This window comes from Cryptomeria japonica, chromosome 8 (genome assembly GCF_030272615.1).
Source record: "Cryptomeria japonica chromosome 8, Sugi_1.0, whole genome shotgun sequence".
Taxonomy (NCBI): domain Eukaryota; kingdom Viridiplantae; phylum Streptophyta; class Pinopsida; order Cupressales; family Cupressaceae; genus Cryptomeria; species Cryptomeria japonica.
In genome coordinates this window covers 353,793,147-353,865,235 of record NC_081412.1, presented here as the reverse complement: position 1 = coordinate 353,865,235, position 72,089 = coordinate 353,793,147, and the positions used below count along the sequence as shown (strand labels likewise).

The following is a 72,089-nucleotide window of genomic DNA, read 5'->3' as shown; positions in this document are numbered from 1 at the left end:
TATTTATGAGCCAGTCGAGGGTGTCCACAAACCCCTTCAAACCCTCAACAAAAGGGTTAGAAGGGGGGATTTTTTCACCAACCTTGGCTTGATTAGTTTTGGGGTCTTCTCCACCGGTAATGGCATCACCACCAACACTCTGGTTGAAATCATCCCCCATAATCTCCTCCTCAACTTTTTGGTCCGCATTAGAATCCTTTCTCTTCTCTTTGTCCTCTGTCTTTGGCTCAGAATTGCCTTGCCTTTTCTGCTTTTTCCTTTTCTGAAAAGAAGATTTAGGTTTCTTCTTCTGAGGGGACAGAGAGTCATCCTTTTCAAAGTCCTCATAGACCTCTGAGGAGGAGGAAGAGTGAATCTGGAATACCTTCTCTTTTCTTTTTTTCTTGTCCTTAGAAGAGGACAGCTTACTGCTCTCATGTTTTCTTTTCTTACCCAATTCAACCTTAGAGTCCTCTAGAATCTCCTCAGTCTTACTTTTTGAATCACCAGTAGAATCTTCACCCACAAAAAAATCAGAGTATGACCCTTCCTCCTTAGAATCAGAGAGAGAAAGTTGGGGGGGAGCGATTTGATTAGCTTTAATATGATCATAGATTAGAACCATTAGACCTTGGTGCATAACAGTGTCTCCCTTAAGGTTCTCTTTATGGGCTTTGATAGTGGCATTCATTGAGAAAATCAGGAAATAGGGTATGTTAACTTTGTCTTCATACCTAAAGTGGTTGAGAAACACGAAATGGTAGCTGTATACTTTAGTAAATCTGCCATCCAGAGTGATGTAGTGCATGATTGCAAACAAAACCTCCCTCCAATGCTTAGCAAAAGCCCTGGGAGGGTAGTAGGTCTTGCTAAGCTTAACTAGGCACTTCTTCTCCTTAGTAGTTTCAGGGTATCACTCGATGGCCTCCTTGCTAAGTTTTATGTCCCTGTAGAAATTACTTCCCTCCCTCTGGAGACCCATCACCTGAGCAATGAGGTCTTCATCGATGGTGATAGTTTGATCTCCCATTTTTAGGGTGCCCTTCCTCCAATTTTTGGTGAAAAACTTAGTGATTTTAGCATCCCTCCCATGGAGTCTTTCCATGTACAAAATTACAATCTCAAGCCTCTTCATTTCTACAAAAATGAGGGCTTGTTAAAATATACATTTTTTTTTTAATCCCCAATGCATTAAATAGGAAACTTGCACATGAGCTTGACTTTACTACATCCTTTATCCCCAAAGCAAACTTACAAATAAAGTTTTTAAGTTGTGACCATGGAGGCTCACCTCCCAACCTAGGCTTACATGAAGCCACCCCTGAGCTAGGAGAACCAAGGCTAAATGGGTTACAAACAAACTCCACCACAAAATCAAGAAGAAACTCAACAACAATTGAACTCCCAACCCAAGGATAAACATTGTCACCAAGTGACTAATTTTTGTGGGGTAAAGGTGGACCAAGTACTTAGAGGAGATCTGCAAAAGATGGAACCAATGCCTTTGCAAGGCTACCAAAATATAACCATCACAAGTCACATACTTGTCCCAAAATACCCTTATGTCCCCCATGGCATACAAGCCCATATCTCCCCTTATGATCCCCTTTGCATAAACATAAAAAATAATGTAGCAAGGGTCCCATAACCCTTGTGTATCTCTCTCTTCTAAGAAGAGAGTCTCTACACTCTTAGGTTGTCAAACATCCCTTCACCCCCAAGGCTACTCTACCCTCCCAAGGGTGAGTATGGCCTTGAAACACCAAAAAAACATATAACCATACAACACATGAAAATGAACACAAGGAAAAACTCCAACAATTAACTTCACAACCCACATAAACAACAAGCAAAATGCACAAATAATCATTCCTTCACAATAACAATGAAATACAATATGCAAGGAAGAAACACTACCAACCTTGATCCTGCAAATGGTATTAGGAATGGTTGAAGGAGAGCTTTCCAATCCATTAGTATTTTCTTCCCAAAACTTAGAAATACAACTACAAATACCAAATTTTCCAAAAATAATTCTAAGTCTCCAAAAATGGAGAGTGGGTGATCAAAATCCTAAGTTTGAATCCATTCCCTAAGTATACTCTTCTCACACTTTCCAACCTCTTGGAAAGGATGTGAGATCTCATAGGTTGGTCTTCCCAACCTCTTACATGCTTTCTAAAAATGGAAACTGAAAAAGGTAAGAGAAGGTAGGGAAGAAAAACTATCACTCAAATGGAAGGTTGCCTAACCAAGGAGAAATCCTCAAAAGTTGAATTTCGTCCATCTTGGAAAACTCAACTTTTGAGGTGACTTGACAATCACATGTGAGTGGTCACATGGTTAAAATTGACCTTTACCCATAGGTATAACATATGGACCTTCAAAAATGCCCCTAACCTAACCTTAGGAGTTAGTTTGACCCTCTAGAAACTCACCTAAAGTTTACCTACGGGTCAAACTTGAGTTGACCATTTTAAAGGCTCTCTATCCAAGACTCTTTTGGGACCACACTAAGATATTTTGAAAAATGTATTGGTTATACAAATTCCCTCCAAGGGACATGTCACTGCCAACTCACTTCACAACACAAGTGTCAAGTGACACCCTAAAAATACACATGGCAATGTCCCTTTCTGGAATTAACAAATTTAACAAATTCAATTTAAACACACATTCAAGTATTCACATTTACAAATAAAACACATTACACACGAGGTGTTGTCTCTCCAAATAGACAACCCTTGGCTTCACAAATGCACATAGGTTTAGCTTGATTCTCTGAATAGTTTCCATGGTAACATGGATTAGTTTTCCTGCACATCTTACTTTGCACATTAGTAATCTCAAATAACCACATATAATATTAATATATGAAAGAATACAATTCAAACATTTGCATACAATTTAAGTCATAAGAATCAAATTATCAACTATCCAATAAAATACACATGAAATAATTTACTCAATGGCATCATCATAATCATCATGAAATTCAATCACTCGTAAGGCATGCATCCATGTTTTCTAACATCATAAATAAAGTACTACAAATAATAAATAAATGGCATAAACCATATCAATGTTATCCAATCACTATATCATATAGAATCTATATCCATAATGCATGAAAATAAAGTATCAATAATAGGTCCAACATGAAAAATAACTGCAATGCTATGACAGCTCGGGGTAGGGCCTCACATAACATACCTTCAGAGCCAATCAACGTCATCACAAGAAGCAAAGAGAAGGTCACATTTCCAAGTATAACAAATGAATCAACATCCACTTCACAAAAATTTAACTTAGTGGAACAATTGCAAAGAATACCTGCTCAAATATCAATTTTAGAGCTTCTCAAAGTTTCACCTATGCATAAGGAAATTTTGGAAAAAACTCTAATAGAAACAATAGTTTCAAAAGACTTGGATGTAGATCAATTCTAAAACATGGTGGGACACCTTATAGCCCCTCATTGCTTATCATTTTCTGAAAATGATGATGCATCCTTTTAACATCCTCACAATGCTCCCTTACATGTTGAAGTCATCATTCACAAAACTAGTGTCAAACGCGTACTCATAGATGGTGGAGCTGGCTTAAATATTTGTGCATTAAGTTTAATAAAGGCTTTCGTATATTCAAAAAAATTAGTGGATCCAAAGAAGAAAACAACCATTAAGGCTTATGATGAAGAAGAGAGTTTTTCTAAAGGAACTGTGGTGTTACCAATCAAAATAGGACCTGTGGAAAGGAATACATTATGTCAGGTTTTAGATTTGACTCTCTCTTATAACATTCTTCTGGGAAGGCCATGGATTCATAACATGCAAGCAATTCCTTCTATATATCACCAATGTGTAAATTTTCCTCATGAGGGACAAGAGGTCACTATAATTGTAGACTCCAACCAATATTGCAATAATCTGAAGCCAACACAAGATACAAGAGTTCCACATATCAGATAATCAACATATCCTACCAAAGAAATTCAAGAAAAGTTATGGGAAACTTTCGAGAAAAAGCTTAAATTAAATGATGAAGGAATGGGAAAATATTATTTGCATAATTTGTCGCTTTCACCTAAATCATATGGAAAACCTACAAACATTCAACCACAGATATAAGAAAAATCAAAAGAAATGTTTAATGGAGTATTTGTTAGAGCTGGAACACTTGCTGAAGAAACTGAAGACAAGGACATTCTTGGTTGGTTGTACAAAGATGAAAATGAAACTATAGCAACAACTGTAGAAGTCAATATTCTCATAGAGTAATATGTCAATGGTTATAAGATCATGCAAAAAATGGGATATGAAGGAAAAGGACCAATTGGAAAGTGACAAGATGGTATTTCAGAACCTATTTGTCCTCACTCGCAATCTAAAGAAGATAAATCAGGACTTGGATATCTAAAATCAAATCAAAAGCAACATAATTATCAATAGCCAAAGTGGAGAAAGAAAGCAGTCTCTAAAGAAGAACCATGGCAAGAAAAGCTACACCAAGTAGCAGAAATAATAGCCAATAAGCAAAAACAAGAAGAATATGAGAAACAATAGGAAGAACTTGCAATTAAAAGAGAAGAATAATCTTGTAAACAAGTTCAAGGAATATGAGCAAGTTCTAAATCTGAACAAGATATTCCAGAAGCAGTGGAAGAAGAGATGGCTGAAATCAGAGAACTATTTGCACCATACAATATTCCTGTATGGTACAATGGTGTAATCCTAGACAATGGTTCAGAGACAGATTCAAATAACTTTGAATGGGGTCTAGATCTATCATCTAGTGTATCAAGTGAAGAAAAGAATGAAGAGCAAGCAGCTATCACAAATGAAGACTTGTCTTTTACAAAACAAAGGATAGAATTAGAAAGAAGGCAAGAAGAACTTAGAATCTAGAGAAAAGAGGCATATACACAACAACAAAAGAAAGAGGATGAAAAAGAACAAGAAATAACACCACAAGAAACACAAACAGTTATTGATCAAGCAACAGGAAATATCAGATTTTTATCAAATGATAAGCAAGATGTACCAAGGTATGGAAGAACCATGGAAGAACTAATGGAAAGTCAAGTAGGATTGACTATTAGTCTAGAAGAAGTTGAGTTTGAGAGAAGACAAAAGATAGCAAAAGAATCCTCTATATCATGTGCACAAGTATGTCAAATTTAAAATACAAATGAATCTATTAAAATTAATCAAGAAGGAACTTGCAGTGTTAAAGATGTGTGTGTTGATATAATCCATTCATTTGAGGTACAAACATCAGATAAAGAGTCACTTGAGTGTGAACTACAAAATACCAATACTGTTTTTGTTAGAACTGATTGGAGAACACTTGGGAGAGACTATCTTCAAGATCGTTCTATCTATGACATTACCTACTCTACGCTAAATTATGACTATTATGTCATTAACCTTGAAGCACCTAACAATGACGATGACTATGACTTACCCCTTCTTCATCCAGAACTAATTGATTGGGATAACCTACAAAACCCTGAATTGGATATCTTTTCCAATGACCATGACTTAGTTGTGTATCTTAATGTTGTCAAACCCATAACACCTAAGATATCTTCCATCACAGAATCAAGTAACATTTCTTGCAGTCAAGAGAATGCCAAACTTTCTAGTCGCAAAATTGAAATAAAACAAGGAAAAAGACCTAGTGTTGAAAACCATTTCATGGCAACACTAGATCAATCAAAAGGAAAAATAAAGGACATATCTAGCGGTGAAAACCTCTTTGAGGCTCCAGAAGATGGAAATTTTGACATCCTCCCTGCATATTTTCAGGAGAGATCTACTATTCTAATAGAACCAATAGAAGCAATAAACATTGGCACACCAAAGAATCCCAAGATACTTCATCCTGTTGTATCATTATCAAATGAAGAGAGGAAAGAATACATAGAATTCTTCAGAAAAAGATAGATAAGTTTTGCTTGGTCCTATGCAGACATTCCAGGACTTAATCCAAATCCCATCATGCATCATCTCAATATGAATCTAAAAGCAAAACCAGTTAAACAAAATCTAAGGAAGATGCATCCATGCATCGCTCTCCTTGTAAAAGCTGAGCTAAAAAAACTATTAGATGTGGGTTTCATAAGACCTATTGCCTATCTAGAAAGGGTTTCAAGTATTGTGCTAGTGGCAAATCCAGATAAAATCATAAGAGTCTGCACTAATTTCAAAGATTTGAATAAGGCATGTACCAAAGATGATTTCCCACTACCCAAAATTGATATAAGTGTGGACTTATCAGCAGAACATGAGATGTTTTCATTAATGGGTGGATTCTCAGGATACAATCAAATAAGAATTGCCCCTGAAGATCAAGAAAAGATAGCATTCGCCTATGCATCGGGTACTTACTGCTGGAATGTTATGCCATTTGGGCTTAAGAATATAGGAGCAACTTATCAAAGAGCTATGACAATAATTTTTCATGATATGATGCATACATTATGTAAGATTATGTAGATGATATACTTGCAAAATCTCATACAAGAAAAGAACATTTGAACATCTTGGGTAAGATCTTTGATAGGCTTGAAAGATATCAGCTAAGATTAAATCCAAAGAAATGTGCATTTGGAGTAACCTCTGGAAAACTTATTAGGTACATTATATCAGCTCATGGAATTGAAGTAGATCCATAAAAGGTCAAAGCTATCATGGAAATGGAGTCACCTAGGAACATAAGTCAATTACATTCTTAACAAAGAAGATTGCAATCAATCAGAAGATTTATCTCTCAATTAGCAGATAGATGTCATCCATTCACTCATCTTTTACATAAGAACGTTCCATTCAAATGGGATCAAAAGTGTTAAGAGGCTTTTATGTAAATCAAATAATATCTCATGAATCCTCCAGTACTTGTATCACTAATCAAAGGGAAACCATTGTTACTTTATATCTCAGTGACAAATGTATCATTAGGAGCTCTTTTAGCACAACATGATGAAGAAGGTAAAGAAAGAGCGGTCTATTACATCAGTAGAACACTTGTCAGCTATGAATTGAACTATACATCAGTAGAGAAGACATGCCTAGCAGTTGTACTTGCAACTAAGAAACTGCAACATTTTATGCCGACTCATTATGTGAAACTAATAGCAAAAATAGATCCACTAAAGTATTTGTTGAACAAGTCAACTTTGACAGGCAAACTGACAAAATGGGTTATGGTACTAAGTGAGTTCGATATAGAATATTTTGATCAAAAAGTTATCAAAGGATAGGTCATTGCTAATCAATTAGCTGAAGCACCTTTACAAGATGACATACCATTGCACATTGAATTTCCTAATGCAGACATTCTGACAATAAGTACAAAATTTTGGGAGTTGAACTTTGATGGTTCTTATACAATATGGATCATGTGTGGGAATTTTTTTCATCACACCTCAGCGACACACAATTCCAAAATCATATAGACTACGATTTCCATGCACAAATAATACTGCAAAATATGAAGCATTGACTATTGGGCTCAAAATGGCCATTGAATGGAATATCAAGGAATTACATGTCTATGGTGATTCACAGCTTATCATCAACTAAATAAATGATAATTATCAAACTAAGGATGGCATGCTCATGCCCTACAACCAATTAGTAGAAGAGTTTAAAGAACACTTTGAAGAAGTATCATTCACTCGGATCCCAAGAAATGAGAATAAAGCAATAGATGCAATGGCTACAATAGCATCTCTCTTGCAGAATCAGGATAATCAACAACATTATGAATTCCTGGTGGAAGATATCTTAACCCCTACCATTCAATCCCAACATACCTACATGATTTTCCATATATTGAGAACCAGTCAATCCTTATACGGCCAAACCTATCAATATTTAAAAGAGAATATCCTTCCTCCTGACCTATCCCACAATTAGAGAAGAAATTTTATCCGTCAATCATACCGCTATACTATTATTGCCGATACCTTATATAGGCAAGGTCTAGATAGCACTTTATTGAGATGTCTTGAACATGAAGAATCTGAGAAAGTTCTTAACGAAGTTCACGCAGGTATTTGTGGCACACACTCAAGTGGATTAACACTAGCTAAGAAACTTCTTCATATGGGTTACTATTGGCCTACTATGGAGAGAGATTCATTCACATATGCCAAGAAATGCAAACAATTCTAGATCCATGGGAATCTCATCCACGCACCAGCACAAGAATTACATCCTATGGCAGGATCATGGTCATTTTCTCAATGGGGCCTTAATTTGGTAGGTAAGATAAATCCTTCATCCTCTAATGGACATAAGTTCATTCTGAATACTACTAAATATTTCACTAAATGGATTGAAGCAGTACCTTTGACAAAAGTGATAGGAAAACAAATATTATCATTCATCTTGAATTATATAATTTGTCGCTATGAAGTTCCTATGACCATTATCACTGATAATGGATGACCATTTAAGAATCAAGATGTGAAGGAACTATGTGAGGAATTCCATATCCAACATAGGTTTTCTACTCCATATTATCCACAAGGAAATGGTCAAGTCAAGGCATCAAACAAGACTATCTTGAAAATCTTGAAGAAAACAGTTAATGAAGCTGGAAAAGACTGACACATTCAGCTAAATCCTGCTCTTTGGGCATACCGAACCAACATCTACACACCAATGGGGGCAACTCCATATTGCTTAGTCTATGGATCAAAATCCATATTACCAATAGAAGTAGAGATACCTTCTCTACGAGTTTCCTTGAAAGGTCTTATACCAGAAGAAGAAGAACGAGTCTCTAGACTTCAAGAACTTGAGTTGATTCAGGAACGTCATCAAAATGCAACAGATTGTTTAAAGGCATATCAATAGAGAATGGAAAGAAGTTAAAATCACAGAGTCAAGCCACACATTTTTCAGATTAGAGATATAGTTCTAAGGGAGAATCCAAGAAATCAGCAAGACTGAGAAAAGAAGGGTAAATTTGAACAAAACTGGTTAGGTCCTTTTGTCATAGTAGTTGCATATGTCTCAGGAGCATACAAGTTATCTACTCCTGAAAGTGATTGGTTTTATGAACCTATCAATTCCATCCATCTCAAGAAATTCTATGCTTGAGATATAAAGTCTTGGAAAAAATCAATAAAAAGCATATAAAGTCCTGAAGAAATCAGTAAAAATCAGAAAAAGCGGAAAATCCCTAAAAAGCATAAAACAGTGAAAACAAAGAGAAAAAAATCAAAATATGAAAAAATGTAATAAATTTAGACAGTGAAAACCTAGTAAATAGGTGCTATCTAAAAAGTGAGTTCTTCAATCTATGAGATCACTTTGTGCACCTATCCACTCCATCCTAATCGCATCTACCGCTTCCATCTATCCTAGCTCATCCATTTCATCTTTCACATTCATTGCTTTGAACCATTAGCAGGAAATATGTAGTTTACCAACAGTTATCAATCTTTGACATACTTATCATAGTCACTGTCTTAGATTTTATTAGAATCAATCATATCTGCATTGAATCCCACCATGATTTGGATCTTGATCAATTCGTACATCCATAATAAAGTTTTATTTCTACTGGGGGCAAAATCTCAATTTCTTTTGCTAAGGTGATCTTTTGAACCTTTAAAAATCTAAAACATTCGAAAAACTTAGAAAAACCAAAAACACTTAGGGTTCTGAAACAGATAACGAGCAACAAGGCAACAAACGAAGATCAAGGCATTTTATAACAACTGAATCGTGAAACTCAGAAAACAAACAATCAACCAGCAAGTAATAAAAGATTATCAAGGATTATTCATCAAGATGATTATATCAGTTAATGACCATGAGAACATGCAAATGACATAGAAGATTTAGTGTTTATATCTTGTCATGCCCAAACTTTTGGGCAAAAACGCAACAACAATTTTTTTTTAAAAACAACACAAAAATACTAGATGTTCTTCGGTAAAAGATGCGATAAATAAGTTTGTCTATACTAAGGGTTGACTCACGCATTAAAAGAATGGGTTCCTAAAGTTAATTTAATTAACGCAACAAATATAGCATTTATATTTTTAATATTGAATAATTTTTACCTAAGGAGTCATCACAACTTTATTTATTGATCACTTAATTTCCCCCAAATATTCTTCAATTTTCTAATCAAGAGATAATTTTCATTCCTAAAAAGTATTTGATTGCATTTGAACTAATTAAAATATTGTTAACACATATCCCATAGTATTCAAAGATAATTAATTGAGCGATAGTAATTAATGTTTTTAAATCCGTCTATTAAAATTGACTAAATCAAATATATTAATTTCCTAGTCATTAACTTCACATTAATGTTAAATAATTCCCCTAAAACATTAAATATTAAATATTTAATAATCAACATCAAATTACCCCCTTAACATAAAATTAATCATTTTACTATGTAAAATTTCCATTAGTAAACTTATTTAAGAAATTTACCCAAACATGAGTATAATATTACCTATTTAAATAATTATTTATTTTTCCAACTAAATTCCTAAAAGAATAACTAACCTAAAACAATAACTTAAATCAAATGGGGTATTCCCATTTCAAATTTAAAAGATCTCCCCCCCCCTTTTATTATTTTATTTTTTTATTCTAACCCTAACTAGGATTTATCTTATTTTATATACTTATAACTCTTTTTTTTTCTTTTGTATTTTTATTTACCCTAAGCCAAAATAGGGTTAGGGTTTTATGTTTTCTAACATAATCTCTTTTTTTTCTTTTTCTACTCTCTCTTTACTTTTCCTTTGTTTTATTCATTTACCCTAACCCGAAATTGGGTTAGGGTTTCATTTTAGCAACACATTTTTTTTTTTTGTGTGTGTGTGCAGGTCAGTAGGGCAGCGACATGGCCGAAGGAAGGCAGAGAGACAAAGGGGTTTGTGAGCCGCATGGCGGCATGCGGGCACCATTGTGGATACCCACAGTGGCGACGGTGTCGCTCATTGTGGATACCCATAGTGGCAGTCGCGATGCTGCCCACTGTGGATACCCACAGTGGCGACCATGGTGCCACCCACTGTGGTTACCCACAGTGGCGGCAACAGTGCTGCCCACTATGGATACCCATAGTGGCGGGCCAAGGGCACCACTGTGGATACCCACAGTGGCGGCGGTGTTGCTCATTGTGGATACCCACAATGGTGGTCGCGGTGCCGCCCATTGTGGATACCCACAGTGGCAGTCGTGGTGCCGCCCACTGTGGTTACCCACAGTGACGGCAACGGTGCCCACTGTGGATACCCATAGTGGCAGGCCGAGCCTCCACCGTGGTTATCCATGGTGGCGGTCAAGCTTCCCCAGTAAGATTTATATTATATATATATATTTTAACAGTCTCTTTTTTTTTATAAAAATAAATATAATGAACACACACACACACACCCACACACACACACACACACACACACATATATAAATGAGCTTATATGACTGTGAATGTAAAATTTCATTCTACATAAACCAGAATAGAAATAACCCATTTTTTTTCATTTATAGGATAAATGTAAATTATTTTTGTTATTTTAATGCAACATACATCTCAATTTATGTTCCTAATACAACAAATTAGTTAGATGTAAAATAATAGATATTTAATATATATATATACTTAAATCTGCACTTTTATTTCCTTTTTACACTAGCTTAGAGAAGGCATGTCAAAATAGACAGAATGGCTTTCTTTTTATCTTTTCTATTTAAATAAGAATGCATAGATTAAATAATTCCTTTAAAATGTGCATTTTCAGATTTACTAAACATAGAATTTTATAGGAATGCAATGATGAACTTTTATTTCTAGAATTATAAAATGTAACAGAAATGATTTATTTTACAGCTGCAACTACATTCTTCAAATTTCTCTTTGATCAATAAAGTAGCAAGATACATATACTAAAGGGGATTTAAACTAACACTTAAAAAGTATTTTCATACATTTCTTTTTAAAACTTTAGACAACAATAACGTTTCCTTTTTATTTACAACTGCACTTCTAACACTATATTTGCAAAAATAATAAGATTAACAAAATGAAAACAACTTAAATAATTCTCTAACTTTTTCCCATTTCAACATGCATTTCTTTCAATAGATGATAAAATAGAAAACTGATTTCATTTCCTACTTTATTTCCAACAATGAATAAATATAATATTTCTTGCAATAAAATACTCAAGTAAACATACATTTCTTTTTTATGTTTCTTTACATAATAATAGGAAGGTTACAAACTCAAGCCTCTTCATTTCTACCAAATGAGGGCTTGTCAAAAATACATTTCTTTACTTTGAAACTCAATACATTAAATAGGAACTTGCAAGTAGACTTTATTCCATCCTTTACTCCCAAGCAAACTTGCAATAAAATCTGTAGGTTGTGACCATGGAGGCTCACCTCCCAACCTAGGCTTACATGAAGCCACCCTCGCGCTAGGAGAACCAAGGCTAAATGGGATACAAACATTTCAAACACCACACAAGAAAGAATCTCAACATTTGAACTCCCAGCCTAGGGATAAACGAAGTCACCAAGTGACTATTTCTTTGAGGGGTGAAGGTGGACCAAGTACCTAGAGGATAATCTGCAATATGGAGAACACAATGCCTTTACAAGGCTACCAAAATAGAACCAACACAAGTCACATACTTGTCCCAAAATACCCTTATGTCCCCCATGGCATACAAGCCCAAAATCTCCCCTTATGACCCCTTTTGCATAAACAACATAAAAAATACAGCAAGGGTCCCATAACCCTTGTTTATCTCTCTCTTACAAGAAGAGAGTCTCTACACTCTTAGGCTGTCAAGCAACCCTTCACCCCCAAGGCTACTCTACCCTCCCAATGGTGAGTATGGCTTTGAAACACCCCCAAAACATAAATCATTCAATAAACAAGGAAAAACACAAGGAACGACTCAAGATGAACTTCCCAAAACTACAAAGAAAGCAACCATCAAAAGCACATACAATCATTTTCACATTGACAATAAAAACATTTACAAGGATGAATTTCTACCAACCTTAAATGTGCAAATGGAAATGAGGAGAACTTGAAGGAGAGCTGCTCAATCCACTAATCTCTTTCCTCCTCCATACTTAGAAAATCCAACACCAAAAACTAAAAACTTCCACCAAAATTCTATGTCTCCAAAAATGGAGAGTGGGTGATCAAAATTCTCCCTCCCAAACCTTTCCCTAAGAAGACTCTTCTCACTCTTTTCAATCCTCTTAGAAAGGGTGAGAGATTTCATAGATTGGTCTTCCCAACATCTTACAAGTTCTCTAAACAAGGCAACCCAAAAAGGTAAAAGAAAAATTGGGAAGAGAAAATATCACTCAATTGGAAGGTTGTCTAACCTAGGAGAAATCCTCAAAAGTTGAAATTTGGCCATCTTGGAAAACTCAACTTTTGAGGTGACTTGACAGTCACCTGTGAGTGGACACATGGCTAAAATTGATCTTTACCCATAGATATAACATATGGACCTTCAAAAATTCCCCTAACCTAACCTTAGGAATTAGTTTAACCCTTTAGAAACTCACCCAAAGTTTACCTATGGGTCAACCTTGAGTTGACCTTTCTAATGGCTCTCTATCCAAGACTTTCTTGGGACCATACTAGGATATTTTGAAAAATGTATAGGTTAAACAAATTCCCTCCAAGGGACATGTCACTGCCAAGTCACTTCACAACACGTGTCAAGTGACACCACCAAATACACAATACTTAAATACACATGGCAATGTCCCTTTTTTTGAATTAACAAATTAACAAATTCAATATAAACACACATTCAAGCATAAACATTTACAAATAAAACACATTACACATGAGGTTTTGCCTCTCCAAATAGACAACCCTTGGCTTCACAAACGAACATAGGTTTAGCTTGATTCTCTGAATAGTTTCCATGGTCACATGGATTAGTTTTCCTGCACATCTCACTTTGCACATTAGTAATCCCAAATAATCACATATAATATTAACATATGAAAAAATACAATTCAGACACTTTGCATACAATTTCAATTATAACAATCAATTTACCATTTATCCAATACTATCCACATAAAATAATTTACTAAATAGCATCATCATAATCATCATGAAATTTAATCATTTATAAGGCATGCATCCCTAATTTCTAACATCATAAATAAAGTACTGCAAATCAAAGATAAATGACATACACCATATCAATGTTATCCAATCATTGGATCATATAGAATCTATGTCCATAATGCATCAAAATAAAGTATCAATAATAGTCCAAAACATGAAAAATAATTGCAATGCTATGATGGCTCGGGGTAGGGCCTCACATATCTTAATTTTATTGCTAATCATGTACTCTATGCAACTCAAGGATGTCCATGAGTAGACAAGCTAGGATGGGGCATGATTATTTTCTTTGATTGATGTCTATAGTTTATCTCTTATTAAGGTATGTACTTGTCTAAGGATATGATCGACAAAAGATCAAGGATGACGTTTTGAGTCATGCATGAAATGGGATAATCCTTGTATGTTCTGCAAGAAATACGCAGGTCATCTTGATTCATTATATCAAGTTGCTTCTATAAACTTGCTATATCAAAATCCATGTAAGAAATACTCAGGTCAGCTTGGATCTTTATGTCAAGTTGCTTGTATTTTCTTACAATATTTTAAAGCTCAATGATGAAATCAAGCACTGTTACAAGACAACATATGAAGAATAGAAGTATCATTTTAGATCCATTTTAGATTCGCTCATTATTCATTTGCATTATAAGCATTCATTGTTAGTTGCATTATAAGCATATCATTTCATTTAGAGATCAATGGTCATCAATAACGATTCAGTATACTTGGACAAACAAAAAAATTGCATTTGATCACTATATGTGCAATTATCTTTAGAATCATTTAAATTATCATCATTCATTTCATTTAGTTGCATCTCAATCATTGCATTAGTTTGCATTACATTAAGTGCATTTCATAATCATATAGTATATCATCATTATTATTTACATTAAGATCATTATCATTGTAGTTCTTTTTATCCATTAAGATCATTTAGTTGCATCTTTGCACTTAGATTCATTAATAATTATATGCATACATATCAAAAATAAAATAAAATCATTAGAAACATTCCCATATAGATCATTGCATTTGCATCATTTAAGTTAGTAATCATTTGTATTGGCATCCATCATCATCAAAATTAAAAATCAAAAGCATTTTTCATTTCATCATCATTGCATCATATACAACATCATCATCATGAAAAGAAAAGAAAATATCATCATAACATCATTCATGTAATCAATGCTTATAGATCATCATCATATAGAGTAACATGCATAAACCAAATATCATCATATAGAGTCCATGTTTGCATATAGATCCTCATAAAATAATAAAAAGTTCAAGTATACAATGATGTCGGATCAAAAATACAACTGCCTCATCAAAATAAATAAAGTCAAGGTTGTCTTGTGCCACTACCACCTGACTCTATCCACCTCTATGGCTATGGGTGAGAAGATCCTCCAGATGCCTATCCCACATGATCACTACTCCTCTGAGGAGGTCCCATGACTCCACTACTATGAGTATCCATCCTCACAGTGGTATGATAGCTACCTACCCTCTGGCTCTCTGCAACTGAATCCTCATATAATCATCGCTAATGTGTTGTCTCCTTCCTGGCCCGAAATAGTGCTCTAATAGTATCAGCTGAGAGAGTGTCAGATACAACCTGTTGAATGTGATCAAGAAGACCCTGAGTATCTTACTGTCTCCTAACCGCCTTGTCTCTCTCTGTCATGAGTGTTTGCACCTGTGCTCTGAGACTCTCCAAGGTATCCTGCTCTGGCACATCCTGTTGAGGAATATGACCCTGAATCCCCTCATCTCCACCTCCATATCCACCTACTGGAATCTCAGCCCGAGTAGCTCTCAGAACCCGTTGTCTAATGAGAGGAACATGATCCTCTGAATCCTCCTCCTCTCCACCATGAGCTGTAATAACCCTAGGGTCTGGCTGAATTTGACCAAAATCAATGCCTCTCCCACAACCCCCATGCAGTCTAGTGCTCCTGCCTCCTCCTATAGAGGGTAATCCACTCACTGATCTCATACCTGCCCTTCTAGTGTCCCTCCCAATGCATCCTGCATCTCTCCCACCCATGGGAAGTGGTCTCCCAATCCTACCAACCAGTCCAAAAGGTCCTCCATGGACTCTCAATCGACCTCCTTTCTATCCGCATCTCCTACCACATCTGCCTCCATCTCCTCCCTCATCTCCATCACCTTCAGCCTCCTGAGAATCTCTAAGCTCTCATCTTCATCTTTGTCTAGTAATTATGGGATCATATGAATCATCCTCCTCATCTCCTGAGCTGGGAGGAGGGTTTGTTGGATCACTAATCCAAAGAAAAGGGTGTGCAAGCATGTACTGATCATAATCCGCAGTCACCCCAGCATCTAGAATCTGTAATCTCAAATCATAAGCCATCCTAGGAGTAGCCAGAAAGTCTGTGCATGCTATCTCAAAAGAAAAAGAAGGTCCTCAATCTCACCTATCCTTGTACTGTCGTGCATATATAGTGACATCAGTCAGCATGTGTTGAATGATACCAAACCATCTCAAAATGTGACTAATCAACTACCGCTCAATAATTTATGGAGTACGACCAATGGGATATCTACTATGCATAATATATGGTAATGTTTGTACATCATCCATCCATGGCTCACAGTTGATATAGGGTCTCCAAATGATGCTATCTAATGAATCTAGAACCCAATGCCAATACACCATCTTACCCAGCTTATGTTGAGTAAGGATACCTGCATATAAATAGACATATGGTTGCCTCTCACCATGAACTCTATGATGGATAGACCAAGTAATAGAAATGTGCTCCCAACACCAAATCTGTAAAAGTGTGCATACTGTAGATAGACTAGCACTATCATCAAAAACAACCTAATGAAGATCATGATACAGATGAGAAAGCATGCAAACACCCCATGCATATCGAGTCTGATACTACATCATGCTTTGAAGAATATCAACCCAACCAACAACAAAACCTCGAGATCTCCTATCTGGACAGATAAATTCCCCAATCAAACTTGCAAGAATCACGAGGAGTCTCATAATAAATGATCATATCCTCCCATCGAATCTCTCCTCTAGAAATGCTCTCATCACCAAATACGGCTCTGCAAGCCTCTGTCCCTCCATGAACCTGAAATATCATACTGGACTAACTCACCAGTCACGGGGATGTGTAGAATCCTATAGACATCCTCTAGTGTCACACTAATCTCACCAGTGGGAAGGTGGAAAGTGTTATGCTCGCTATGCCATTTCTCTACTAAGACAGTCAACAATCTCCTATTATGGGTAATATTAGGCATATATAACAAATGGCGTAATCCACAGGCAGCTATATGTCTAACTTGAGCATGTGTAAGCTCTGCACTTAGTGGCACATGGCCGAGAATTTCTCCCGACATTGGAGAACATCGAGTTTCTCCTGTTTAACAAGATAATTTGATCTCTATCAATAATCAATCATCTATCTATCAAATCCAAAGAGATCGCTAATCTATCACATCAACAATTGATAAATATTTTCAATGAAGCAAATCAGGCTATCAAATCAATCTAAAACTATCAATCATGGTTTTCTATCAATCAATGAGTTCAATCAAACTCTGCTATGCTCTTCATCAGAAATTGAATCGGTTTCTTAGAGATAATCTATCAATCTACCAACCAAATCAAATCAATCAATTGTTTATCCTATCAATCAACATTATCAAAATTTCTATCAATCAAGACATCAATTGACTACCTATCAATCACATTTGTGCATCAAAATGCCTAAATAAAATCATCAAAATGAATTTTAACTTGAGCAAAATCAAACAATTCATTTAAAATAAAAGCGCTAACCTTTTTCACAAAAGCGCTATTCTATTAAACATGGGCTCTAAACCATTCAAAAGCGCTAAATCAATCAAAAGCACTAACCTTTTTCACATTTCCGTGAACACATAAAATGAAAGTGTGAATTCTATGAAAGCGCTAACATACCAAGAAAAAGCGGTAACCAAACATTCATATGTGCTAACTTCACAAAAGAGCTAACATACAAAGCAAAAGCGCAAACCAAAAAATCAAAAGCGCTAACATGCACAGTCGAAAATCAGAAAATTCAAAAACAACCTAAAACGTGTCGAAAAGCAAGGAAATTAGTACGACAAGTTGAAAGAAAGCTTGGAATAAGGTACATACCAGATAACCATAGTTAGGAGGTCGTTGATATCGTCGAACATGCTCAAATCGATGGTTCTCAAACGGAATCGCCATTTTTCCACCTCACCAAGATAATTATTTTCACTCCACAAGCTAACAAGGATGCAAATGAGATTAAAATTTACTTTGGTTAATTTTATATTTACCATTTGGAAGGGTAATTAATGCTTTTGAATGGGGCACTTTTATTTATTTTTCACAAATAAATTTAATTGAAGGACCTTTTCAATTATCATGAGATCAATCGCTCAATCCAAAATTTTCAACAATTTCACGATCAATCTCCTGGGGGGGCACACAATCAGGATTTTTATCTCCATCAGCGCACTATCGAGACTTGATTTAATCTTTGAAACAATGTTGTCTCGATATCATTTCAAAGAGGGGCAAAATGTATACAAATAAAAATGGCTATGAGCGATTAAATAAATATTTTATATTTATTTAATATTTATTCTTCTATTAAATAGTTAATTTGAAAAGATTAATTTATTAAATTCATTTCATCTCCTTCTATTAATTAATTTAATTGAAACATTTTATTAATTAATTCATTTATCTTATTCTTCTAATCAATTAATTAAATATCTAATATTTAATTATTCTTCTAATCAATCAATTAAATATATAATATTTAATGGTTATTCTTCTATCCTATAGTCTCAAATATTAAATGATTTCTTAAATTATTTAATTCATTTCCAACTCATCTTCCATCTCCACTTCATCTTTCCTTTGCCAACTCATCCATCATGTGGCTAAATTAATTCAAAAAAACTAATTAAATAAAACATTTATTAGCCACTTATCTTCAACTTCCAAAATAAATGAAATATTGTGTACGTACACATATTTCTTAACCTTCTTCTATATTATATCCAACATCCCTATATCTTAAGAAGGACTTGAGTCCACTTGTCCTCTCATGCCTAAATATTCTCCAACCATCCCTAGATTCCCTCAGTCAGCAACCCATTCAAGGTGAGATGAGTGACACTTGTCTTCTCCTTCCCCCTTTCTCTCAACCTTCACCTTTGCTCACAACCATCCAAATTTACAAATCTAATCATGACTATTGATCTCAAACACATCATCTTATCCTCTAAAAGTCTATAAAAAATAGGAGTTTGAGTTGAGAAAGAGTTAGTCTTCAAGTTAGTCTTCAAGTTAAAAATTTGAGTAAAACTTATGCATCTGTGAGTTTTATCTTGAAGCAATTTAGCAATTTAGCATTTCTCATTTAACTTTAAATCATTTGCATTGCATATCATAGCATCAATTAACTATTAGTTATCAGTCCATTCTTCATATGTCATCTTGGAAGCTACCAGTGCTTGTCTGGGAGCAAATTATCTGCAACCAAGAACAATGGAGTTAGGACACAATGAGACTTAAATCATGAAGGTAATAATATGGTTTTTATTTTATATCAATTTCATGTAGTTTCATTGGTTGAGTTTGGATTTCCTGTAGCATTTCCTTTGTATTTTGTGAAACTAACATGTTGCAGGTAGTATTACGATGATGAAATTCAAGTCGACACAACAAGTATCTAGGAAATGAGACCACCTTCTCTCCTTTTAGTGCAGACAGGTGAATGACTTAGACAAACACCTTGTTTTATTGACGCAACTATATGCGCAAACAAAGATTAAATGTTGTAAAGATTATGAATCCAATTCCTTTAGGAAATAAACTATATGATATGCAATGTGTTAAGGAAAATGATATGCAAATGTGGAAAGTAAATGCTAAATTAACCTATCCCTTAGATGTAATATCTTTTTAGGTACATGTTGTTCATGGGATCTAAGAGTGGATCTCCTTCCATTGTTTTTAAATGATAAGTGCCATTTTCAACTATTCTTGTTATGACAAAAGTACCTAACCAGTTAGGTTCAAACTTTCCTAGTTTTTTGCGTTCTGCGAGGTTCCTTTGATTCTCCTTAAGGACAATATACCCTACTTCAAAGAAACATGGTCTTACTCTTTTTTTATTGCTTCGTCTCATTCAATTTTGATAGCCTTGCAAATGATTCAAAGCACTTTATCATTTTTCATCCAATAATCCAAGTTCTTGCAAATGGGTAACTCTATAGTCTTCCTCTGATATGATGTGTTTCAGAGAGACTCTTAGTGATGGAAATTATACCTCGATAGGTAAAATGGCTTTTGAACCATATACTAAAGATTAAGGTGTAGCACCAATAGCTATGCGGACACCAGTTTGATAAGCATAGACAGTTGGATTCAGTTGAAGATGCCAGTCTCATCTAGTGTTGACAATGTTCTTTAAAAAATTTAATATGGTTTTATTTGTTGCCTCGGCTTGATTGTTTCTTATGGGGTAATAAGGAGTTGCAAAATGTTGTTGAATGTGGAATTGATCACAAAGTTCACTCACTTCTTCGATTTTAAAGGGTCGCCTATTGTCAGTAGCAATGCACATGGGGACTCCATATCTGTAGATGATATAATTCAAGATGAATTTAGCTATATGTTTGTCTGTTGTGTAGGTCATTAGGGATTGCCTCGACCCATTTGGTAAAGTACTTAGTAGCTGTGAGTATGAACTTGTGTCTGTTGGAGGATGTAGGGTTTATCTTCTAAACAAAATCCAATCCCCATTGTGAGAATGGCCATGGTGATGTAATCGGTTGAAGATCTTGATCAGGTGCATGGATCAGGTCTCCATGTATTTGGCATTGTCTTCATCTTTGGACATACTTGTAGGCATCCTTTTCCATTTTTGGCCAATAATACCCGATTCTCAGCAATGTTTTTGCTAGTGTTGGACCAGAAGAGTGTGCTCTGCATATCCCATCATGAACTTCTTTTAGGGTAGTATATGCCTCCTCCACATTGAGACATCAGAGTAAAGTACCATCTAGGCCTTTTATGTATAAAGTATCAACAATTATTGTGTGTTTTGCACCTTGACAGATAAGTATCTTTCTTTGATTGTGTGAGAGATCAAGAGGTATATATTGATCATTAAGGCATCATATACATCTTTGTACCAAGGAGATTCATGTTCCACTATCATTCAAACATATTCAATAGATGGTATTTCATATGCAGGTACCATAAGTTTCTTGACTATGAACTCAAAATAAGTTCCATTGTTAGGCATGTCCAAGAGAGAGCTTATTGTTGCCATAGCATCAGCCATTTTGTTTTGTGCTCTTGAGATTTGCTCAAATGTTATATTGGTGAACTATTGATCGTATTCTTCCACCAATTGTTTATAAGGTGTCAGCTTGTCATCTTTTGTATTGAAATCATCATTGACTTGATTGATGATAAGATGTGAATCTTGATAGACTTGTAACTCCATTTGGAGTAAGAAGTCCTATTACTAGGGCTTCATATTCAGCTATTTTATTGGTACAAGAGAAGTTGATTCTAAATGATTTAGGAATGGGATCAGGAGTTATGAAGATAATTCCTGCTCCTGCTCCATGATTTATATAGGACCCATCAAAATACAATTTCTAGTTTGTAGGTGCTGAAAGTGTGAACACTCATTCATTTGGAAAATCTACCACCATTCGATGACTGTCTTATAGGGGTGCCTCAGCAAGCTATTCTACTATGATCTATCCCTTGATGGACTTTATGTCAACATAATCTATGTCGAATTCACTTAGTATCATGACCCACTTGGCAAGTCTTTCAGTTAATGATGTTCTATTCAACAAGTACTTGAGTGGATCAAAGTGTCTGATGAGGTGGACTTTATGACTCAACATATAGTGTCTTAGCTTCTGAGATGCAAAGATCATTGCGAGACATGCTTGTTCTATTGGTGTGTAGTTGATTTTATATCCAATGAGTGTTATACTCATGTAGTAGATATCTCCCTCTTTTCCTTTCTCATCACGTTGTGCTAGGAGAGCACCTAAAGAGGAATTTGTTGCCAATATGTACAAGAGTAGTGGTTTCTCATGTGTTGGTGGTACCAAAACTAGTGTGGACAAAAGATATTATTTTAGTATTTGAAATGCCTCTTGGCATTATTATATCCATTTGAATGTGACACCTTTCTTCAAAATATGTTGAAATGGTTGGCACTTGTCTGCCAATTGTGCAATGAAGTGTCTTATGGATTGTAGTCTCCCCTGTAGACTTCTTAATTGCTTGAGTGTGGTGGGTGACGACATGTCTAGTATAAATTTGACCTTTTCTGGATCTATTTCTATGTCGTGGTTTGATACAATGAATCCCAAGATCTTACCAAATGTTACCCCAAACACACATTTTTGGGGATTTAGGTGGACATTCTATTGCTCAAGTCTATCAAATATTTTAGCTAAGACAACCAGATGATCACCTCTTGTTGTGGATTTATCCAGTAAATCATCTACATAGTCTCCCATGACTTTGTGTATCATGTCATGAAATAAGGTGGGCATTACCCTCTGATAAGTAGCACCAGCATTTTTAAGGCCAAACGACATCACATTCCAGCAATATGTTCCCCACGAACAAGTGAAAGTTGTTTTATGTTGGTCTTCTGGTGCAATCTTGATTTGATTATAACTAGAAAAACCATCCATGAGTGATAGAATTTCATTTCTAGCTGTCAAGTCCACTATCATATCTATGTTAGGGAGTGGAAAATCGTCTTTTGGGCAGGTCTTTTTGAGATCCCTAAAGTCAGTGCAGATTCAGATACCTCCAATATACTTGGTTACTGGGACTAGATTAGAGATCCATTCTGCATAGTCTATAGGTCTGATGAAACCCACATCTAATCATTTCTACAATTCAATTTTGACCAATAGAGCTATGTGAGGATGCATTTTCATGAGTTTCTACTTGTATGATTTTACTCATAGAAATAATGGCAAGTGATGCAAGATTAACTCGAGATCTAACCCTGGCATATCAAAATAAGACCATGAAAAGTTGATTGGCCTTTGTGTGAAAAAATGAATGAACTTTTATTTTTCCATTGGATTTAGAGATTTTGGCAGGTGTATCTCGTGTATTGTCTCAACATCTCCAATATTGATCTCTTTAGTTTCTTCAACTAGTAATGTTGACTATTCTTTGTTTATGGGAAGGTTGTCCAATCTGTTGTGAACCATATGTTTTGCTTCATTTTCATCATCTGGATTAGAAGAGGATCTCGCTTCTCCAAAATATGCATTTCTGTCAAGATCTATGGTGAAGCCAGATTTATGATCATCATAAGGAAGTCCATCCCTTTCACCCAAGAATTCAACTATAGCTTCGTCATTTTGAAACCAATCTAATTGTGGTTGCCCTTTTTGCCCCCAATCTACTAGGTGAGGATACATGAGACAAAGATCTCTTTCTTCAGTAGGAGGAGATGTTTCTGAGATCATGCAAATACTGTTGTTAAAAACATACTTGACTGATGGTGGGAAGATTGGTATGTCTTTATATTCAATACAATCATCCTCAATTGGTTGGTTGACATAAGATCTAAATGTCAAAAATGTGCTACAACTGTGTGTAGATAGAAACTCATAATCGTGTGAATCAGTTATACTCTATGTATGTTTCTCTATCTAATTCATATTCCTCAATTTCTTCAATTGGATAAAGATGATTTTTCAGTTGTATTGATGATGAAGGGGAGAGTATCCTAACTGGTAGGCTCTTCTTCTGTGATAGAAGCTTCATTGAGTGCTTGAATAAGAGATAGGGGTAACATTGAATTACCATCTCTTGTTGGTGCTATTCTTGTTTCTATTGATGTACTACTTGGTGATGATGGTGTAGAAGTATCTGATGTTAGTGCAATTCCTGTCTCCATTACTATATTGACATGGGATGTTGGCTAAAAGACTATTTGTAATGCATTATTTCACATTGGTGATTCAAGGTCACGATCTTCACTTGTTATTATTGGGATATCTGGTCTAGTTGTTCTCCTTTCTTGTTAAGCCAGTGTAGCCTAACCCCCAATTCTTTGGATTCTTTGGAGGTAATATGGGCTCTATAATGATTTGTGCATGTTCCCCCAAGCATGTGGTTCCATTATAACCATGTCACTATAACATCTTGAAACCATTACCATATTGTTCTAAGGGGTGTTTGATGTTTGAAGTGTCATTTTCTTCTTTATACAACCATCTATTTCCATCTTCATCAATAGATTCTTCATGAAGCTCTCCACATCTGATAAAAGAACAAGAATCAGAAAAACAAACAATTTCGTTTTCTTTATCTTTGTTTGTTAGATTTGGTAATGTTATCCCAAAGGACCTGGGAGATACTTGACCTATTGACAAGGTTCCAGAACATGAGTACTTGCCACACCCTTCATCTTTGATTTGAAGAGGAGGTGTTGTAGGTGTGCAAGATGATGATGTTGATGTTTCTACATTTTTTAGGGATTTCATTTGCATGTGGAGCGGAGCTACCTGATTGATGGGTACTTGATTATATGTGCTTGCTCTTAGGTAATTGCAGTGCTGAAAAGGGTTTGGATCACCATGTATGGTGATCTCAATGCCATTGTAAGGGAACTTGACACATTGGTGAAAAGTTGATGGCACAACCTGCATGGCATGTATCCATGGGTGTGCTAGTAGCATGTTGTACCCCAATTCTTTGTCTAAGACTTTGAAATTGATATGTGTGGTAACTGGTCCTACTTGCACTAGCAAGATTACTACACCCTTGGAGGAGCGTTCCTCATCATCATAAGATTTGATATTGATTCTCTTGGTAGGATCAGTATTATGTTCAAGGTAACCTAGAGCTTTGATTAAATGCAAGGTGCATTTATGGAGCCCAGCTCTGTCATCTATGAGTACTCTTTGAATCTATTTTCTATGAATAAAAGATTCTAAGTGTAGGTGATAATTGTGCATAGGCCTATCTATAAGTACATCCTATTTAGTGAATGCTACCTTGGAAGCTACCAAGTTTCCAACCATGGATTGAAATGTATTCTCATATATATCTCTGGAAACAACAAATTCTTATAATGATTTCTCTAGGACTACCTTATGAACCGGTGAGATGTGAAGCAACTCAAACGATGAAATTTGTGTTGGAGTCCTTTTCAATTGATCAACCATATTGTAATTTATTGTTGGTGGAGGGGGCTTTGATGGTATCCCTTGCAATGTGACCTTGGATCTTCATGTGATAACAACACAATCTCTACTCCTTGGATTTACTATAATTGTGTCCACTATGTCATCTCCTACATGGATTGCATTGATTGCATAATCATATGCAACATTGGTATAGTTTGTATTGTTATTTTGTGCAATTGAACTAGAATCTTTCCATTTATCATGATTAACTAAAGGGTCCTTGAATATGGTGTGGTTGAGATGTGAAGCAACTCAAACAATGAAATTTGGGTTGGAGTCCTTTTCAGTTGATCAACCATATTGTAATTGTTTGTTGGTGGAGGGGGGTTTGATGGTATCCCTTGCAATGTGACCTTGTATCTTTGTGTGATAATAGCACAATCTCTACTCCTTGGATTTACTATAATTGTGTCCACTATGTCATCTCCTACACGGATTGCATTGATTGCATAATCATATGCAACATTGGTATAATTTGCATTGTTATTTTGTGCAAATGAACTAGAATCTTTCCCTTATCATTTTTAACAAAAGGGTCCTTGAATATGGTGTGGTCTATATTAGCTGATCCTGTATTGGCATCCACAGTGATATCTCCCTGATCAATAAGGTCTTGTATCAGTTTCTTGAGCTTGTAACAACTTGTTGCTTTTTGGCATTTGGAATGGTGGTATTCACATAAATAATTGTTGTACCACCAAGAAGGATTGAATGGACCAGTTTCATAAGGTCAAGCCTCTGGCAAAGTTATGGCATTATTTTGTATCAACTTCTTGAGAGCTGATTCAATTGGTTCCCCCAATGGTGTGGAATTTCTTTTTGGTGCATTGATCCTTGGGGGTCTTGGATTGCTTGACAGAGTCGCATTGGTATTTTCATTGTTGTTTTGAGTTTGATTCCTATTGAAAGAATCAACTGGTCCTTGAATTGATACCACTGGTTGAGCTCTAGTAACAACATGGGAATCCACAATTCCATCATTTGTAACATTCTTGTTCTTAGACCAAAAATTTGGCTTTTCATTGCTTTTATTCATGGCTGGCCCATTATTCTTGTGATGTTTTAGTATTCCTTATTCTAACAATCCCTTCTCACACTTTATGCCTTTTCCTATGATTTCTTTGAAAGTGCCTAAACATTGCATTTGCAATGGATATTTGACTTGAGGAACAAGGTTCTTAGTAAAAATGTCTACTTGCTCAGCTTCTGGAATGTGACTAAGACATCTATGGTATAGAGTTCTCCATCTTTGTAAGAATGTAGAAAATGCTTCACCTTCCTTTTGTCTAGTTTCGCACATATCCATTAGGGTTACTAGATTGTCTATGTTGAATAATTTTTTTGTGATGAATAGCTCAACCAACTCACCCCATGAAGCAATCTTAGGTAGTAATTGTGAAAACCATTCCAATGTTCTCCCTCCAAGACTTTTGGGGAATAGGCGCATCAAATATGTGTCTTCATGGGCCACTTTTATTAATATTGTGAATAATTATCTAACATGATCCCGGGGATCACCTTTCCCTATACTTGTTGAATCTTAGAGTCTCAAAATATGGTGGAAAAGGTGGCATGTAAAAAGTCTTTTCAAAATGATAAGGATAGAGATCCTCCATAGTATAACTCTTCTTGTCATTAACCATTTGCATGCTGGTCATCTTCTTTTGTAGATTCTCTACTTGTTGAGCCAAAATATTTGTTTGGGTCAAGGGTGTCCTAGCCCTATAAGCATTTCCCACAAAAGGAATAGTGTTTGAGTACCTTGGAGCTTGTTGAAATGTTGACTGACCATGTAATTGTGTGCCTTTAATTCCACTTGGTGGTGTGAAATATGCAAATTGTGTGTTGACACTTGGTTGACTTGAGCTATTCATTCCTGTTGACCCTTGGTTCACATTCTGACCATTGTATGCAGACCCAGTGACAACTGATACTGTAGGTTGAGATGTACTTTCATAAATAGTGGTTTGAGCCATGGTTATTGTAGCTTTGGTTGAAGTATTCAACATGCTTGACATTGTAACACTTGGTGTCGTTTGAGATGTGAGACTAATGCTTGAAGATGCAAGTGTTGATTGAGCTAAAGTGGTTGCAGCTTGATTTTGTGCCACACTAGGTGCTTGAGTCACATTTTGGGTCAATCTTACCATTGCTGGCAAGATTGTGGCCACATCAACACCTGGAGGCAACTTGGCCTCATTTTGAACTAATTTTGTGAGATATCAATCTCTATCATTATGGATGAGTGCATTCAAAACCATGAGAAGTGATGGATCTTGTTGGGTTGTCTTCCTCTTGTGTTAGATTATGTTGGATTTCATCTGTGGAAGACATCATGTTGTTGTTTGTTGGTAACATTGCAAATATTCTACCTTATGATTGTTTATTCATAGATAAATCCATATTCCAAGTGGGATTGACCAAGGGATCATTGTTTGGATCCATCTTAGCTTTTTGTGATCTTGTTAATGGAATCAATGTATCTCCAAAGTGATCTTGACTCTCTATGACTAACTATGACTCTCTAAAATGCAAATGGTAGATTAAGATGGATGAAAGACTTATGAAAATGAATGACTATGTATGTATGCAATCTATGAATGACGACACTCTACTAAGGTTTATGATGATGGATTGGACTATCTACCATAAGTTTTTCGACAAATTGTCAAAATTCTTCTTGTTCTCTTTGTTCCTTGATTTATTTTTCTAGTTTTGCATTAAGGCGAATAGATTTTCGAACTTTATTATCTATGATAGCTTCGACTTCCTCATATTGGGGTAGATCAATCCTTACTTCCCAAGAAATATTATCCAAACCATCAATTATTTGTAATTGATCATTGTCTAGTCCAAGATTGGGTTGTTTGAATGGAAATTCACCATCTCCCTTTAGACCCATGCAAAGCATATGCTCTTAAGATTTCTATTGAGTGATGAACAAAAATGCAGACTATGCAAGGGTTGACTTTGAAACTAAGATGGTAGATGTGGAATCTAATGTACCCTATTATGATATGCAAGACCAAGGTGGATCCTAAGATGGACTTAGACGGCGATAATGCAATGATTAAACAAATGTAATCTTTGAAAAAGATTGAAGCTATTTCTACGTGAAGTGAGGACTTGTGCAAGGACTTTATGTAATATGAGGACACTAAAGAGACTATGTATAGACTAAATGCCTATGACCTAAGATCAATAAAAGTACAACTTTCTCCATTTCTTGAATGTTGCAATGTTTGATTTTGATTTTGATGTTGATGTTGATACTTGAAGTTTTCTCTGAGTTTGAGATTCTTGTTTATGTTTTTGACAAAACTTGGTTAATATTCCACTTTGTAATGTTTGATCATGTAGCTAAGACACAACAGCAAAGCAATGGAAAACAACTTGACATAATCAAAAGAGAGCATTGTTTAAAGGATTTTTTCAAACCCTTGTGGATGTTGAGATCTTTTTCAAAACCTCATTTTATTTTCAATAAAATTTTCGTCATTCAATAACACATCAAGCAGACTCTTTTAATCTCAAAAGGTTAGGAATGTTACAACCACCCACATCTTGATACTCCGTCAGCTCAAATAGTCCTATCACACCCTAAGGTGCACCCATTTTTTTGCCTTTGTTTAGAAATTAAACCAAAGAGGATTGCTCCTCAAATGGCTCACTATCCTGGGAGATATATGGTGAGTGTCTTGGGGGGAGATTCTTCCCCATCCTTGCACTGTGATAGTATAAGTTTTTGGTTACTAACTCGGTTTGGCCTCTAGATCTTAAAGTATTTAATCAAGATTCCATTCAAGTGGTCATAATCAGCAGCGTGTTACTATCCATTAAGGAGGTCTCCTAGTCTAAAGAGGTTACGGTCTACATATTTTCTCTTACCATATAGGCACTAAGGGAGGCATAACGCCATTATGATAGCATGTATCACCTGTTGTTTACAATTTTCATTGCAAACACATTTATTGTCATGAACCATATTTATCTATAATTATTTAATTGAGAAAATAATGTTTACTTTTCATTTAGATTATGAAATTGAAATGGAAATGAAATTTTTAGTGAAATGATATGATAATGAAATAGGAATTCAAATGCAATGAAATGATTTACATTACTTTTTTATGTAAGTGAAATTAAATGATCAAAGAAATTAGGGATCATCATTGCTAATGGGCAATTGAGTGCAAGTGAATGTAGGAACAGGTGAACGCCGATGAAGGCGAGAACATGGTTCAGGTAGAGTTGCTTTAGCTCATGGACTTTGCTAGAGTAGATGGAATCACACACACCATTGTAGTATATACATATTTATGTGTGCCTTAGTTGCATGATTTGAGTTGTGATTGAAATTGCATGAGTGATGGAAACATATTATGTTTTATGGTTCTATGAGAATGTAAATTGTTAATGATTTGAAAAAAATATTGACCCCATGGTTGCACGTTATTTTGTTCAGATATGTGTGTTTTGGTGAAACAATATATTTATTTGTTTTCTATAGTTATATATATATATATATATATATATATATATAATTATACATATTATATGTGTATATGAGTTCAAATAATAACTCGATCATATACATGTATATACGTATGTAATTATAATATATGTAAATATATTTGATTATTCATGAAATTTGATTATTTTTCTTTATGAAAATTATTTGTTTATATATATATATATATAAAATAAGTGATTTATTAAAAGGCATATTAACCGATATGGTATTTGGCGGACTTATTAATGTCATGTTATAGTTGACAGAGCATATTGCACATTGCAAGGAGGAGTCGATAAGTATATCAACTGTGCAACTAAACAAACACATTGTGTTTGAGTTAAACTTGAACTATGTTGTTAAATATATGCACCAAGTGGTACATTCGTAGGCCAAACTATCATGCGAACTATTCCACGTGCCAATGGTGATGCATGGGTGAGAAGTTAAAATGTAGTATGGAAGGGAGGGAGTCGATATTACTACCAACTACCCACTCAAACCTCCACCTCCGCATGCTTTCAATTTTTCATATAGTATGGCATGATCAAATAGTAACGTGGGTGACCAACCCACATGATATCACCGATAATAATAAACTTAAATAGTATGTGTAGTTCGAATTATCACGTGCAAGAAATATAATAGAGTTTCTAATTCTTCTGGGACTATTACTATAACTATAACAATTAGAGGTGTCAAATATAAACTCAGATAACAGTTCACCACTCTAAGAGATTGGCCCGAATTAAATAGGAAGAAATATAGATTGGATCAGTATATATAGACTGTTGATTTTGGAAAAGAAGAGGGGAGAAATATGCAAAGAATAGGGATGATAGAAAAAATAATAGAGAATGGAATGAAGAATAGCGAATAGAGAAGGGAGATTAGAGAATAGAGTAAATAACACAAAGGATTTGAACAACATAGAGGAAGAAAACCATTGGAAATCTAGGAGTATTGCAGTCATAATTGGAAGAAGATTAGCATTGATCATATCAGACTTGGCTTAAATTTCAAAGGTAGGCTCTTTAATGAGAAATAGTTTATTATATAATTAGAGTATAAGAACAGAATTATCTTGAGATTTGTTTGTTTTAGATCATTAATGAAGAAAAGAGTTAAACTTTTGAATTAGTTCCTTGCAATAGAAGTCATGATGATTATTTAAAATTTCATTTGAAAAAGCCATAGAAGGTATGTGCATTATGAATTATCATTTTATTTAATGCCCGTTATGAAAAATTACTAAATTTTGTTAGTTGAATTCATAAATCATGGAAAACACATGATAGTATTGAACTAAGTATATTATTTGAGAAAGGAAGTAGATAATCAAAAACATGTAGAAAGATAGAGAACTTATGCATTCTAAACTTGGAAATTTGAAACCATAGAAAAGAGAATACAAGTTAATGTATGATTACACTATTTGGATTTTATGAGAAATAGATGAAAGAATGTGAACTCATAATTTCTATTTTTGAATTTTATTTTTGTCTATATGCTAAATATGTATACATGTGTTACACCTTATTTTTAATTCTTAACCTGGATTTACTTGAAAAGATAGGAACGAAAGGTTGTTTCTTATTGGATATAATTGGTTGTAAATGAAATATTGGTTCTACTATATCTATTTAACAAAAGATTGTCTTCTTTTATTTTTCATTTTTGGATATCATACAAACAATAGGAAGGCTAGATATGTTGTGTTTGTGAGGAAAGTTACCTTCCGAGATGGGTGCCGAATGTGGAATTATAGAGAGAATAGTTTACTTTTCCAATCTATATTTTATTGCTATGCATGGAATTATACTCGGCCAAGTAACTTATTGACCATTGAAATAGATGGATATATTTATTTATACTCTCTATCATATCCTTGATTGATCTTTCTTGTTTCTTAATGGAATTAGAAAATTGAAAATACATGTATCAATCTAGGCAAGCACCAGATTCCATCTTGTCTATCGAATTCTTTTTGCTAAGCAATTTGTATAGGGTCAGGTATTCTTGATTGACCAAGAATTCTGAGGAAGTGTAAGCTTCAAGGTTGGGTGGAAAAAGCACATGAATCTTGTTCTCGTCTTCATTCATAGGATTGCATTGAAGATAGCTTTGGATTTCAGATCAATGGATGCATCTCATTCTTTACTTTATATTTTTCTTGTTATTTGAACTTAAGGCATTTGAAAAGCCTAAGTATTGTATGTAGATATGATTGAGATACTAAATCTTTACCTCTTTATAGAAATATCATGTTTATTATGATATCATTGGAATGATCATTTAGAGCTTAGGATGGAATAGTGAAAATAAATAGACTTATTACAGAAATTATAAGTTTTTTGAAGAATAAAGAGTATTTCATTTTATTATTGAATTTAGAACATTTTACATCCTTACATTTTGGTATCAGAGCCCTAGGTTTATAACACTAGGACATTTGACCATTACACTAAATAAACATTCCTTGATACAGGACTTGTTGAATTGCAATGGGTTCTAGAACTACTAGAGCTGGATCAAGCAATGGGAATAAAAGAATTGACCAAATTCTTGATCTTTCAAATCAGTAGAATGCTAGGATGGATGAAATTGAATAAGAAGTTCAAAGATTTGGTGAGGTTCGATAAGAACAACCTAGAAATGAAATTCCTAGAGCTGAGGAACAACCTGGTCATCAAGCTAGGATTGAAGGGGAGCTAGCCAAAGACTTGAAAAGGATAGCCCCACCTAAGTTCGATGGTAAGACCATTGGTGATGGTGTTGAAGCTTGGGTAATTGAGATGGAGAATTACTGTGAACTCTATAACATGTCAAATGAAACTAAAGCAGTATGGATTTCTTATCAACTTACTCGAGAAGTTGCAACATGGTGGGACAATGAGAAATCTAAGAAGTTATAGCCTGGTAATATTACTTGGGAACTATTTCTGCAATCCTTTAGGAAGAGGTGGATTCCTCAGTTATTCTTCAACAGGAAAATGACAGAGTTCTAGAATCTGACACAGGGTGGTATGACAGTTACTCAATACTGGGAGAAGTTCACCAATCTCCTAAAGTATGTTTTGCAGTACTAGATGGATGAACGATTCCGCATTCAGAAGTTCATCTTAGGTTTGAGGACTCACATAAGAGTAGAAGTGGATATTCATAATCCATTGACTATGCATGTATTATTTGAGAAAGTGACTAAATAGGAACAAAAGTTGCAACAGTTGGCAAATTTCTTAAAGAATGTGAATACCAAACCAGGTTTTGGAAATAGGAATTTTCAAAACAATGATCATCAGAAGGGCAACCGACAGATTAGAATTCTAAAAAGAGGACCCAATACTCAGGAGAAAGGAGGAGTAAACCATGGAGGAAACAAGAAAGTTAACAATAACACCAACTTCACTAATCCCAATACCAGGCAGAACTTCGACAGTAACATATCAGGTGGACACCTGAGACCTAGAGATGGATGTTACAATTGTGGGGGAAATCATTATGCTTCATACTATCCACAATATTCCATAGCTCAAAGAGGAGGAAATCAACAAGGAGCTTTATAGCATCAGATTCATGCAATGGTTGACAACTGCCAGGCTGATTTTTAGGCTTTACCTATTCAGATGACGGGTAAGCTTTTTGGTCAATCAGTTTTTATTTTAATAGATACAAGAGCTACTGAATGATTTATTGATCCTAAAGTAGTTTCTAGATTATCTATTAGACCTGGTTATATGTCAAATGCGTGGATGGTTCAATATGGAAATCGAGTAGAGAAGAGAGTATATTCATGTCTATTTTGCAGTGATTTAGAGCTTCCTAATTTCCAAACTCAGGTTAATCTATATGTAGCACCACTAAGATCGTATGATGTAATCATAGGTATCAATTGGTTAACTAAGCACAAAGTTGTAGTAAACTATGAGGATAAGGTTGTTAGTTGCATAGATGATTTTGGAAACCTGGTTGAGATTCTTGGGTCTCAAAAGCCACTTGAATTGAGTCACATCTCAGCTATGCAACTCAAGAAATCCCAAAGGAAGGGATTTTCTCTTTTTGTTGTCATTGTAAGTTACTTGTATAATGCCAAGAAAAGCCCTAAGGATTATCCATTTCTTAGAGAGTTCTTGGATGTTTTCCAGAAGACCTTACTAAGTTACCACCAAAAAGGGAATTTTATTTCTTTATAGAACTCTTAACTATAACCGAGACACAATACATGGAATAACAACAATGGAGAGCTCGCGTGGAGGTGGAGAAGGCGGCAATGTAAGAATTCAAAATTTGAATTCTCTACAAGGTGGGAACTCTGGTTCCAATGGAGGGAACGACCAGATCAATGGAGCTAGCCCAATGGGGGAGAAGGACAAGCCTCTGGATATTTTGCAGGCTGATAGTACTCTGCCAAAGAAGAATGTGGGTTCTAGAAACATGGTGGGGTGGTCTAGTGGGGGGTCCAGCTCACGTGAAGCTATTTTGGAGAAAGGAAAAGAGTCTAGAAAGTGGTCATCCCTCTTTGGAACTAGACCATCTAGAAAATCCTCCTTGCCTCCTATCAAGAATATATCGGACCTGACTAGTGGTAAGTTTTCCATTTCTATCCCTGACTCGGTTTTGTATCATAAAATAAGTAGTACGTTTCAAACTCTCGAGTGGGTAAATTCATGGGACAATGCCCAAACATTGAAGTTTTTGGGGCTTATGTCAAACGGAAATGGGCTTTTAAAGGTAATGTTGAAATTTCGGCTCTACCCAAAGGCCTCCTCACCTTTGCCTTTTCCTGTGAAGAAGATAAAATAAGGATCCTTTGTGGTAGTCCTTGGTTGGTTGGAAAGATAGCTCTGGTCCTTTAGAAATGGCATCTGAATCTAAACATGAGTGATTCTCTTCTAGTGCAAGTCCCAGTTTGGGTTAAGTTACCAGGTTTGCCTCTTGAGTATTGGGCAGAAAGTATTTTCTCAAGTATAGAAATCTCCTTTGGTGAGCTCCTCTCAATAGATCCAGTCATAGCTTCAAAAAAGAGGCTCACTCATGCCATATTTTGTGTAGGGATCTCCCACGATGTAGATATGCCCGAGCAGATAGATAAAGTGTCAAAGTTGGGAACCTGTAAACAACATATTGAATATGAATCCATCCCCTTTTCTTTCTTTCACTGCAAGAAAGTAGGTCACTGGGCCAAACATTGTCCTCTCAAGCCTAAAGGGGAGAAAAAACAAGCCAAACCTACAGTAGAAAGTAAAAAGGCTTCGGAGAAAAAGGTATGGCAAGTCAAAAATTCAAAAAATAAGGAAACTGACCTTGTTGATACCAACTGCTTCAGACCCCTGGGGGAGAATAAGGAAGTGGTCTCCTCAGCCTCTATCTCTAATAATCTCCCCCCCAGGAAGCTTTGAGGAAGGAACAAATGAAAGCAGACAACCCCCTGGTAGGGCAGATCCGAATAGAGGAAATAAAAGATCAGAATGAATCTTCTAAAGAAAATACCAAGATGGTAATTGCTGACACCTTGGCCAGTAAGGAAGCTCCCAATGAAGAGGATCAGAAGGATAAGGATACTAAGGAAGTTGAACAATTTGAGGAAGGGGAGATCACTGGCTCACAAGAAGAAAATACTGACTCTTCCCCTCTCATGATCAGGTCTGATATGCAAGAAGCCCAAAAATGTGCTATATTGGGTATAAACCTTTCGGATTCAGATCAAGCCTCTAAAATAGTCAATAGTTCTTCACATGATTCCAGATCACCTAATTGGGGTAATGAAGAGGAAATTTCTAGAATTCTTAGTAATCCTAAAGCGGTTTTTGAGAAAGAAGCAGATTGGAAAATTCCAAAACACAGGAACAAAAAAGGATCCACTCCCTCAGCCACCCAATTAAGGAAGTCTAGTATAATTGCTCAAGTTGATGTTGGGTATGTCTCCTCATCCCCAGGATGACCTTCAAAACACAAAGTTAGAGACAAGGAAGCCAACAAGAATATAGCAAATGAGACTCAGAAGACTCTGAAGGAGTTAGGAATTGGTAAGTAATTATGAATATTGTCTCTTGGAACATTAGGGGACTTAATAATCCCCACGAGCATGATATTATTAGGAATATGATTAGGGATAGAAAACCTCATATTTTTCTTATTCAAGAAACAAAGATGAGTAGAGATAAGGTTGAAGCTTTGAAATTCTTTAAATCTGGGAGTATCAGTGGTGGTAGCTCGGAAGGTGCCTCTAGAGGCATTGCAACAATTTGGAATCTCAATAGTGTTAAAGGTCATGTTCTTACTCAAGAAAGAAACTTTTATTGCATTAAATTTGAGCATTTAAAAGATGGAACCTCTTGGGTCCTCACTAACATTTATGCTCCTAACACCTTGAAAGCCAGAAGCATTTTTTGGAAAAAAACTTATGGAAATAAGGGACAACTTCAAGAACCTTAGCTAGCTAGTCATGGGAGACTTCAACACCCCTTTGAGAGAGGAGGAAAAATTTGGTGGAATCCCTTCTCAGTTGGACAGCAAACTGGCCCTCATGGATTTTATAAACACTTAGGCTCTTAATGATGTGGAGATGCAGGGTTGCAATTACACTTGGACTAACAAGAGGACTGGAAATGACCTTATTCAAGTTCACCTTGACAGGGCTCTTATTTTTTATTATTGGTACAAACATTATTTTTGTTCTCTATCTTCTCACATTCAGGTGGGGTCTAACCATTATCCCATAACTCTTTTTGCTGACCCCATAAATAGAAGAAGGCACTTTCCTTTTAGATTTGAAAAAATGTGGACTCTTCATCTGAATCTCACCCATAAAATTCAGGAATGGTGGAACATTCAAGTTAAGGGTACTGCCATGTATAGAGCTGTGAAGAAACTCAAAAGCATAAAAGACAATATACGGACTTGGAATAAATCCATCTTTGCGAATATTTTTGAGGCCAAAGGAAAAATTCAGGAAGAGATCAATAAAATACAGGTCCAAATCTAGAAGGATGAATTCTCTAGTGTGACTATTGCTGAAGAAAATGAGATCCTCAAAAAATACCATGAAATCATTGCTAAAGAAGAAGCTTTTTGGAAGTAGAGGTCTAGATGTATTTGGCTAAAGGAAGGAGATAAGAATACTAGATTCTCTCATATGTTGACTATCAAACATAAAGCGGCTAATAGGATCAAAAACCTGATGGTGGACAATGGAGAGCTGGTTAAGGAGGAGGAGATAAGAAATGAGGCCAAAAGCTTCTTCACTGATCTTCTTTGTAGGGATAAACGCTTGGATGTTGATGTTGAAAATTCCTTCCTTCAGAACATTCCTTGCCTTATTGATGAGCAGAAGAATGCCTTCCTAACTTCTATACCTTTGAACTTGGAGATCAGAAATGTTGTCTTTTCTTTTGAAGGTAACAAAGTCCCTGGACCACATGGCTTCGCCATGTTCTTCTTCCAATAATTCTGGGATATTGTTAGGAAAGATGTCTCCAGTGGGGTTAAATAATTTTTGCAGCTAGAAAACTTCTGAAAGAGATTAATGGCACCTTCATTGCTTTGATCCCCAAAATTCAAGGTGTTGACTCCATGGATAAGTTCAGGCCAATCATCTTATGCAACTCTTTTTATAAGATAATTTCCAAGGTCCTAACCTCCAGACTCTTGAAATTCCTTCCTTCTTTGATTAGTCATCATCAAAATGGTTTTGTGCCAGGAAGACAAATTCTTGATTCCATCATAACTGTCCATGAGAATATCCATTCCCTTGTTATGGATAAGAAACAGGGTTTTATCCTCAAGCTTGATCTAAGGCCTATGACCGGGTTGATTGGTCTTTTCTCATGAAGGTCCTTTTAGATTTTGGCTTCTCTATCAAATGTGTGGACCTCTTCAAGTAGCTCATCTCCTCTGCCTCCTTTGTTGTTCTTGTTAACAGATCTCCCTCCTCCTTCTTTAAAGCCTCCGGAGGTCTGAGGCAAGGGGACCCCATCTCCCCTATCCTCTTCATTATTATGGCTGAATGTTTTGGTAGGTCCATCGAAAGTATGGTGACTAGAGGTATTTTTAAAGGTCTCCAACCTTCCTCTACAAATCACACTTTCTCCCACCAACAATTTATGGATGACACCATTGTTATGGGGGATTCAAGCATTTCAGAAGCCAGAATCTTGAAGGACACCCTTTGTATGTTTGTTTCTACTTCTTGCCAGCTTATCAACTGGGTTTAAAGTGAAGCATTTTTCATCAACACTCCTAAGAGAAGACAACATAGAATCACTAGAATTCTAGAATGTCGGACTGTTGATCTTCCTGCTACTTATCTTGGTCTCCCCTTGGGTATTGCTCCACCTGATTCCTTTTGGAGCTCTCTAGTGGATAAATTTCAAAGAAAGATTGCTGGTTGGAAAGGTGCTCTCTTAAGTCAAGCTGGCAAGCTTCAACTTGTTAAAGCATCCCTTCAAAGCATTCCTATTTATGCCCTTAGCCTCTTTAGAATTCTAGTTAAGTAAGTTGATGCTATTGAGAAAATCCAAAAAAAAATTCTTTGGTCAGGGGTAGAGGAAAAGAAAATAATGGCATTAGTGGCTTGGGACAAAGTTTGCAGATCAAAAAGTAAAGGTGGTCTGGGCCTAAGGAGAATCTAGACCCTCAATGAAGCTCTTTTGTCTAAACAGGTTTGGAGACTGTTCCACTCTGACAGTGAATGGTGTAAAATTTGGAGAAGTAAGTATCCTCTTTTGTCTTCTTCTCTTCTCTCTTTCATCAATTATTATTTCAGTATTAATGGGTCCCATATTTGGAATCATGCCTCTAAGTGTAAAGACAACATTGCTAAATGGGTGAAATGGAGAGTTGGTAATAGTAGGAAAGTTAGATTTTGGGAGGACCCCTGGTTACTTGATAAGCCTTTGATTGAAATCCCTAATTAGGCCCCTTTTTCTGCCCCCTATATTAGAGTCTTTGGCTCCTTGGTTGAGGGGTATTGGATATGTGATAAATGGTAGAACATTGAAAGTATCCACTCTGACCTTATCAATCTTAAGAATCATATGTCTTCTTCCTGGTTGAATAATGAGGAATATTCTCTTATTTGGAAATATGAACCTAAAGGCAACATTATCATCTCTTCAATATATGGTGTTCTTTCCCCTGCCCCCTCAGAGAATCCCTTTTGGTCTAAATCCTGGATAAAGGGTCTTATCCCTAAGATCAATTTTTTCTATTGGACAATTCTTCAAAACAAAATTCTGACCTTAGACAATCTAAAGGTTGGAGGTTTTTTCTTCCCAAATAGGTGTGCTTTATGTCTTGAGGGGGAAGAGTCTGTGGACCATTTGGCTATCCATTGTTCCTTCACTGTTTCAATTTGGGACAGATTTCTTAAGAATTTTTGTATGGAATGGGTGTTTCCTAACTCTATTTGAGATTTGTTACATTCTTGGAGTTATCATTGGTCTAACCCCACTTTGAGATCTTTGTGACAACTATCGCTCCCTCACATCCTGTGGGGGATATGGATAGAAAGGAACAATCACATCTCTAGGGACACTTCTCTCACCCAGGCTATTGTTTTCCAGAAAATTCAAAGGGCTATTGTGGAGAACATTAGGATCATTGGGGATCCATGCAATTCTACCAACCCCATGGAAACTCACATTTTCAATTCCTAGAATCTGAAGAGTATTGTTAGTATTGATCCTAAACAAAACAAGAGACTAGAAGCCAGATGGAACTCTCCCCCTCATGGTTGGCTCAAAATCAACTTCGACGGAGCTGCCAAAGGCAATCCTAGCCCAGCTGGATGTGGTGAAATTCTCAGAGATGAAAATGGCAGTTGTAAGGAAATGATTGTTGTTCTTATAGGTTTCCAAACTAACCACATGGTGGAAGCTATGGCTGCTCTCCAAGACATTCTCCTAGCTAAAAGATGGAACTGTCCCTATCTATGGATTGAGGGGGATTCTAATAACATCATCAAGTGCCTAAAAGGAACTTCTAAGCCTTCATGGGCTATCAACAACATAATAAAGGTTGCTAGAGATCTCATCAACACCTTTGATAAATGTTTTATTTCCCACATTTATCATGAGGCTAATGGTCCAGCTGACTGGGCAGCCAACGTGGCGGTCAATCAAAACAATATGGTTACCTGGACGGGTGAAGAGGGTCTCCTCAATGACGTCAGATTGATCATTTTCATGGATCAATATAATAGTACCCCAAAGATCATAAATGGACAAAATAATGATTAAACGGATTAATAGGAGGGATATGAGTAATTATCATTGTGTCAGTACCATTTATTACAAGACAAATGCCACCTTTTTCCCACTTTGTCTGGGTATATGTGGTCACTTCGAGAAATTTATTTCTTATAGCTTTCTGCAACTCTCGACCTTCTATTTTGAAAAGCAAAAAAATGGGAGGAAATAGACGTCGCTATGAACCCAACAACTGTAAGGAGTGGAAACAAAAGGAGGTAATTTAGAACATATTGCAGAAGGGCGGGTTTACAAAGTTTATGGAGAGACTCCATGGGAGGGATGCCACTATCACTATTTTTTTTTGCAAAAATTGGAGGAAGGGCACCCTAAAGATGGGAGATCAAACAATCTCCATTGATGAAGACCTCATCGCTTAGGTCACGGGTCTTTATAGGGAAGGAAGCAATTACTACAGAGATAGAAAACTGAGCAAGGAGGCAATTGAGCGATACCCCAAAATGGCAAAGGAGAAGAAGTGCTTGGTAAAGCTAAGTAAAACCTACTACCCGCCTAGGGAATTTGTTAAGCCATGGAGGGAGGTTTTGTTTGCTATTATGCATTACATTACCTTGGATGGTAGATTCACTAAAGTGTATGGCTATCATTTTGTATTGCTTAATCATTTCAGGTATGATGAAAAAGTTAATATTCCATATTTCCTGTTGTGTTCAATGAATGGTACCATTAAAGCCCATAGAGAGAACCCTAAGGGTGATACAACCATGCATCAAGGTCTTATGCTGTTAATTTATGACCATTTAAAAGCTAACCAAATTGCCTCTCCCTAGCCTTCTATCTCTGAGTCTGAAGAGGAGGGGTCGGATTCTGGTTTTTCTATGGGTGAGGATTCTGAAAGTGATTCGATGAGGGAGTCAGAGGAAATTCTGGAAGACTCTAAAGCTGAAATTGGCAAGAAAAGAAAACAGGTGAATACCAAGCCCTCCTCTTCTAAGGGTAAGAAAAAAACTAAAGAAAAGGTTTTCTAGATCCGCTCCTCCTCCTCCTCAGAGGTTTCTGAGGATTCTAAGAAGGATGAACCCCAGTCTCCTCGGAATAAGAAAACTAAAACTTCCATTTAGATAAGGAACAAACAGAAGAGGTAGGATGATTATGATATGGAACTGGAGGATAAAGTGTAGAGAAAAGATCCTGACGTTGACCAGAAATTGGAGGAGGAGATCACAGGGGAAGGTTTTGATCAAAGGGTTGGTGGAAATGTCGATAAGATCACTAGTAGCGACGTCCCCAAAAATGAACAGGACAATCCTGGTGAGAAAACCCCCCCTTCAAATCCTCCCACTAAGGGTTTGAAAGGGTTTGTGGACACCATCGATTGGTTAATTAACAGTTACAAGAAAGTTGTGGGATGACAATAAGAAGCTAAGCCACAAGGTCCAAATTCTGGAGACAATCAGTATTAGTGAAGGCAAATCAATGGCGGAATATGTTAAGGATTTGAGTAAAACTATCATTAGAGCCGAAGAGATCAGAGATTCCTTCAACCCTAGGTTTGAGAAAATTGAGAAGGCCCTGACAGAGACAAATACAATACCAAAATTCTTATCAGCAAATTAGAGAATGAGAAGGATTCCCTGGAGTTGGAACCTGACATTGAAGGTATGGGAGAAGTGCAAGGACCTAGAACAAGAACCAGAGGCAAAAAGAAGGAGAAGAAGCCAAACAAGGATATGGAAGAACTCAAAGTTGCTTCGGCAAACTATGACCAGCTGGTCAATAAGGTGGTTGATCTTCTTAAGTATTTATAGATGTTTTTTGTCATTTTTGTCTTTTCTCTAGTTTTTTGGCTTTGTTGTTCCTTTCTTTAGCTGTCCATTCGGTTTACTGGCCCTTTTGCCAATCTTTTTGTAAGTTGTTTCAATGCTGGTCTGGATGCTTTTTGATGAACTATCTTATGCTCTTATGTTAAAGGTTACGGGTCCTTAAAACCTATTTTTCATATTAATCAGAACCGAGCCACAATCCAAGGCTCCATACAAAATGATTACCACAAAATTGTATGAGCTTAAGGCTCAATTGCAAGAGTTTCTTAGGCAAGGTTTCATAAGACCTAGTGTATCCTCATGGGTTTCACCAGTAATCTTCATGAAGAAGAAGGATGGTACATTGAGATTATGTATTCATTACAAGATGCTAAACAAGGTAACCATTAAGAACAGATATCCTTTGCCTAGGATAGATGAGTTATTTGATGAAATGAAGAGTGCTACAGTATTCTCTAAGATCGATCTTCGATCAAGTTATCACCAACTGAGGATTAAGGATGAGGATATTCCTAAGACAGCATTTCAAACTCAGTATGGACACTACGAGTTTGTGGTCATACCTTTTGGTCTAACCAATGCCCCAACGATGTTCATCAACCTTATGAACAACAATTTTAGAGATTACCTGGATGATTTTATGCTCATATTTATTAATGACATATTAATCTATTCCAAGAATAAAGAAGAACACAAGAAGCACTTAAGGATAGTTTTTCAATGGCTAAGGGATCAAAAACTTTTTGGTAAGTTTTCGAAGTGTGCTTTCTTTTAGGGAAAGGTGCACTACTTAGGTCATGTTATATCTATTGAAGGAATTTTGATTTATCCTCTAAAGATAGAGGCAATTGTAGATTGTCCAACACCTCAGAGTGTTACAGAGGTCAGAAGTTTAATGGGTCTTGTAGGATACTATAGGAAGTATGTGGAAGGATTTTCTATAATAGCAACACCTATTACTTCTCTTCAAAAGAAGGAAAAGAAATTTGAATGGACTAAGAAGTGTGAAGAGGCATTTCAGCTTTTGAAGCAAAAGTTGAAAACAACACCAGTCTTGACTATACCAGATCCTAATGGACACTTCACAGTGATTACAGATGCTTCGGGTGAAGGTGTAGGAGAAATGACAATGCAGGAAGGAAAGGTGGTTTCTTTTAAATCTAGAAAACTGAAGAAATATGAATTGAACTATGCACCACATGACTTTGAGCTTTTAGCTATTGTTCATGCATTACAAATGTGGAGGCATTACCTTCTAGGGAAGGCATTTGAGATGAAGACAAACCACTTAGGACCGAACTACATCTTTACACAACCTAACCTTAATGCAAGACAAAGAAGGTGGCTTGAATTCCTATGTGAGTGATTTTGGTATTGAATTTATCAAAGCAAAGGAAAAAAGGGTAGCAGATGCTCTCAATAGAAGAAGACATCTATCTGCTATGGTTACTGTAATACCCTGAAATTGGTCACCTAAACCATAGGCCCCTAATTTCGACAACATCACCAAGGTCCTAACCAAAGGCAATTAAATCAATCTTGAGCACACAAATAATTAATTCTTCAATCATCAAATGTCACATGGCAAATCAATAACTCAATATTAATTAAATATTTATTTAATTAATTGAATCATTCCAAGAAAATCATTTTGTTCAATTATCTTATTTAATTTATTAAATATCTTAGCATATTTAATTAATTAATAAATTTGCCATTTAATCATAAAAAAAGGAATTAATTTATCACAAAAGAGGAATCTATATCACAAAGCAAGAATTAAATTGAAAATAAAATAAAAGAATTGAATTGAAAGAGAAATCAAACTTGAGATATTATTTCTTTCTTCTAAATTGAGATAACTTGAAATCAGAAAAACAATTAAAATGAATTATTAATCATTCTCTAAAATTGGAACTCAAAGCTTTTGGGAAAATAAGTTCAGTTGCATTGAAAAGACTCTTTTCTTGAATAAATCAAATGATTACCTATTTTTATCTCAAGTGCATGGAATTAATTGAATTTTATTTCTAGTGCAAACTCGAACTTATAATGTGAATGCATTTCAATTAAACTATAATTGGAATCTATCTCAAGGTTAACTGAATCCAATTTTTCAATTATTTCAATTATCCTAAATTGTGCTTTTTCTTGATCTCTCTTGTGATTCTCTATAAATTCAGCCTTCACCTCTCATTCAAAATACCCTGGAGATTTAGTTTTATAATACACTTTTTGCTCTGGAGTGATTGAATATATTGTGCTCGCTTTTTGAGATTATTGCATCTTAGTTTAGCTTTTTCCATATTTAGTTTACTCCATATTTCTTGAATCCATATTTCTTGAATCTTTCATCCATCTTGCATCCATTTAGCTTAATATCATGCTCATATAGATTAAATCCTTCGTCTTGGTGTAGTCTAGTCACTGGTATTGCTTATACAAATATGAGAGCAATCTTATAATTGCATCTTTTAGAAGGCAATGCGTCAATGTGTTATGGTTTTATACTTCATGCTTATATCTATAAAAGAGTGGTTCAAAGAGAAACCTTGGCTTTCAAAACCTATACGTGAATTCACTCCTCTGGAAGAATCATACGAATCCGCTTTCAAAACTTTATTGGCAAATGATCTGATAACCTTACTAGATAATTCTAGGCCATATGATCCTGAAGTCAAACCAAAATGGTGGAGAGAAAATGAATATTGCAAATACCATCAAAACAAAGGTCATAACACAAACAACTGTGTAAAGCGGAAAAATCGAACCCTAGTTGTTCTCCCCCCCCAACTCCAAGGAGAGAGAAGGGAGAGTCACTAGGGTTGATGGTTTTCACTTAGGAGAGACTTTACATTCAAAAGAGGGGTTGAAACCCACAAGATCCAATCCCACGCAATGCAAGACTAGATTTTAAATGAGTTTCAAGGGTTGTGATAGCAAGGATACCCTCTTTTGTAAAGAATGTAGATAGAACAATTGAACTAGGAATGTATGTAGAAGCAAGAAAGATTTGCTTGTAAATGGAGATAGGGATATGGGATGAAGCTGCGGACCTGGAATTAGTAGTAAAATGTTGAGACGATGCCATTCTGCAAATTTGAGCAAAACTTGACGGGACGACGGCGCCCGGCGTGCACACGGTCCTCCAAAAAATCCGCGAAACGAAAGGGGGTATGTTCGTCTCTGCACAAGGATTCCAGATCTTTAATTACAGCCGCGTACCTGCAACCTACGCACAGAAAAGAGAGGATGATTGGGGGGTTAAGGATTAGGGGTTTGCCTTTAGGTCAAACCCCGGTTTTGGAATTAACCAAGAAATGAGAATGCTGTAAATGTAAATGTTTGTAATGTAAACAAGTACTGATACCTTGTTGTAAGAATGTTTGTATTCTTACATGCGAAGGTGTAATGTATGTTGTATGTTGTATGTGATCTCCTCTTCAATGGTTGAATCCTTGTCTTGAATGCAACACTTAGCCTTGAATGGAGACTTAGAATGCTCAATTGCTTGAAGGAATACTTGAATGCTTGAATGTTTGAATATCGCTTCCGCGTCTTGCCCTTGCTTATTTCCTCTCTCTTTTTCCTCCCTCTTTTCTAGGAGAGGAAAAGTAGTTTATATACTTGTCAATTAGGGTTGAGAGACTGATTTTTTCGACCTTAGGCCGACCTAGAAACATTATTTTCCAATTTGCAAACTTCAAGACCCGATGCCCAAAAGGAGACCAGGCCCAAAATAGGGCCAGGGACCAGGGCGCTGGGCGCCATGGTCCCACCTCCCGGGACAACAGGGTGCAAGGAGGGATCATGCCAAGGTGCAGAAAAATGCAGTTTTTGATGTCACAAGTAGGTTTCAGGGTCTCCATTCAGGTTCAACGTTGCACCGCCATCGTGAAGACCCAAATGCAGTCGAAATTGCAAGTGTCGCAATTTTAGGACGCTACATTTAGCCCCCACTTTAGCGGGAGTATAAGCATACGCTCATACTTCTGGTAAAGTACAAGGAAACAACATTGAAAAAATTTCACCACATCAAGGAGGCAAGATACACCAAGCCCCCAGTGGACTAAGGATCTTACGACTTCGATTGACAAAGTAAAAGGGAAGATCATGAGGGAGAACCATGACTGTCAGTAGTAAGGTTCCCTCACTATGAGTCATGCAAGAAAGATATCAAAAATTTTCAAGGCAAAGCTAAATTTGTCAAGAAATTTTCAAGTATCTTGAAAAGATATGACCGGGTTGTATGCCCCCCTACGTTAAAGTGATCGCACACGCCTCATCAGGGGTGATTGCTTTAAGGTAGTGATACATATAAGAAATGAGAAAGGAGCACGTTATCACAAGGATTTAGCCCCCAAGTGTGAGATAAGCCCAAGGATAATAGACACAAAGCACAATGTAACTTCGCTTTCCTTGGGGTCAGTATGCTATATGATAATTCATGTATATCATATGTATGTATGCATAATTGTTCTTCATTCCCCAATCAAGGAAGGTCACCTAGAAGAAGGGAACACATGTGTCTTTTGAGTCAACATGAGAGAGACCAAAAGAGATCTCAATGTTTTGCATTGTCCTCAAGTAGACAACACTAAGGACAACAAATAGAAGAATAAGAATAACACATAGAAGAAGTAACAAAAGAGATCAAGAGAGGAGGAGAGAGTCTGCTATGCTAATGAAACTAGTCTAGCACGTCATCCACCCCCCGATCTTGCTGATCAATATTTCGGGAAGGTAGGAAACATGCTAGAGGAGGAACATCCAACACAGCAGATGGAGCTATCACAAGATCCAAACAAGGGCTATGTTCATGTTCCAAGCCACGTTGTTCTTGTCTAGGAGCTAGGATAAGTGCTTTAGAAAATTCGTTAGATAAATGGTTATCAACATCAACATATTCATATTCACTATCAGAATGAACAGGAGTAACATTTTCATCGTGCATAACATTTTCATCATGAATAACATTTTCATCTATATCATCATCAAGATTTATAAAAATAGGATCTTTAACTCGCACAGGATCAAGACCATCATGCATCTTATGTTGAGGAGATTTTGGCTCAATTTTTGGCTGAGGAATAATACTAGCTGAAGGTGTTTTTGGGGATTGCAAAGTTTGAGAAGCGACTACCTGAGCTCTAACATGACGCTTTCATCGGTGTTCACGTGCAGAACGATTTCGTCTAGTCTTAGTAGGAAGTTGAGAAGATTGAGGAGGAGGAATGTTCTCATCCTTATCACTTGGGTGTTTAGGTTGTGATCTCTTAGGTTGAATAATAGGAGAAGAGGAAGGTCTCTTCTCTCTATAAGAGGAAGGAGGAGGAACTACTCCATATAAGGGAGGAATATTTGGTTTAGGAAGGAGACCAAGTCCATCATGACAAGGAGGTATAGGTCTACTTTTAGGAAGTTTATTAGTCATAGGCATAGTCACAATCATAGGGATGGGTTGGGAATCTTCTTGAGGAAAGACATTAGTTTTATCTTTCAAAGGAAGAACTTCCTTCTCAAGAACGATGGGAATATCAAGTTTGGGTGTTCTAGGTTCACTTAGAGATAGGATCATATCTTTTTTCCACTTTTGGTAAGATTTGAAAAGATGATCACTTCGCGGTGGAAGAGATTGGAATTGTTTAGGCCAAAAATAATCAATAGGAACGCTAGAAGTTCTTTCAGCTGGTTTAAAGAGACTATGATTGACAGTAACAACTTCACCATTATGGGGAAATTTCAAACACTTGTGAATAGGAGAAGCAATAGCTTTCATGGAAGATAGCCAAGGATAGCCTAGCTTCACACGAAATTGTTCGGACGATAGAATAATAGCAAAGTCTACATCAAGGTACTTGTTATGGACCTCAATAGGTAATGTAATAGAACCAATTGCAGGAGAAGAAAATGAATAAAATAGTTTCACAACCACATTTGTTTCGTCATAGATCACTTGATTCAATTGCAAAGTAAAAATAAATTCTTCAGTAATGACATTAACCATACAAGAAGGATCAATAAGCACTCCACGGCAAGGTGTATTCTTGACTTTTGCAACTATATATAAAGGAACATCAAGTGCCCTGATAGTTTCGCTGGAATCAAATGTGATGGAAAGTTCTTTAGGGATTTTCTGCTGTTCCACAAAGTTAATCACATTCGGAGTCATAAACACAAGATCATCAAGTGAGACAGAGGAATCATTAGTATCAATCACATTGGAGGTATGAGAAGGTAATGGATCGGTAAAAATCTTAAGATTTTGGTTAGGAGGAGCTATAGATGTGTTGCCTTTATCATTCATACCAGAAACAAAGATAGTATTATTATCAATCAAATCTTGAATTTTACCCTTTAAAGAAAAACATTTTTCAGTATCATGCCCAGGATGATGATGAAATTGACAAAAAGATTTGTTATCAAAATAGGGTGAATTAATCTTTGCAGGATCTATTTGCTTTATAGGAGGAAGAGTAAGCACATTTTGTTCCAATAACTTATTCATAATACTATGCAATGATTCATTCAAAGGAGTAAACTTTCTTTCTTTCTTGAAAAACTTAGAAATAGGAGGCACACCTGATGCTGCATTCACATTGTTGTTGATGATGTTTTCATTGAATTTAATTGACTCTCTATTCGGTTTAAACTTCCCAAATGGTTGTTGACTACTACACCCTTATCACTCGGAGCCATAGGATTTGCTTGTTCCATTTGACTCACAGTCAGTTGATAATTGTGAAGAGTTGTGCACAACTGTTGGAAAGAAGTAAACTCAGAAAATAGAAGTTTTTCTCTAATATCTTTTTGTAAATTAGAAATAAAGATTCTTTGAATATCATTGTCAGGTACTGGAAAAGAAATTTGAGCATACAAATGCTTATATCTACCAATGAAATCAGTCACTTTTTCTTTAACACCTTGTTTACAATGCATTAAATCAATCAAAGTAACTTTAGGGCTTATATTGTTTTGAAATTGTTGAATAAAAGCATTTGCAAATTGTTCGAAAGAAGAAATAGAATAAGAAGGCAACGAGCAATACCATTGTAGGGCTTTATCTCTTAATGTTCTAGTAAACAGTTTTGCAAGCAACCTTTGGTCATAAGCAAAATTGGTACATATTGTTTGAAATGTCTTAACATGTGTTAGAGGATCACCCTTACCATTATAAAGCTCCAAATGCGGAATTTCAACATGTTTAGGGGGGATAGCTCGAACAATGTCAAGAGAAAGTGGGCTCGCAACATCAAATGTGGGCACACTAGTCTTAGATTTATTCATAGAGGCAATTTGTTGTTGTAAAGAAGAGACAGTTTGTGCAAGATTGTTGATGGTCGCTTCAGTCGAAGAGTTCATATTAGATGTGTTAGATTGTGATGGAGGTATTATGTTATTGAAAGAGGGTATTGATTGAGAGTAAGGTGGCAGGACACTATGATAGTTAGTCATAGGAGATGATTGGAAAGGAGGAACACTACAAGGAGGAATGGAATGGTTAAATGAATTGCCCCCTTGCGTCATGTTCATTTGTGGAGATATAATAGGAACACTCATTGAAGGAATGAATGAAGAAGTTGGATTGAATGAAGGAAGAGGGTTGATTGAAGAAGAAGGATTGCCCCCATGACTGGTGATCATAGGAGGAATGTCTTTTATTGAAGTAGTCATTATGTTTGATGTAAAAGTAGGTATACTAGCAATAGGAGTTGTCAAAGGAATAGAATGATTGACTTGAGTAGGAGGTTGTGTATAACCTAAAGTTTCAGCACAACTCTTCATAGGCATCACATTCGAATCCACAATGTGTGCAATACCATGCAAAATATCAATTCCATTCTTATCACTTTGAACCATACATTTTAGACCCTCAATTAATGAAAGAGCTTCACTATCAGGGTATTCTTGAGACATCCATTGTTGAAAATCATCAAATTGGTTATCCAATTTCGAAAGTTGTTCTATAGAAACCTCATGGAGAGCTTCTTCATAATTAAGAGGATTAGAGGAATTACCCATGTCCTCGTTAAAAAGGCCATTCAAATTAGGTTCCATCTCCTCGGTAATTAAACCTTGGAAAGACTTAATTCTAAGGCTTCGTCTAACGAGAATAGTGTAAGTAGGGCTTATTATTGTAAAACTCATGCACTAAAGAGAGAGAGAAGATTTTGAATTTTATAGGTAGCAAATTTCAATAAAATCAGCCAATCTCCTAGATTTAAGCTGTTAAATACAATCAGGACAATCTCCCGAAATTTCGGAAAAAATGTCAGGGACCATGGCGAACGGAGTGCACACAGTCCTCGCAACTTTTTTCAAAATTTTCAGGGATGAAAGTTATGATGATTTTAAAGCTAATCTGAAAAAATTGAGCGATTTTACGATCTGTAGATAGGCCAAATTAAAGTTGCAATCTCAAAATTGAACCCTACCAAGATTGTTGAAAAATGCAAAATCCGAATTTTGAAAAAGAGAGGAAACTGAAATTTTGAATTTTATGATTTTAGAGGGAATACTGAAAGCAATGCAGGCTTTGAAATTTAAAAGTTGACTCGATTTCATGCAAAATTCGAATTTGAAGGTGGAAATCAAAGTTGCCGCAATTAGACACTTAATTTCAAAAGTCACAAATTGTAAAAATTTGAATAAAGCACTGAAATTTCGAATGAATGCCAACACACTTTTCAGATTTAGGACAGTAAGGAACACAATTTTGATATGAATTTTAATTTCAACAATTTTTGAATGATTAGAAGCCTTAATCCAAGCAATCACTAGACCAACTTTGACTTTAATTTTGAAAGTGTTAGAATTGATAAAATCAGCCAAAATTCTGGATTTTAGCAGAAAAATACAGTAAGATCTAGCTCCCAAAATTTTGAAAAAAAATGTCGGGGACAATGGCGCTCGGGGTGCACACGATCCTCGCAACTTTTTTCCAAATTTTTAGGGATGAGAGATATTGTGATTTTGTTGCGGAATCCAAAGTTACAGCCGATTTGGAGGTGTTTTGATCAGTGAAATTATCAGTCAAAGATTGAATCAAGAGGGTTTTAAAAATTAGGGTTTTGACACTTAACCACTTAATTTTCAGAATTAAAGCACAAATATGAATTGACAATTTGCAATAGAAGGGTAGATCTGAAACAAGCATTAACAATTAAACATTTCACAAGCTCAATTACTAAAAAGAAAATTTTAGGGTTTTTTATGCAATCAACCTCTAAAATTTGCAAAAGATCAAACATGGAAATGTAATTAAGGAAGCAAATTTTTCAGATCTAACCATGAATAATCAGAATGAGGATGTTCACATCGGGTTCACCAAAATGTAAAGTGAAAAAATCGAACCCTAGTTGTTCTCCCCCCCCCAACTCCAAGGAGAGAGAAGGGAGAGTCACTAGGGTTGATGGTTTTCACTTAGGAGAGACTTTACATTCAAAAGAGGGGTTGAAACCCACAAGATCCAATCCCACGCAATGCAAGACTGGATTTTAAATGAGTTTCAAGGGTTGTGATAGCAAGGATACCCTCTTTTGTAAAGAATGTAGATAGAACAATTGAACTAGGAATGTATGTAGAAGCAAGAAAGATTCGCTTGTAAATGGAGATAGGGATATGGGATGAAGCTGCGGACCTGGAATTAGTAGTAAAATGTTGAGACGATGCCATTCTACAAATTTGAGCGAAAGTTGACAGGACGATGGCGCCCGGCGTGCACACGATCCTCCGAAAAATCCGCGAAACGAAGGGGGGTCTGTTCGTCTCTGCACAAGGATTCCAGATCTTCAATTACAGCCACGTACCTGCAACCTACGCACAGAAAAGAGAGGATGATTGGGGGGTTAGGGATTAGGGGTTTGCCTTTAGGTCAAACCCCAGTTTTGGAATTAACCAAGAAATGAGAATGCTGTAAATGTAAATGTTTATAATGTAAACAAGTACTGATACCTTGTTGTAAGAATGTTTGTATTCTTACATGCGAAGGTGTAATGTATGTTGTATGTTGTATGTGATCTCCTCTTCAATGGTTGAATCCTTGTCTTGAATGCAACACTTAGCCTTGAATGGAGACTTAGAATGCTCAATTGCTTGAAGGAATACTTGAATGCTTGAATGTTTGAATATCGCTTCCGCGTCTTGCCCTTGCTTATTTCCTCTCTCTTTTTCCTCCCTCTTTTCTAGGAGAGGAAAAGTAGTTTATATACTTGTCAATTAGGGTTGAGAGACTGATTTTTCCGACCTTAGGCCGACCTAGAAACATTATTTTCCAATTTGCAAACTTCAAGACTCGATGCCCAAAAGGAGACTGGGCCCAAAATAGGGCCAGGGACCAGGGCGCTGGGTGCCATGGTCCTGGGGGACCAGGGCGCTGGGTGCCATGGTCCCACCTCCCGGGATAGCAGGGTGCAAGGAGGGATCATGCCAAGGTGCAGAAAAATGTAGTTTTTGATGTCACAAGCAGGTTTCGGGGTCTCCATTCAAGTTCAACGTTGCGCCGCCATCGTGAAGACCCAAATGCAATTGAAATTGCAAGTGTCGCAATTTTAGGACGCTAAAACTGCATGAAGCTCAAGCATGAGATTTAAGATCTCATAGATGCTGGTAAAATTATTATCGAGAATCACTTGACAAATGTTGATCACAAAGCTTTTAAGGACCCTTGTTTACGAACAAGGTGATTCCTCAAAGACAAAAGGAGGTGCCAAAGTAAATTACACTTATACCAGCAATGACAATGTGATCAACATGATTGAGTCTTCCCAACCTAAATATTGAAATGTGATTTTAATCAAAGACAAACAACATGAATCACAACATGCAAATGCTATGACCCGTTCTCAAAAGAAAGTCACTCTCCAAGGAGCTAGTTCTTCAACTCCAGATCAAACAACATCAAACCTACCAACCTCATCAAACAAACAAAAAGATACAACATTTGATAAATTTAAACAACTAACTTCATCATCATCCTCTAGATATAACATTGTCGAACAACTGAAAAGAATGAATGCTCAAATCTCCATCTTTGAATTGCTCAAAATCTCTTCTGCTCATAAAGAGATCCTGGACAAAGTGTTGCTCACAACTAATGCTCCAAAAGATTTAGATATTGATTAGTTTCAGTCTATGGTGGGCCGTCTGACTTCACCTCACTATCTGACCTTCTCTGAAGAAGATGACAACTCGCTAAATCATCCACATAACCAACCATTGCACATTGAAGCTATGATCCATAAACACCAAGTTAAACGTGTTTTGATAGATGGAGGCGCAGGGTTGAATATATGTACTTATAGTTTGCTTACACTACTAGGATTTTCTAAAAATGTCATTGATCTAGCCAAGAAAATAACAATTAAAGCCTATGATGAAGAAGAAAGGACCTCTAAAGGTCTGGTATTATCACCAATCAGGGTGGGACTTGTAGAAAGAGATGTCATTTTCCAGGTACTTGATCTTCCTCTATCATATAATATCTTACTAAGCAGGCCTTGGATTCATGAAATGAAGGCAGTTCCATCTATATACCATCAATGCTTAAAATTTCCTTATAATGGAGTTAAAGTCAATATTCATGTTGATACAAATATCCCCTGTAATGCATTGACAAAAGGTGTTGATATGTTTGTGCCTCATAATAGAGTAGCCTCTACAAATGAAATTCCAGAAGATCTGATGAAGGAATTAGAAAATAAATTGAAGATTACAAATACTGGCATGGATGACTACAAGATAGAACCAGTACTTTCATTAGTCTCTCTCCCTCCATCACCGAAACAGTTGGGCAAACCATCAGAGGCTATGAGAACACAGGCTTTAACTCTAAATATCATATATGATGGTCTTTTTGTATAGTCTTCTACTTCCCTAGCAGATGAAATAGAAGAGGATGTTGTTCTTAAGTGGCTTTTCAAGGAAGATAGTCAAAACGAGGAAGTACGACATTGTGAGATTTCCCCAACCCAATATGGTCTTGGCTACAAAATGATCCAACACATGGGATATTTGGGTAATGGTCCCCTGGGCAAACATCAAGAGGGTATTATTGATCCGATTCAACTGCAAACAAAATCTACAAATAATAAAGTTGGACTGGGATACAATCCAAAAAAGACATCAGACCAAAAACATGCTTCTAAGTCTAAGTGGAAGAAAAGGATATTGCTTTCAACATCACAGGAAGTCAACACTCAACAAACTCAAGCAGAGTGTGGAAAAGAAAAAGAGGAACTAGCAATCAAGAGAGAAGAAATAGTCAATACTCAAGTTTCAATGGTGTCATCTACAACAATACAAGGAGTTGAGGTTCCAAAAGATATGAGAGACGAAGTAGAAAGAATCAGAGAATTGTTTGCACCACTGAAAGTTCTAGTCACATACACTAGTAGGCAACAAGTAGATGATTCAAAAACTGACTCAAACAAGTATGAATGGGGATCAGACCACCTCTCTGATACATCCATTACAGAAACTCCAGAAGAATCCAGTGATATCACAGATGACACTCAAGAGTTGATGCGCTTAAATCTAGAAAAGGAGATACAGGAAAATAGACTAAAAAGACAAGAAGACTATGAACAAAGGCTGAAAGAAGGAAGAATACTAGAAAATATTTCATCTATTATATACCCCTCTAATAAGATAGAACAAATCAGGTATGGGACTGCACAAGAAGAATTGGAAGCTACAAAAGCAGAACTGGTCATTAGTCCAGAGGAAGTTGAATGGAGTAGACGACGGGGACTCACAGAACTATCAAGGTTATGTCAACAAGTATGTCAGATACAAATGATAAATGAGCCAAATCTTGAAGGAACTTGCAGCGTTAAAGATGTAGGTGTTGATACCATACATACATTCACTCAATCACTTGAAGAAGACTCGAAAACTTCATTCAATGACTCTGACGACTCTGACAACAGTCCTATTTATGACAATGTTTACTCAACATCAAACTCTGAATCATCTGATGTAAATGATGAGAATCTATCTACTGATCTTGTTACTATCGAACCACGATATGAAGTCCAGTCTGGCCTAGAGAATGATGCTACAAGTAGGTCTATTGGATTAGGTTAACTAAAGATTAATGTGCACTTTAATAATCATGTTCTGACTCTTCCTGCTCTCGAGACATTTACGCAAGGTAGTCTTCTAGAACTTGACTTTTTGATTCACAGTTGTGATGACAATACCGTGAACTCCCTCAAACCTATCCACACTCTATCCTTGGTACATCCTGAATTAATTAACTGTAGTCTACAAGACCAACCCATGAATGTACCTACTTTTTCCAATGACTACACGCTAGCCTATTACCTCAACATAATTGAACCCATGGAATCTTCCACCAGTGAACAAAGTGAGAACATGACTGAAATGGATATCAAGTATCTTAGTCACAAAAAACAAAAAAATCAAAATAAAAGATCTGATGGTGAAAACCACATTGTGGCAGTGTCAGAATCTTAAAAATAGAAAATAAAGGACGTACCTAAGGGTGAAAACCTCTCTGAGGCGCCTGAAGGTGAGAGATACTTGATATACTACCAAGTCATTTTCAAGAAAGGTCTTCTATATTGATTGAGCCAACTCAACCAGTGAACATTGGGATTCAAGAGACACCACACATTATTCACTTCTAGATCAATCACTACCAGTAGAAGAATTGAAAGATTTCACTCATCTCTTTTCAAAAAAGAAGATCAATTTTGCATGGATGTACTCTGATATGCTAGGCCTGGATCCTAATCTTATCATGCACCATCTTTCTATCGCACCAGAAGTTAAACCAGTCAAGCAAAAACTCTGTAAGATGCACCCTCATGTGGCACTGCTAGTCAAAGCTAAGCTAGAAAAATTACTAAAAGCTGGATTTATCAGAGCAATAGACTACGTAGAGTGGATTTCAAACATAGTACCTGTATCAAAGGTAGACAAATCTATTGGGGTTTGCACAGACTTCAGAGATCTCAACAAAGCTTGTCCAAAGGATGACTTTCCATTGCTAAACATTGATATGATAGTCGATATGACTGTTGGGTATGAGATGTACTCACTAATAGATAGATTCTCCAGCTATAATCAAATCAAAATAGCTCCTGGGGATCAAGAAAAGATAGCTTTCACCTATGCATGGGGAACCTTTTGCTGGAATGTCATGCCATTTGGGCTAAAGAATGCAGGAGCAACTTACCAAAGAGCGGTAACTACTACCTTTCATGATATGATGCATATGAATATGGAAGACTATGTTGATGACACTTTAGTGAAGACTATGAAGAGATCCACGCATATTCAAGAGCTAGGCCTTATACTAGACAAAATGGAAAAATTCAAACTCCATCTAAATCCAAAAAAGTGTGCATTCGGGGTAACATCAGGGAAATTACTTTACTACATCATTTCAAAGAAGGGAATTGAGGTTGATCCTCAGAAGGTCCAAGCTATAATATAAATGTTGCCTCCAAAGAACATCAGTCAAATGAGAAGTTTACAGGGACATCTCTAATCAATCAGACACTTTATTTCTCAGCTGACAAACAAAGCTCAACCTTTCACAAAAGTATTAAGGAAAGGAGTAATATACAACAAGGATCAAGAATGTGAACAACACCTTTAGCAAATCAAAGAATACCTATCCAATCCACCAATATTGATGCCACCAATTTAGGGTAAACCATTGATCTTATACATATCAGCTACTGATTCATCATTGGGGGCACTTTTGGCACAACAGGATGAAAGTAGAAAAGAGAGAGCTATATATTACATCAACAAAACATTGGTGTCTTATGAAATGAACTATAATATAATATAAAAAGAATGTTGGCATTAGTATTTTCATCACAAAAATTGAGACTTTACATGTTAGCGCATTCCATGAAGCTAGTAGCTAAGATTGATCCGCTCAAATATCTTCTCAACAAAGAAACACTTACAGGAAGATTGGCTAAATGGGTCATGGTTCTTACAAAGTTTGATATTGAATATGTGGAACACAAAGCCATCAAAGGACAGGTAATTGTAGATCAACTTACTGATGCTCCACTTGAAGACACTCAACCTCTACATATAGAATTTCGAGATGAATCAATAATGCACCTTACTCAACAACCATGGAAGATGTTCTTTGATGGGTTTTTCACTCAAAATGGTTCAGACGCTGGAATACTTTTTATTACTCCTTAAAAGTATTCAATCCTGAAGGCTTATAATATTATTTTCCCTTGTACAAACAACATTGCAGAGTATGAAGCTTTGGTAAACGGGATCAAGCTGGCTATTGAATGGAAGGTTCTGGAATTACACATCTATGGAGATTCTCAGCTAATCGTCAATCAAATCAATGATACATATCAGAATCGAGATGAGAAACTGATTCCTTATAAGAGAATGGTGGATGATCTCAAGAAATATTTTACTTTTGTGTCATTTCAGGAGATTCCCAGATCCGCAAACAGAGCAACAGATGCTATGGCCACCCTGGTATCCATACCAAAGTTACAAGAATCTAATTTTCGCTTTGAATTCCTAGTGGAAGAGTTACATTACCCTACCTATGATTCTCCTGAGTCCCAGAAGGTCTGTTCTATTGTTGGACATGACTCATCTTGCTAAGCCATATTTACTCTTGTCTATGAGACCAAATTGTCCCAAAAAATATTACCCGTAATGAGAAAAGGAACCAAATCTGAAATGCTTCACGGTATGTCATCATCGCTAACAACCTATTTAGGTGAGGTTTGGATAGTACTTTGCTTAGGTGTCTAGAAAATGAAGAGTCCCAACATGCATTATTGAAATTCCATGAAGGTATTTGTGGATCTCATTCAAATGGTCTTACTTTAGCTCAAAAACTACTAAGGGTTGGCTACTACAGACCAGACATGGAGAAAGATTCTATAAAGCTTTCTAAAACTTGTGAGAAGTGTCAACTACATGGGAATCTCATACATACTCCAGCAAGGGATCTCATACCCTTCATTACACATTGGCCTTTTCAGCAATAGGCCTTTGATCTCATTGGTCAAATATATCCTACATCATCCAACGGACATAAGTTTATCATAAATCCCACTGAGTACTTCACTAAGTGGGTAGAAGCAGGTCCGCTCATCAAAGCAACCAGTAAAAAAGTAGCTCTATTCATCCTTAACTATATCATTTGCAGGTATGGGATACCTTCATCCATTGTGACTGACAATGGAGGATAATTCAAGAATAAAGATCTAGATGAGCTTTGTGAGAAATTCAAAATCAAACAGCACTGGTCATCTATATATTACCCTCAAGGAAATGGAAAAGTTGAATCATCTAACAAAAACCTGTTGACTATCTTACAAAGAACAATGAACAAATCTAGGAGGGATTGGCATCTATAGCTCAATCCTGCACTATGGGCTTATAGAACAAGTATTAGAACACCTACTAGGGATACACTTTTTTCTTTGGTGTATGTGTCCAAAGTAGTATTACCTATTGAAGTGGAAATACCATCTTTGAGAGTTTCTTTTCAAGGTCTTGTTACTGATGAAGACTACAGAATATCTAGATTGCGAGAACTCAAGTTGCTAGATGAACGTCGGCAAGTGGTGTTTGATCATTTGAGAGTGTATCAAAAGAGAATGTCCAAAGGTTATAACAAGAAGGTTCGACAATGAGAATTTTAGGTTGGTGACCTTGTTCTAGGAGAAAATCCTAAAAATCAACAGTTTCGAGACAACAAAGGGAAGTTTGAACCAACTGGCTGGGTCCCTACATCATCATTGTAGTCTTTGGCTCTAGTGCCTATCAGCTCTCAACATCAGAAGGAGAACAACTCTATGAACTGATCAACACCATCCAATTGAAGAAATTCTTCACTTAGCATTCTCTACTCCAGTAACCTATACAGCTAAAATGTCCTAAAAATTTCTAAAAATCATAAAAGTCCTAAAAAAAAAAAAGAGAGAAAATGCCTTGGTGAAAACCTAGTAAACAGGCACCTTGGTAAAAAAAATAGAAGATATTTGCCAAGCAAGTGAAAACCTGGCAAATAGGCACCTCTTGTACTCAAGCACTCCATCTATCAATGCAACGTTGGCATTTCCACTTTCATTAATCTTCGCTTTCGCATGTACATATCTTATAGTTGCTTTTGTGACATCCTGGTTTGTTGGAACCCTCGTGGCTTGAAACTGATTAATGTCCTAGTCTTAGGTTAATCGACAGAGCACATTACATGTCCTAAGCAGTATCAACCAAGTCAACTTTACATCAGTGAAACCTGGTCATCCACTCTGAGTTAGATGCTTGTCTCCTGACTACTGAAGATTTTTATCACCGAGTACACAAGCAAACCAGCATTACTGAAAACAATCACTAAACAGTTTGAGCTATGCATGAAATTTTCTTTGTGTGTTGTCTTTTATATTGGTTTTCGATTATTATTCCCTCTGAGTAACTCAAGGAAGTTTATCTTGACTAAGAGAAGAAAGGATTGGGGGCATAATATTTTCTTTATTTTCTACTTGTAGGAATGATTCTGATGATCTGGAAATATCTAATCAGCTGGGTGTCTATGATAACTGCCTTCACATTAAGGTGAAATCGCCACACATACCTTGACTCCACTTATTTGTATGCTACAGGGAGGTTAGCATCATTTCTTTGTCTATTTTGAGGGATTTTCTTTATTGTTCAATCTGGGTCCATGCGTAATCTGTCCAAGGATATGAATGAAAAAAGGGTCATTGCGAACAAGATAATTAATATTGCACATGAAAAGAAAGGAACTCTAATCTGCCTGCTATGTTTGTTAACACACAATGATGAAACTTAAGCATTTCAAATCTAGTGACTAGGTTTAGGTTGCATCTCATTTTGCATTTTGTGAATTTAGAGTGATTTTGGTAATGATAACAATGATCTCTTTATCTTCTGAATGAGAGTTGGAAGTATCATCATTTCTAAGCTAACTGGTCTCTCTTTTTCATCATTTCTCCAATCGAGTACTTGTGTATTGAGATGTTAGCTGCATACATAAGCATTTTATATAAATTCATGCATTCACTTGCATTCACATTATTGCATAGAAAAAATAAATACAATTTGCATTACTAGTTACTCATTTTCATCATTTATTTGCATATGAAAAGAAACAAAAACAAACATTCAAATCCATTTGCATTACATACATCCATACTGAACATATATGCATACATATAGAACAAAGCATCTCATAAATCAATCAACACAAGTACAATGAAATCAAATCAAGATCTCATATATATAATCATCAATATCTCAGAGTACAAGTGATATAACTATCATATATGATCTCCCATCGGAGAAAGAATTGTATGGGCTACAAAAAATGGGGTATCTAACAAAATCTAAGAGCTATAAGAAGTCTAGCTCTCTGCCTCTCCCTCATTGCCAGGTGGTGGAGGAGGTGGAGCGTGTTGACCGACATCCTGTCTCGGTGCCCAAGCTCCCTCAAACCATGACATTTACTACGAATAGGGTACAACCTGTTGCGCTAATGGAACTGCTATGCTGTAAGTTGCAATGTAATAAGTCGCTCGACTAGTCTGGTGTAAGACCTCCTATCGAAGAGCGTCTTGCTCTACCCTCATCTCTGTGACCTGACAATCGTGCTCTACTCTGAGCTCCACCAGCTGACGATCGCGCTCTTCTCTGACCTCAGCTAACTGACGACCTCTCTCTGCTCTAAGGTCCGGTAGCTATCGGTCCTGCTCTGCAATTTGTGTCTATGCCACTATCAACTATGACTATAGACCTGCCAAACATGCTCTCATCGACCACACTACATCCGCCCCCTACTCCCTCACAGGATCCTTGCCTCCATCTCCACCTCCAGATCCACCCTGCTCATCCCTCCTCTACCGTACCTATCTAGGAGTTGCTCGCTCCTCTCCTACACCCTCTGCTATCCTAGCACCACTCATCCTCACACCAATAGCCCCTAGGGATCCACCCTCTCCTCTTTGTTGTTGTCTCCCTCTAGCTGGTACCCTATTGCTGCTAGCATTAGGATCACTACCTTCTTGCCTTGGAGCCTCTTCTCTATGTCCCTGCCTCTATCTCTATCCCTGTGCTTGTGCAGGGGCATCGTCCTCAACCTCCTCTATCAAAGGTGCCTTCTCTACTGAATCTGTGAATCTAGGGAATGGATGTTGCTGGAACCAATCCCTGTACTGAGGCAATACCCCCGCATCTGCAATATCCTCCAGATAATCCCACCTAAGCCGGGACAACCCTATCAACTCTTGCATGCCCAAGGTGTATGATAACCTAGACCCCCATCCTCGCCTCTCCTTGTTTGCATAACGACCATATGCAATAAACTCTTGTGAGATCCCCTGAGGCCTACCATACTACCTCATCACCCGAGTAAAAACAAAGCCCTCGATGACTATCATTGATCTATTGATGAGAGGATTAGTCATGAATAGATCTCTACGCACAGCTCTCCAGTCATCCCAAGGATCCAAACCCATGTATGGTCTCCATACAAAAACTATCAAATCATCCAACTGTCATCTCCATTACTTTGTCTTGCCCAGGTGGGGCTGAGTAATGTATCCACAATATCTATAAACAATCGGTTGTTGTGGATCTCTGGCATCATCCACTATAGGTCTGCACACTGTGATGTGCTCCCAGACCCATACCTGCAAAATCAAAACCCCTGCTGCCATGCTCTTCCCCTCTCTATAGAAAATCTCATGCATCTCATGATACATGTGCACCAAAATACACGAACCCCATCCTAATCTCTCAGGGTGATCCACAAGCCTCTGCAACATCCTAGCCCAGCCACATAAGAAACCCTGTTGTCCCCTATCTAGCATAAAAAATAACCAATAAATCCTACTAAGACACAAGCCAGTGGAAAATTCTCACTGTACCTGGCCATCATATCATCCCAACTGATAGACTATGTCAGAATGTCTGCATCATGAAATACCTGCCTCGGAGATAGAAGGCCAAGATGTTGTGCTGAATCATAATCCACCTTATCCCTAGTGAATGGAATCTAGAGAATCCTATATACGTCCTCGGGAGTGATAGTTATCTCCTCAACTGGGAAATGAAATATGTTATGCTCATAATGGAATCTCCCTACAAGTGCAGTGAGCATCCCATGATTTACACAAATATCAGGCACGTCAAGAAGATGAGTAAACCCGCATAAATCGATATGTGCCCTGTCCACATCAGATAACTTGCGAACTAATGTCATAGTCGGTGGATAGACACATCTGAAAAGAATGTGAGGTAGTCAAACCTGCAAGAATCAAACAAAATATCATCTAGAAAACATTTCAAAGTATGCTATAAGACAAGTAAAACATCATGCAAATCCAAAACAATCAATTGCAAAATCAAAATTTCATGTTTGCACACTTAAAATTGCTCACTATTTTTCAAACGACATAACACAGTAGAGGCAGAAACTCATATGAGTCAGGACTAGGTATAGGACAACAAAAGACTCTAATATGACACAAAACAAGCCCTCAAACGACAAAATGGTCTCTTTTGAAAAAACTCGTACGATACAAGGGTAGGTATGAAACGACAAAACTAGTGGACTTAAACGATAAAAGAATACAAAGTAGTTTGTCATACAACACAGGATGTCATCTCGCATGACAAATCAACAAAGCCCAACTTTTACAAAGATAAAAATTCAAAAAAATCAACAAAAAAATTCAAAATTGATGAAATAAAAGGCTTAAGATCGATCACTTACCGTTGGCTCATAGTTTCGAGGTCGATTATGATGTCTCTGATGCTCAAATGTGTGCTCTTGGATTCGAATGGATTGGAATGACCATTTTTCTTCACAAATGGTTTTTTGAATTTCAAACTTGGAGGGTTAAAATGAATTGAAAATGACACTTTCACCCCTTATATAGCCCAAACCCTAATTTTTCAACTTGCTCCGATGGACATGAAAATTGTACTCTTAGCTAATTTGCCCGTCTTGATTCCATTTTCAGGATCGAAATCGAAATCTGAGATCATTCTCCTAATCAATTTCAATACAATTTGGACCACTTAGTGCTTTCATCAAAATCTCAATCTTTCTTCAAATTGAGCTCATTTTCTAATGAATCAACGTTGAATATCAATTTTATTCTACAAATCAACTTTGCGCTCAATTTCTCATCAATCAACGCCAAATTTTCAAAAATTCCCCTAAATCATTTGTTCTCAAATAACTTATCATCGCCAATAATTGCCAAAAATCATCATGTACCCTCGCTATCTTTCAATTTCGCTCCCGAGGGGGCATACTCATGACCTTATTGCATGTCAGCTTCATCGCTTCATATCGAGTTGATATTTCTCGTTCATCTGAATCGAATCAATCGCTAGGGGCATATCAATTTCATCACTTCAAATCAAGCTGATATTCATCTTCATTTGAATCAATCTCTTAACATCAATCAGTTTCATCGCTTTTCATCAAGCTGATTATTTGTTTAAACTCAATCAAAAGTTTAAAGAGTATCTTTGATCACACACTCAATCTAAGAAGGTGTTCAGTTTCATCGCATCAAATCGGGCTGGATAGTTTATCTTCACTCATCGTGTCTTGATCCATCAAGTTCAAGAATGATTTTATCTTTGCTCACTGTTTCTAGTTCAATCAAGTTCTAAATCAGTAAGATCCGCTTCTTGATCAAACAAGTTCAAGTTTGGTATCTTTTCTCTCTATCATTCCTAGTTCAATCAAGTTTGGGATCAGTTTCACTTTAATTAACTTTGTTCAGCTTCATCGCTTCAAATCAAGCTAAACACCTCGCTCTTCATCTAGTTCATGATCAATCAAGTTCAAAACTGGTATCTCCTACACATCAACTATTCTTTGAACCAACACGCTACTCGCACATTAATTCAAAGAGGGGCAAATGTAATACCCTAAAATTGGTCACCTAAACCATAGGCCCCTAATTTTGGCAACATCACCAAGGTCCTAACTAAAGGCAATTAAATCAATCTTGAGCACACAAATAATTAATTCTTCAATCATCAAATGTCACATGGCAAATCAATAACTCAATATTAATTAAATTTTTATTTAATTAATTGAATCATTCCAAGAAAATCATTTTGATCAATTATCCTATTTAATTTATTAAATATCCTGGCATATTTAATTAATTAATAAATTTTCCATTTAATCATAAAGAAAAAGGAATTAATTTATCACAAAAGAGGAATCAATATCACAAAGCAAGAGTTAAATTGAAAATAAAATAAAAGAATTGAATTGAAAGAGAAATCAAACTTGAGATATTATTTCTTTCTTCTAAATTGAGATAACTTGAAATTAGAAAAATAATTAAAATGAATTATTAATCATTCTCTAAAATTGGAATTCAAAGCTTTTGGGAAAAGAAGTTCAGTTGCATTGAAAAGACTCTTTTCTTGAATAAATCAAAGGATTACTTATTTTTATCTCAAGTGCATGGAATTAATTGAATTTTATTTCTAATGCAAACTCGAACTTATAATCTGAATGCATTTCAATTAAACTATAATTGGAATCTATCTCAAGGTTAACTGAAATGATTTCTCAATTATTTCAATTATCCTAAATTTTGCTTTTTCTTGATCTCTCTTGTGATTCTCTATAAATTCAGCATTCACCTCTCATTCAAAATACCTTAGAGATTTATTGTTATTATATACTTTTTTCTCTGGAGTCATTGAATATATTGTGCTTTCTTTTTGAGATTATTGCATCTTAGTTTAGCTTTTTCCATATTTAGTTTACACCATATTGCTTGAATCTTTCATCCATCTTGCATCCATTTAGCTTAATATGATGCTCATATAGATTAAATCCTTCATCTTGGTGTAGTCTAGTAACTGGTATTGCTTATACAAATCTGAGAGCAATCGTATACTCACATCTTTTAGAAGGCAATGAGTCGATTTGTTATGGTTTTATTAATCATGCTTATATCTATCTAACCATACATGTAATGACTTAATTGAAGTGTTGTGTCTTGCAGCTTACAGATTCTTATCACTTTTTCACACACACAGTTACTATAAGGTCAAACTTGAAGTAGCAAGTATTGCAGAATCTTTTTGAAGATGAGCATTACCTGAGGGTTAAGAAAACCTTGGGGGTAGATCCTTCAGATCACTGATTTGATGGATATGAGATGGACCCTGATGGTATTTTGAGATACCAAAGAAGGATGTCTATTCCTAAAGGTGGAGACTTAAGGAAGTTAATATTGCATGAGGTGCACAATACACCTTATTCAGGTCATCTTGGACTAACGAAGATGGTAGCTGAATTGAGAACTTTGTATTTCTAGCCTAAACTTGGGAAAGAAGTGATTGAGTATGTGGCTCAATGTTTGTAATTTCAGCGAGTGAAAGCTGAGCATGTTCATCTAGAAGGACTTTTGTTTCAACATGTCATACCTAAGTATAAGTGGTAAGTAATCAGTATGGATTTTATCCAAAGGTTATGTATGAGAAAGAAGAAGCATGATACCATCGTAGTAGTTGTTGATAAGTTGACCAATTTGCACATCTCATACCTGGAAATATCAAGGAGGGATCATTTATTCTTGCAAAGAAATTTGTGCAAGAGATATTCTAATTGCATGGTGTACCATAAACCATCATATCAAATAGGGATACTAGGGTGACGTCTAGATTTTGGACAACATTGAATGCAGCTTTGGGAACTAGACTGAATTTTAGTTCCGCATATCATCCTCAAACTGATGGCCAAACGGAAAGGGTTAATTAGGTTGTGGAGGATCTTCTATGAATGTACTGCATGGATCAACAGTACAAGTGGGAGGAGTATTTTCCTTTGGTTGAGATTTCATATAACAACTCCTTTCATGCATCTCTAGGGATGGCACCTTTTGAGGCACTCTATGGATGAAAGTATCGCACACCCATTAGTTGGGATAGAATGGAAGATAGGATCGTTATTGGTCCTGATTTCCTCAAAGAAATGGATGAGCAGATGAAGTTGATCAGGACAAGATTGAAAGAGGCGACCGATAGAAAAAAGAGATATATTGATAGAAACAGGACTTTCAGACAGTTTGTTGTAGGAGATAAAGTCTTTTTGAGGGTCAAGCCTCATAAGAGCTCTATTTCATTTGGTAAATCATCAAAGTTGGCACCAAGATATGTGGGACTCTTTGATGTGCTAGAAGTTATTAATCTATTTTCTTATAGATTAGCTTTACCACCTACTCTAGCTCAAATCCATAATGTGTTCCATGTTTCTTTATTGAAACCTTATCATCCTGATGCATCTCATATTCTTGATTGGCGATCTTTACAGGTATAGGATCTGAGGGTGGTGCTAGTGGAGCCCATCCAAATCCTAGATCAATGTAGTGTGAAGCTACGTAGCAGAGATTTCACTCAGTATAAGATCCAGTGGGACCAATATTCTGAGGATAGTGCTACATGGGAGGATGTTGAGACGACTGACCATCATTTTCTTGATTTGCTTTCTTAGACTAGTATTTGCTTATTTAACAAGATACCTTGATACTCTGGTTGGATTCACATGTTGTGAACTTGGATAGCATGGATGCTACTATTCTTATTTATGTTTTGATTTGAGACTATGATGTATGGTTAATATTTAATGATGTTGAAATACTATGTGCTTATTCATAGAATAATAAGACATTGGGACGATGTCTCTTCCAAGTGGGGAAGGATGTCACGAACCATATTTATCTATAATTATTTAATTGAGAAAATAATGTTTACTTTTCGTTTATAAAATGAAATATAAATGGAAATGAAATTTTTAGTGAAATAATATGATAATTAAATAGGAATTCAAATGCAATGAAATTATTTACATTACTTTTTTTATGTAAATGCAATTGAATGATCAATGAAATTGGGGATTGACATTTCTAATGAGCAATTGAGTGCAAGTGACTGCAGGAACAGGTGAATGTGGATGAAGGCAAGAACATGGTTAATGTAGAGTTGCTTTAGCTCATGGACTTTGCTAGAATAGATGAAATCACACACACCACTGTATTATATATATATATATATATGTATGCCTTAGTTACATGATTTGAGTTATGATTGAAATTGCATGAGTGATGGAAAAATATTATGTTATATGTTTCTATGAGAATGTAAATTGTTAAGATTTGAAAATAAATATTGACCCCACGATTGCACCTTCTTTTGTTCAGATATGTCTGATTTGGTGAAACAATATATTTATTTGTCTACAATAGTTATATTTATATATATAATTACGCATATTATATATGTATATGAGTTTGAATAATAACTCGATCATATACATGTATATACGTATGTAATTATAATATATGTAAATATATTTGATTATTCATGAAATTTTATTACTTTTCTTTATGAAAATTCTTTGTATATATATATATATGTGTGTGTGTGTGTGTGTGTAGGGGAAAAAGTGAGACTAAGTGTGGAAACCCTAATCCCACTCTCATACACACTCATGGAATACAGAAGAGCCTAGGGAGGTAACGCACGTCGGCTACTTCTTATGAGAAAGAGAGAGCTATAGATTAACTCTTAGGTTTTCTATTCCTTTGTTGTAAATGAGAGAGAGGAATGATGCAAAATGCAATCTAACCTAGAAAGCACGTAAGAAAGCAAATCCTAATATGAGAATGCAGATCAAAGAACAATTGATGCACTACTAAAAATTACATATCAAAAGGCAAAATCAGAGCTGCACCTATGTCTAAAATCTGAGCAGAAATGTCTGGGATAAGCGTGCCATGCCACTATCCTGATTCTGCAATCCTGGAGCTATAACTGATAGGAGGGATTCTAAGACCTGCAAAGTACTATTCTGCCAAGCTCTACAGACAGAGGGTAGGACCATGGCACCACACCACTATCCTGGGCAAGACCAAGGCACCAGGCCCCTATCCTTGGGGTTTCTACCAAGATCTGCAACCCAGAACTGTCCCTATGTTCTCTTCCGGTCTTGAAACCTCCAGCGATGCTAGATCTAAACCTATACCTAAAGCTGATTTCCACTTCTATGAATAGCCGATAATATAATGAAAATATGTGTGCAAGAACCTTGTGTGTTTGCAAGATCCTAAGAATGAAAGTAAACAACCTAGAGCAACCCTAAAGAGTAAACCCTAATTGCTTATAATTGACAAAGTAAATGCTCTAAATCCATAATGCAAAGTGATCTAAAGCATGAATGTGAATCAAAATTAATCTTATGCAAAGACATGAAAACAACATGAAACCATACCCAACCCCAAGGGAGAGGTACAAACCAATCGTCAGTCGGTGATCTCCTATTGTTCTTCTATATCTTCAAAAGCTCCCAATTGATAAAATGATACTTGATGAATGTTTGATGGATGAATGGTGAATATTGTTGAAGACTTCAAAGATCTACTCATTCATTGCAAAGAATGTTCTTTATGCTCCCAAAACCTGTTCTTAGATTCTTAGAAGAAGACCACTTCAAATGAAGAAAGAGAGCTCTTAAGTATGAAACCCTAGATCTTAATTTCATGTTTAGACTGACCTAGGATTTGAATTTCTCATTGATATTTTGGGGTTAAGCATTATTATATCATAGGATTGTGCTCTCGAAATTTCGGGGAAAAAGTCACGGACCATGTGCATTCCCACCACGATCCGACCAAATTTTCACCAAATTTTTAGGGTCGATAGATATGATGATATTAGAGTACATACCAAAGTTACAGTTGATTTCAAGATGTTTTGATATGCGAAATTCAACTTAAATGGACAAAATAAGGCATAATTAGGGTTTATAATTAAATGATTCATTGGGGGAATAAGATAAACAGGGGCACACTTAGGGTAAAGGGCCCAACTTTATAATGTGTAAAGTGATGAGACGTGACCTTATATTTAATTAAATTAATAAATTAAATTCTTAAAGGGGAATGAGAAATGCAAGATGCAAGACACACTAAGGTGGGTACTAACCTAAGTGTGAAATTGTACCACCCTAGAAAGGGTGTACAATTTACGACACTACATTTAGCCCCCACTTTAGAGGCCATAGGAAACTACGTGCATATGCAAGCTAAAGTATAGATAAGTAAACATCATTTGAAAAAGGATATATCCATAAGTTGTCGAACGAAGCCCCCAGCGGTATCTGTAGTACATAGTTAGGAACCACACCATGCAAAATCATATGTTAGATCATAAAATCACCTAATGCTTACTAAGGAAGGTGATGAAATTCGTGGGTAGCTATATGCCCCCTTATTTCAACTTGCTTATTAGTGAGGTGAAACAGGGTACATGTTTTCCACAGTGAATTGTGATAAAGATTTTGACAAAATAAGTTCGCAACAAGGCTTGATTACTTATCCAAGCATGTTATGGAACTAATACAGAGTGAGAGGGAAAACTCAAAATATGATAGATTGAAGAAAAAGTGTAGAAATTAGGGTTTTAACTTAAAAATATAAAGTGGAGAAGTGCATAACACATAAATATGAAAGTGATACCTTCATTTGTCACTTTCTAACTTTTTGGCACTATTCATTGTAGAGGAGCCCACATACAAGCCATCATGCCTTGATGCTGACCTAAGAGATCTACGAGGATGGAGATCCTGCACCAATCTGTACTCGTTAGTCGACCGCTCGACGACATGAGTTGACCTTCTATTGACTGCATTTGACTTTTTCATGTTTTCATAGTTTTTAGGAATGATGATGTCATTGCCTAGTCTGGGCCCGAGCCACCTCTTTGGACACCTAGGGGTCCTAGGGTGCCATTGTCCCAAGGGGGTGTCATGGTCCCCTCTAGGTGTCATGGTCCCAGTAGGGCACCCTAGTCCACTCAGGGCACCCTGCTCCCTATTTGGGGTGACCAATGGCGACACAAGATCAGGCGACGAGTGTTAGAATTGATAGAATGATTGCATTGATTAGATGATGATAAATGATTGATCGATTACTGATAATAGATTGCTTTGGATTTTGCAAACACTATCATACATCCACGATCATACCATCGGTCTCACCTTTCAGAGCCTTCGGGAGAAGATCCCAAGGCTAACAGTGGGAGAGAGGGATTTTCTACATGCAGTGGGCTTGTGGGATGCGATGACCATGTCGGCCATCCGATTCCATTCTGTGATGTTGATGGCACCGATGGAGAGGTGGGATGCAGACACCTCAAAATTATCACTACCTGTGGGGGAGATGATGGTCACCCTTGAGGATGTATACTACATTTTGTACCTTCCCATTAGAGGAGAGACCGTCATATACCGATCCGACTGGACAAAGGAGGATTACAAGAGAGAGAGAATGTATGCATTGTGGGGAGAGCGATACACAATGAGGTGAGGGGCCGCATCATGGTCAACTAGCTCCTACACCCTACCGGGGAGGTTCCATTAGTGAGGTGACTCATGATTATGACCCTTGCATTAGTCATGTGCCCTAATGGGCGTGGAACACATATGCATGGAGGACACATCTACGCCATACGAGCTATGAAGAGACATAGGAGAGTATACTCTTTGGGTCAAAGCATGCTTGCACATCTCTATCATGACCTTGGGGAGTATGTGTTTGGATAGGGATGCAGCCTGATGACATGCACGCTACTACAGGTATGGATGTTTGAGAATATAACCTGCACTAGGCCTAGTGGATCCCCCATAGAGCTAGTCCCAGAGCAGCCTAGGGTATATGCTTATCCTCTTACCCATTAGTGGTGATTTGGTGATCTCCTATATTGGAGGTTCAACTTGGATAGATTGACAGTGGGTGGGTCCATATGGAGACCCTACCTCAGGATGTACATGTGGGAAAGGATACGTAGGCAGATGTTCAACATGTAAAGGAACTATCTACTAGAGGGACAATATAGACACATAGTCATTCCCTTCTACTTCAACCGAGTTTGATGGTAGTTCGGGTTTGAGTAGTGTGTTCCTACTAATGTGCATGTGTACATCTGACACTCACGTGTGATGTCGAGGCTAGGAGCCATTCCTAGGCCTACCAATGATGAGATCGACATCACAGATTCAGACGGGTTAGATTAGGATATAGCAACATATTATAGAGATGATTTGGGCATGCACTGATGGTACATCACATGGTGGGGGAGGACATACCCTGGAGCCATTTTCCTAGTAGAGTTCCCTAGAGGGAACCTCGAACAATGGAGACAGTCAGGTGATGGAGAGGGATCTAATACATTCGAGGAGGGCTCAGATGATCAGGCTGATGACACATAGGAGAAGGAGGCAGGTGGAGATGGAGACGATCCTGATATCGGAGAGGGAGATTACGATGGAGATGATGAGGAGGATGGAGAGGAGGAGGAGGAGGAGGACAATGAGGAGGATGATGAGGAGGAGGATGAGGAGTACAAGGAGGATGAGCATGAAGAGGATGATGAGGACGAGGATGAGGACGTGGATGAGTCAGATGCAATTTCTTATCACTCTGAGGAGGATACCATAGTCCTAGATCCATAGAGTCTCCCACTGCAGGCGGAGAGGGACCCTATAAGGGGTCCTGATCCTGGTCCCCAATGGCCCACACCTACTATACAGAGACATTACGAGCATGGAAAGCCTAGTGGGTTCCAATCTTAGGCAGTCATTGTCCATGATCCCTACTGGTGAGAGGGAGATCAAGGTAAGGTGTCTAGTTATTGATTTACTTATGTATCTTGTTTTAGATTTGATGATATATAATGTTACTAATGAAAAATTCTCTCTATCTTCCAGCTACCATCTAGGAGTGGCATTCTTTGATTCAGAATGTAGTGGCATACCTTATTGTGACTGTGCATGTTCCTAGTTCCTCATAGATATCGTACAAATCCTAGAGGAATGCAGGATGACATGAGGACCTTTTCTCCCCTATTCGAATGGAGGTGGAGATCCTACAAGAGAGATTATGATAGACAGAGCGTGACCTAGCAGCATCATAGATAGAGGTAGCCACGTACCAAGGGATCATGATGGAGAGGGATCACAGGAGCTCCTCGCGGAGTCACTTGCAGTCTGTATCACAATACACCCCCATGGGGCCACTCCCACGG

General features: G+C 36.6%; 1 protein-coding gene across 1 annotated transcript in view; it reads right to left on the bottom strand.

The window, feature by feature from the left end:
* Positions 1 to 604, bottom strand: part of LOC131857664 (uncharacterized) — a 1,140-nt gene extending 536 nt beyond the window's left edge. The window contains exon 1 of the mRNA XM_059210365.1: positions 83 to 604. Coding sequence (XP_059066348.1) covers positions 83 to 604 — 522 coding nt within the window. The remainder of the gene's footprint in view (positions 1 to 82) is intronic.
* Positions 605 to 72,089: the final 71,485 nt, after the last annotated feature.